Consider the following 70,313-nt stretch of genomic DNA (forward strand, 5'->3'; position numbering starts at 1 on the left):
GCAAGGGTCCTCATCTAAAGCTGTTCATGGAGGAACAGGCAGAACCACAGGAAAGAGACCAGGAGATATTTTAGAGATATCAAGTTCTCAAATCTGTGGCAGGCATAATTTCTCATCCCAAGAGTTTTGCTCTACAAGTGTCATTTGTTCCCAGGGAAAACAGTTGGGGTTGCACAGTGGAAGTCCTGAAGAGACATTAGTCAGGGTCTTTATGTGTAATCACCATGGTTTATATAAATGTACATAAAAAATAATAAAACCATAATAAAATGTCACTTTAACACACCAAGAATCAAGGCCACCAGGGTCAAAGACAGTAAAGTGAACTGTCATGGGAAAGGGATATCAAAGGCAGAGTGTCTGGAATGCAAAGCAAATTTAGATGTAGCTTTTTGCATATTAGTCTTAGCATCCAGTTGCAGGAGGATAGAGAGGAAAGATAAAAAGAACGAATAATAACTGAAAACATGCTCTACATTGTATTTTTTTAATGATAAAATACTCAAATGGGTGAAGTACGCTTGCTTGAAGTCACACAGTCTGTGAGTAGCTGAGCCAGGATTAAAACACAAGACCTCAGTACCAAAGCATTTCCACAACACCAAACTCTTAGTGAGGAAGAATAAATGGGAGAACTGGTCAAGGTGCACCAATTTCAAGGTCCAGGATCCTTCCAGAGAGACAGGTCAACTTATATGCAACTAATATTCTTGAGATGGGAAAATGCATAAACTTCACCTGTATTGAATCTGATCCACCTATCTTTCCATCTTTGTACAAGAATTTTACATGTATCTTTAGGGGTTATGCTAAGCCCCTTCCTTATAATGTAGTTTCTTAATTTTTTTTTTTTTTTTTTTTTTTTTACTCAAGCTTTCTTCATGTCCTTTATTGGGAATTACTGTATGGCCAAAATTATGCCAAGCTAATATTAGCAATTTCACAATATCTGGTTATTGTTATATGGTATAATAAAGAATATATAACTTGACAATATTCTATATACATAATTTGTTCCACTGACCATAAAAAGCTTTACACACCATGTTGAAAATGTTCTTCATTTATGATTACTTTCCATCATCTTTGCTGAGCTAGGTATCACCACACTATAGACATGAATTCTCTTGTATAATTTTATCTATAAAGATGTCCCATAAATATCAAATCAGTCAGGTTCCTAGTATTCATTAAGGCTTGAGCTAATACTGAGAAGGCTTTATTGTGTTCAGTTCATTATGATTTTACCACTGTTATGAATCCTCTGGTGTACAGTGAGCTGTGACTTCTGAATGAATGCTTTCCCACATACAGCACACCGATAGGGTCTTTCCCCAGTATGAATTCTCTGATGCAAAACAAGATCTGACTTCTGGGAAAAGGCCTTTCCACATTCAGCACATACATATGGTTTCTCTCCTGTATGAATGCGCTGATGCCCTGGGAGGTGGGACTTCTGAGAGAAGGCTTTTCCACATTCACTGCATATATAAGGTTTTTCTCCTGTGTGAATTCTCTGATGTCCAATGAGGTGTGATTTCTGACAAAAGGCCTTTCCACATTCACTGCATTTATAGGGTTTCTCTCCAGTATGCGTTCTCTGATGTATGATGAGCTGTGACTTCCGGGAGAAGGTCTTCCCACATTCAGTACATTCATAAGGTTTCTCCCCCGTATGAATTAACTGATGTGTAATGAGTTCTGTCTTCCTGCTGAAGGCTTCCTCACACTGAGCACATTTGTAAGGTTTCTCCCCAGTGTGAATTCTTTTATGTATAATGAGGTGAGACTTCTCACAGAAGGCTTTCCCACATTCAGTACATTCATATGGCTTCTCTCCAGTATGAGCTCTATGATGTATAATCAGCTGTGACTTCTGGGAGAAGGCCTTCCCACACTCTCTACATTCATAAGGTTTCTCTCCAGTGTGAATTCTCTGATGTATAATGAGGGGTGATTTCTGGGAGAAGGCTTTCCCACAGTCACTACATTCATATGGTTTTTCCCCAGTGTGAACTCTCTGATGTATAATGAGGGATGATTTCTGAGAGAAAGCTTTTCCACATTCAGAACATTCATAAGGTTTCTCCCCAGTATGAGTTCTCTGATGTACAATGAGATGAAACTTCTCACTGAAGGCTTTCCCACATGCACCACAATCATATGGTTTCTTTCCAGTATGAATTCGTTGATGTACAATGAGCTGTGACTTCTTAGCAAAGGCTTTTCCACATGTAATACATACACAGGTTTTCTCCTTAGTTTCAATATTCTGATATTGAATAAGGGATTGTTTACTACTAAAAATGTTTCCACACTGATTATTATTATTGGGCATTACTCCATTGTGAATTTTCTCAAGATGAGAATAGGAAACACCATGGCTAGATGATTTTCCACATCCAAAACTCTCATCAAGGTTTTTTCTTGAACTGCTCTTATTACAAATACGTAGGTCAATATTATATTTCAAGTTCTTTTTAAATATATCATAGTTATGGGATTTTTGCTTTAAAGTATCTTGATCTATGCATTCATGAAATATTTTTCCCAATGCATTATATTTATGGCCTGACTCCATAGTCACTGTTTTGTTGCTGATGACTGTTACTTGCCTGAGAAGCTTGTCTTGATTCTCCTGACATCTCTGCAGCTGACCATCATCTTGACAGACTTTTAAGATGGAGTACAATGAACTATCTTTTGTGACTCCTTTCAGGATATTATTACGGAAGGAAACAGACCCCAAAATACATGATTTGGGGTTGTCAAGGTTACTTTTCCTGTCTAAAAGAAAGAAAGATAAAATAAAACGATTGTAAAGAACAATTAACAGAACGCAAAAGAACAGAACAAATAATTAATCCAATGTAGTTGATAAGCTCAGACCATAAGGATGGGGCTGGCCATCTCATAAGACAGTACAGCATACAGTATGAACAGATGAATGATGGGAAAGGATGTTAAAGAGAAAAGTTCATGGAAAAATTAGACCTGAAGAAGATAGAAAAGTATGTGATTATCACTCTAATCTTGGATTATTATTCTAGAATCTTTTCACTTCCTCTGCTTTCTGAAACCTTTATCAGCTTTTGAATTTATTTATCTTATAAACCATTTGCTATATATATATATTTCACTATTATTATCCTGCCACCACTATCCACAGAAACAAGGTTCTTCTGTAGTCAAAATACTTTTAACTCTCCTCAGTCTACTTTCCTAATTAAAAACTAACACAAACAACAGAAAAATACAAGATCCTGCTATGGATTCAGTATCAGATTCACACAAAGAACCCAAGCTTATATTCCACTACTTGCCATAAATACCTTCTATATGTACCAAGTAAAACTAGCAAAATTCTCCCAGAAAAGCCTTAATTCTCTAACTTCAAAGTTTTGTTCATATACTCTCTCTCCACCTGTTGGCCTTTACCCTCCTCCTTCAGCATCATCAACACTTTATATATCTCTCAAAGCAGCTATAGCTATATGCTCTGAAAAATGCCTTCTCAAATTGTTACATCTTTAGACTCATTTTTTCTGAACTTTTAAAAACAGTAGCTGTATTTGACATATAATTTATATAGCCATGTACCTGGAGGTCTTACCATCTAAAGTGCAACCTATGTTCTTGGGAGGACTTTGCCTTTCTATTGCCTTTCATAAAAGGTGTTAGAGATATACATATATGCAGAGAGAAAGAAGATAAATAAGAAATAGCTCTCCTTTATAAAGGCTCACAATTATTTGCTGAATGCCTACTAAATTCTCAGCACAGGAACAAAGAATAAGAGATTTCAATAAGGACAGAACATAAACTTCAGGCATCAATCAATCAAGAAAACAAAAACTGATATTTCACTTCCCTTGTCTTCCATCTGCCTGATTTTCATCTGGATAGATCCAATTTGGTATGTCTCTTTTTATGATCCATGGATCTTCTCCTTGTTCCAACTTAGAGATGACATCTGGTTTGGAAACTGGATATCCTATTAAATGGAAATAGAAGAACTGGGATTGACTACACTGAAGGAAAGGTGAAGGTGTAGTTTCAAGAGGGCTACAATGAAGCAGTCCAGGTGGCCCTTAAAAAAAAAAATGACGGGATCCCTGGGTGGCGCAGTGGTTTGGCGCCTGCCTTTGGCCCAGGCCCGATCCTGGAGACCCGGGATCGAGTCCCACGTCGGGCTCCCGATGCATGGGGCCTGCTTCTCCCTCTGCCTGTGTCTCTGCCTCTCTCTCTCTCTATCATAAATAAATAAAAATTTTTAAAAAATGACCTCCATTTGCGAGGGTCTAAAGATCCTAAAAGTCATTATATATTTCAGTAACTACAAACCACAGCACCTTATAAGGAAAGGCTCTTGGATGGACAAGTCTGAGTTATGTAGGAAAGCCATCCTTACCCATTGAGACCAGGTGGCTGAAGTTCTCCAGCATCACATCCTTGTATAGGGTCCTCTGAGCAGGGTCCAGTTGCTGCCACTCCTCTTGGGTAAAATCCACAGCCACATCCTTGAATGATACTAAGCCCTGTAACAGTATATTCCTGTTCAATCTGAAGTGATCTTTTTCATCATCTCTACTGCAGTATACAAAACTATGCCTATGCCTAGTTTTGTATCACAGTATTTGGGAAAAACAATACAAAATCTTGTCTTTACAAGAAGAGCCAGTCACAGATCAGGAGAACAGAAGAGATAGATCAAAATGCCAATTTGATACAATGGTAATTTAATAAATGATAAGGGCAGCATTCAGTAACTGAAAGGAAGACAGATTATTCAAAGAATAATATTGAAACAACTGGATAATCAACAGAAGAATAATGTTGAATCCCTATGTTAAAGGTAGAATTGTATCCCCTTAAAATCTGTATGTTAAAGTTCTACCAGTTTCTCAGAATGTGACCTTATTTAGAAACAGAGTCATTTCAGATATAATTAATTCTCTGACATCATTAGGGTGGACCCTAATCCAATATGACTGATGTCTGTATCAAAAGGAGAAATTTGCAGAGAGACAGACATATCTAGAAGAAACATGATATGAAGTGATAGGGGAAAAGATGGTCATGTACATGCCAAGGAGAGAGGCCTGGAATAGACTGTTCCCTTATAGCCTTCAGAAAGAATATCAAACCTGCTGACACCTTGAGTTTTGACTTCTAGCCTCCAGAACTATGAGACAATAAATTTCTGCTGTTTGATCTACTCAGTTTGTGGTACTTTGCTACAGTAACCCTGGCAAATGAATAGACTGTAACCTATGTCTTAGATAATAGAAAACATACCTTCTGGATGGAGCAAAAATTTAAACTCTAAAAAGATAGCCAAGAGCATTAAAATAACAAAACAAAACATGGGAAAACTTTTAGTAATAATTATAGAGCAGAAAAAGCCTTTTAAAAGGAAAACATTAAAAAGAGAAAACACACATATGGATAAACACAGAATGTCAGAGTTCTTAAAGATCATAATTTAATCCCCTCAATTTATAAGAAAATAATCATAGCTTCTCCTCAATGAACAGTCTCATATATATATATGCTATACCTAATAATATAACGAAGTACACCAATTACAATAGCAGTACTGAAAACAGATGTAACGAGAAATATCAGGAAACACCCAAGAAAAAAAAAACAGATTATTGATGTGACATTAAAATAAGACTTGGGTAAGTGTAGAGGCATAAGGTATTTCTGGAGGGAAAAGTGACTATTTTAATTATGTCAGCATCATGTTCACAATAGTTATCACCTAACAGAAGAATCTCGGTTATCTGTATATTTTATTTATTTTATTTTATTTTATTTTATTTTATTTTATTTTATTTTATTTTATTTATTTTATTTTATTTTATTTTATTTTATTTTATTTTATTTTTATTTTTTAAGATTTTATTTACTTATTCATGAGAGACACAGAGAAAGAGGCAGAGACACAGGCAGAGGGAGAAACACGCTCCATGAAGGGAGCCCGATGTGGGACTCGATTCCGGGATTCCAGGATCACACCCCTGGGCTGAAGGCAGGCGCTAAACCACTGAGCCACCCAGGGATCCCTATCTGTATTATTTTAAAATGTTTTTCAGGTTTTCCCCCTAATCTTTCATTATTATCAAATATTTCTTTGAGATTAAAAAAAATAAACACTGTTTCAAATGACATTTTCCTGCTTAAAAGCATCCTTTGGTTCCATCCTTGCATACACAATCAGCCTCATCTCAGTCATCTCAATTTCAAGATGCCTCTCATCCCATGCCAAGTCCCATATTCACACCATCAAACTGTCAGACATTTAGTTTGTCCTTTAAACAGCCTTATTAATTTTCTCATTTTACATATGAGAAAAATGAGGATTACAGTGGTTAAGTAACTACTTGCCAGAGATTATACACTGAATATATGATTAGCTCACAGATTTAAAAGCAGGAATTAATCGATAGCTTGAGTTCTTGACCACTGCACTCCACACTACTTTCTGGATATTGTGAACAAGATCTTTTTATCTTACTGTTTTATTTTTTTAAAGATTTTATTTATTCATGAGAGACACACAGAGAGACAGAGACATAGGCAGAGGGAGAAGAAGGGTTCCCATAGGGAGCCTGATGCAGGACTTGATCCCAAAACCCCGAAACTATCACATGAGCCAAAGGCAGATGCTCAACCATTGAGCCACCCAGGTGCCCCTGTATCTTAATCTTTTAATAACATCTTTAGTGAAACTCCTCATGAAACACCCTAAATCTTAGTTTCCCTCAAATTTTCAGCCTTCCTAAAACTACTCTGCCCTTTCTACTTTTGTAACTGTTGCTTCCCATCCTTATCCTACTTCCCTCATGATTCAAAGTTCAATAATTTTTTTTAAGTTATTTATGATAGCCACAGAGAGAGAGAGAGAGAGAGGCAGAGACACAGGCAGAGGGAGAAGCAGGCTCCATGCACTGGGAGCCTGACATGGGACTCGATCCCGGGTCTCCAGGATCGCGCCCTGGGCCAAAGGCAGGCGCCAAACCGCTGCGCCACCAGGGATCCCTTCAATAATCTTTTGAGCCTATTTTTTACTTCCTTAAAAAGCTGGTTGTTCTCCTGTTTCTGCTTTAACAGTTCCTTGTTCCCATGTCTATTACAGAGCTTTTATCTGTCAATGCTGGTTTACAAATCTGTTTACCTAATTTTTCTCTGCATTCCTCCCAGAAATAAAACCATACCTAAATCTTGAGATACTCCACAGCCAGCCAGTGCATATGATATACATTAGGTACTCAACAAACATTTGGTAAAAACAAATGAATGACGATTATAAAGTTCACGTTTAGTTAAAAACAGTTTTGTGTATTACTCAGTTGTATTCTTCTGAATAACAGTGACATGAGAAAGAAAATAAATGTAGAATGTAGAGAAAATCCATTCTGACAGGAAGTTTAATAGGTGTAATTCTAACATTCTGATTTTGCTTTATTAATTATACTCAAATGCTTCGATATACTACATACGTATAAATTTTGTTAATTTTGAGAAAAGTATAGTACATAAGCAGTGGGAAATTTTACTTTTATCTTCTACAAACACTCTTATGACTTGGGTGACTGGGAGAATGGAAGAGGTGGAGGAGAACAGATATGTGTACAAATGACTTCACTCCTGGACAATATGCAAAAGATATAAATCCCTCTTCCTAAAGGAATAGGCATATAATCAGTTAATTAGTCCTGGTAGTTAGATTTATTAAGCTAATAAAAAGTCCATTTTCCTTCTCTAGAGCTGCTCTAACAGAAATTTAAGACTGACCAGATAAGTAATTTTAAATTTTCCAGTAGCCACATTCAAAACATTATTTCAGGGATCCCTGGGTGGCGCAGCGGTTTGGCGCCTGCCTTTGGCCCAGGGCGCGATCCTGGAGACCCGGGATCGAATCCCACGTCGGGCTCCCGGTGCATGGAGCCTGCTTCTCCCTCTGCCTGTGTCTCTGCCTCTCTCTCTCTCTCTCTCTCTCTCTGTGTGTGACTATCATAAATAAATAAAAATTAAAAAAAAACAAAAAAACAAAAAACAAAACAAAACATTATTTCAAATATATAATATGTATCCCAAAACATCCAAATATTGTTTCAAAGCGTAACCAATCTTAAAATTATTAGTGAGCTTTTTGGAACTATATCTTTTAAACTCAGTATGCATTTTACATATATGGCACATTTCAATTCACACTAGCCAATTTCAAATGTTTAGTTAACCACATGTGGCTGGTGGCCACAACTCTACAGCTACTGATATCCAGAAGAAAACAACCCCATCTTTTCTCTATAGAACTCACTTAATAAGCTGTACTGTAAAATATACATGAGAATTCTAGATTGGACAGTAACAGTGATGATGATATAATAGTAATACTAACAATAACAACTAACAATACAGAACAAACTATCCCCAGATACAGTTCCAGGCATGGTTTTTTATTCACTTAATTCTCACAACAACCCTGTGAGGATTCTAATCTCCATTTTAAATTTAAGAAAACAGTCCCAATTTAAATAAAATATTAAAAAAAAAAAAAAAAGAAAGGAAAAGAAAACAATCCCAGTGCATCTGCTAAGATAATAAAGAAATCTAAGTACTGGCATGGGAAAGACATTCAAAAATCTTAACATGGGACAGTAAAATTTTAAAAGTTGCAGCACAGAATGTTTACTATAACATTATTTTTCCAAAGAAAAACACAATAGAGAGACACTATTGGGCAGCCCAGGTAGCTCAGCAGTTTAGTGCTGCCTTCAGCCCAGGGCCTGATCCTGGAGACCTGGGATCGAGTCCCACGTTGGGCTCCCTGCATGGAGCCTGCTTCTCCCTCTGCTTGTGTCTCTGCCTCTGTCTCTGTCTCTCTCATGAATAAATAAAATTTTAAAAAAAGAGAGACACTCTTATACATTTGTATTTTCACATGTACACACTTAATCACAGTTATATTCATATTGAAAAGGTTTGGAGGATTACAAACAAATGGTAAATACTGATAATCTCAGGAGGAGGAGAGCTTAAGTTAAAAGGTCTCTCACTTTTAAAATTTTTAATATTTATACAGTTTAAAGTTATATATGGTGTATATAGCCAATGTTGGCAGGGAGAAAAAGTACCACAGACTGCTAAAAATGGAAGTGCAGAGAAGGAACTGGCCTTGAGTTGGACAGTGATCCTACATAATCAGAAACCACAGCAAAGGGTAAGGAACATCAGGGGCTCGTGCTCTACCAAGCTTTGCCAGATAATTATAATTTAAGAATTTCCCTTTTGGAGGAAAACATATTTTGGAAGAACATTTAAAATGTACCCATCCTGTGTTATCTGGATTTTACCAGTAGATAGAACTGGACAATAGGAAGCCTCTGTAATCAATTAGGTTCTCTAAACCAGAAATCTAACAAACATTTTCCATAAAGTTTGTATATTAAACATTGCAGGCCATTTGGTCTCTGTTGTACTTACCCAACCCTGCCATTGTTGCAGGAAAACAGCCATAGATAATACATGAACAAACAGTATGGCTGTGCTGCCAGTAAAACTATTCATAAAAATAGAGAACTGGATTTGACCAACAGGTAGTAGTCTGGTGAGCCCAGCTCTGAAGGATCAAGTTCAAGGCATTTGGCTATGACATTATGATACCTTCCCTCTAAAAGAGATCATTCTATGACATAGCTATATGCAATCTACTCTTGCTTTTTCCACAGGGCTGCTGATGAAAACACTATATACTCCATTACATTTTGGTCTTTTGAAAGACCCAAAATGGAAATTTTAGTCTCACATGGCAAAAAATAATTTCTTCCCATGAGAAATTTATGTTTTCTCTTTAGAGGATTGCAAATCATGTAACTCATGAAGTCTACAAGAAGATCAAAGAAATGACTATGTCCATTTTTTAAAAGTTTTCAGGCCAGGTTATCCACATGTTACCTAGAAACTCTTTCTAGGTCTTGATTTTTAGTTTGGCTACCTTTTTCCTAATCCAAATTTTAGCTATCTGTTCTTTCCCATTTGATTGAACAGAAAATAAAGGAGGAAAATTAAAAATACAAGCAACTCACCTGGGACTTCATGATTTTCTGCTCTCTTCTAAAAGGGCAGATGTCTGAAAAAGCAAAACTGGTGATCAGAAGGACATTTTCATAGACCAGACTCTGTCTGCAGCTTCCATATTCATCACTTCAGAAACGTTCACCACTAGAAGTCAGGTGGATAATACGACAACCAATGGGATAAGGCTGTTTGGTCCTTGCAGAAGGGTCAGGAACCATTAGGTGAAGCAAGTTCTCTTGTGACTACACTATAATGATACAGAACTTGGTCAAGGTCATTTAATTGTATAGATGAGGGATCCCTGGGTGGTGCAGTGGTTTGGCGCCTGCCTTTGGCCCAGGGCGCGATCCTGGAGACCTGGGATCGAATCCCACGTCAGGCTCCCGGTGCATGGAGCCTGCTTCTCCCTCTGCCTGTGTCTCTGCCTCTCTCTCTCTCTCTCTCTCTGTGACTATCAAAAATAAATAAAAATTAAAAAAAATTAAAAATAATTGTATAGATGAGAAGATATGTTTCATATTGACTTACTAACAGCTTATAGTTCCCCTATGAACCAGTAATTCTATTCGTAGAAAATTTTCACAAGGTAATAAACATTAATAGATCTATATAATCATTAATGGCAGATGGACTTCCCTGGCAATAAGAATGCCTATGACCAAAACTGAGAAATGTATTCCCTTATTCCCCCAGAAAGAACCTGCAGTTGATTCCAATAATCTCCCAAGAGGTCTTTTATATTTCCCTTCACTCAGCAAATTCCCCTGCCAACCAATAATCATGGACCAAAATCTTAAAATTTAAGATATTTTCTGTTTAAACTATTATTGCTGGGTGGCTCAGCAGTTGAGTGCCTGCCTTCAGATTGGGGCATGATCCTGGAGTCCCGGGATCAAGTCTCACATCAGGCTCCCTGCATGGAGCCTGCTTCTCCCTCTGCCTGTGTCTCTGCCTCTCTCTCTCTGTGTCTCCCATGAATAAATAAATAAAATCTTAAAAAAAACCAACAACTGTTATGGCAGATTTTCAAAAGTGTAGTCATCTGCATACAAAAATGGTGATAGCTTGGAACCACTCATACAAGAGAATATGATACAATGCAGAAAGGTATATACCTGGTCAATTTTTCTCAGTCCTAGGAGGAATCATACAGACAAGACTGAAGTGATTCAGAGGAACTGAAAGCTCCCATGACAGGGAGATTGTTCTATGTGGAGTATTCCAGGCGTTGTCAAAACTGACCTGAAAGGAAACAATCAAAATAGTGATGCTTGGGATCCCTGGGTGGCGCAGCGGTTTAGCGCCTGCCTTTGGCCCAGGGCGTGATCCTGGAGACCCGGGATCGAATCCCACGTCAGGCTCCCGGTGCATGGAGCCTGCTTCTCCCTCTGCCTGTGTCTCTGCCTCTCTCTCTCTCTGTGTGTGTGACTATCATAAATAAATAAAAATTAAAAAAAAATAGTGATGCTTATGTCTGAGTACCCAGCAGGTGTTCAGTGTTTCCTGAATAAAATATAAAATGATTGCAATAAGCTTAGAAAAAGGCCGAAAATCATACTTTTGGTAATAATCCATCCTTTTTTATTTGTTTGGTCCATCATTGTTGCGGGGGGAGGGAGGGCAGGCTAAGGGTGCAATGGTGGACTGAGAAGGGGTCTGACCTTTAAGAATTCGATAGTTGCATAAACCTTTGGAAATTTTAATGTATGTAAAAGTCTTTCCCAGTAAACTGAGGCTGATCTTCATGACTCCCTCATCCCATTATTGCTCTCTCCAAATTTCTGAATCCTCAGGCCTGCCAATGACACATTCAACAGAACTGTCCCATGACCGTCACATCACTGAGCATCACATGGATGTCCCGGTCATCTAGTCCCCAATCACTGATTCTCCAGAGTCCCCTAAATCACTGGCCCCAGCTAGTTCCCCTACACGCCATTTCTGATCCCACAGACAACCCCATCACTGACACATCATTCCCCAATTACTAATCCCATACCTCACTCCAACCCTGACTCCCAAATAAACCCAAGCCTAACCCCACATACCTCCCGACCCGTGACTTCACACGCCTCCAAGCACTGACGCCCACAGACCCCTCCCTCTCCTGTTACCAATCCAAAGGACTCGCGGCACGTCCCCGCCTTCTGACCTGCGGCTCCGTTATCAGGTCCCCGAAACGCCCATCACCGCTTTCCCCGGGACGGCTGTCACAGCCATACTGGCGTACTCTCCCACTTCCGGTCTGGAAGAGAACAGCGCGGGGCTCCCGAGCCTGCGCCGTGCGGTACTGGGAGGCTTTGCCCACTCCGCATCCTCGGCGGCTTTGTTCAGGAGGCAAGATGGCGGCCCCCAGGCCCAGAGTTTCGCCGTGTGAGGCGCCATCTTGAGAGTCTGGTCAGTTCCGTACACGCGGAGGAGTTCGGGTTGTTTCTGGCGGGGCCACCGCGGGGGCCCGAGATGATGGAAAGGAGGAATACACGAACCAATGAGGTGCGACCTTTTGCCGGAAGCTATTTTATAGGAGGATTGGGGAAGAAGTGTGAGTGACAACGACCTCTATGAAGAGACTGCATTTGGCCAAAGGGAAAGAGTTTGGGATGTTAAAATACTGTCCTTGACGACCCTACTTAAACATGTTCGTAAATGGCACAGCCCCACACCTGGAAGTCCTACTTGCTGAGGGGTGAGAAGTGGATAGTACCGTCCCCTTCGCGGAGAGGCCGCCGTGGGAAAGGGGCCAAAGTGGTGGAAGGGGTCACGGGGGCGGGGCGTGCCGAGGCAGGGGATGCCCAGTAGAAGTGAGCTTCAAACTAGAAACTAGCATGAGGAATTCTCTAGGGGAGACTGCTTGCGGGAGTTCAGTTGCAGGGGCCGACTGAAGAAGAAAGGAAAACTGAGAGACAGGAGGGAGACTGAGGCACAGAGCGATGCCGTGGAGAACCCGGAGGAAGCAGGGGCCGCGATAATGCGGCAAAGGAGAGGCCAGTGTAGACAGCGATGGGAGCCTGAATGGGCACAGCGGAGGGGCTCAGAGGGAGACTGAGAAACAAGAAACCAAAAACAATAGAGAAGAAGCCAGCGACGCGGTTAGATTTCAGGAAAACATGAGTTGAAAAATAATAAACCAGTGAAGTACTTACCGTAACCTTTAGGTCTTATGTCAGGCATATATATATATATATATATACACACACACATACAGTATATATCTATAATTATATATATGCATTATATATAAATTCACGTTAACATGTTTCATGTGCTTAAATAGATCCTATTTTGAATCATGGTTTTCAAAGAAGTCATGGTTTTTGGCTCATGTAATTAAGTAGCGGTTTTACATCGAGTGTTTCCATTTCTCTTGTCAAGTAAAAACAAACCTGGACTTAGATGAAGAGAGGTTTTATTCAGGAAGATGATTACAATAGGGAGAACACTTCATTCTCAGAAATCTGAAGGCGTCTCAAAAATCAAAGCGACCCTGCTCCCCACTCCGGCCTTTAAAACACACACACACACACACACACACACACACACACACACACACACACACACATAGGGTTGAGAAGGGTTAGTAGGAACTTTGAAGAGGTGGGAGTGTGCGTGTGGCCAAAGCAGGGCATTTAAAAATGTTTCTGGGGTCCTCAGATTCTGAGAAAAAGCTGTTAGGGGAGGATGTTCTGCATATACATATTGCTTTAGGCTGTGTTTAAACTTAGGGACAAGCCAAAACTTAGGGGCCTGTGGGAAGAGAGAAGCCTAATTTTTGGTCAAGACAAGGAAGAGGGTAAGAAGGGTGCAATTGGATCATTCACTTCAATTTATTTTTTTTTCAATTTTTAAGACTTTATTTATTTATTCATGAGAGACACACACAAAGAGAGAGAGAGGCAGAGACACAGGCAGAGGGAGAAGCAGGCTCCATGCAGGGAGCACAACAGAACTCGATCCGGGTCCCCAGGATCAGGCCCTGGGCTGAAGGCAGCGCTAAACTGCTGAGCTACTCGGGGTGCCCATATTGACTTCAATTTAAACTCCCAGTTTCATTAATATTTATTGCATGCTTGGACTTAAGACAATGTAGCCACTGTGTTAGGCACTAAAGGAACAGTAATGATTAATTCAGAATCCTCCAGGAGTAATGCCAGTAGAAGTTATAGATATGGGAAAAGGGGAAACCATGGAGAGCCTTGTAAGAATTGTAAAAACCACAGCTCTTGATCCAAAGAGTAAGGAGAAACTGTCCCTAATGTAGTGTCTCATTAAACAAGAAGCTGGAGGAGACCTCCTTCATAATGAAATAAAAATTAAAGCTGCTGTAAGATACTATTTTTATCAGCTTGTTAAAAAATATTCTAATTTTGGAAACATATGGTATTGGTAAGGCCATGGGAATCAGGAATTTTTGTGTATTACTGGTAGCACAGAAAAATGATACAGCCCCTAAATGGGTGGTTTAACAATAGCTAGCAAAAATGCATGTATTAATTATCTATTGCTATGTAATTATCTGAAACTTAGCAGTTTGAAACTATAAATGTTTGTTGTCACATTTCTGTGAGTCAGTTTGGGAATGGCTTAGCTGGATGGTTCAGGCTTAGTCTTGTAGTCAAGCTGTTGGTCAGGGCTGCAGTTATTTCAAAGCTCAAATGGAGGAGGATATGCTTTCAAATTCAGTCAAATGGCTGATAAGTCTCAGAATATCAGTTTCCAAGTTCAGTTTCTTACCATGTGGGCCTTTCTATAGGCTATTTGATTATCCTGACATGGTAGTGGACTTCCCTCTCCTCATGTCTGCCTCAATGTGACAGCTGGCTCTACCAAGACCAAGTGAGTCAAGGGAGAGAGAGAGAGAGCCAGCAAAGGCACACAAAACAGAAGCTACAGTCTTTTTATAACTTAAATTGGAAGTGATAGCTCATTACTTCTGTATTCTGTTTGCTAAAAGTGATTGACTAAGGCCTGCCCACCAACAATGGTATGGGAATGGAGCTCCACCTCTTAAGGGGAGGATGTCAAAGAGCATATGGACATATCTCTAAAACCACAACACTGGGGATACCTGGGTGGCTCAGCGGTTTGGTGCCACCTTTGGCCCGGGGCCATGATCCTAGAGACCCGGGATCAAGTCCCACATCAGGCTCCCTGCATGGAGCCTGCTTCTCCCTCTGCCTGTGTCTCTGCCTCTCTCTCTCTCTCTCTCTCTCTCTCTGTCTCTCATGAATAAATAGATAAAATCTTAAAAAATAAAATAAAACCACAACACTACATAACTTTTACCCTTTGATTCAGAAAGTCCACTTCCAAGAACATATTTCAAAGATGCCTTGGCAAAAAACAAAAACAAACACCTACTAACAAAGGCCTGGTTTTATAAATTATGGCATACACATAGTACAGTACTATTTATCAGTAAGAGATCCAGAAAAATCACTATGTACTTTTATGGAGTGAAATTCAGGATATAATGTTATAAGGAAAAATGAAAATGGTTTATTACCACTTAGTTTTATAAAATGTGAAAATGAATGAATACATATAGAGTTGACTCTCATTCTTCATGATAGTTATGTTCTATATAAGGTTGCCAGAAAGAATTAGTGAATACTGAACCACTGCTCCTAGAGGAAATATACAAATATATATACTTATAAACACACATATACATAAGACATACACAATACAGATGTATTACAGGGATTATAATCTTAAATTGCAACTTTGTGAATTTTACAACTTGTATAATTAAGATTATAATCTTAAAATCAACTCATCCTGGCGATTTACCTTAGGTCACTCCACTAAGAGGTGCCAGAGTTGGATTCAGATTCCACCAGAGTGGCCCCAGAGCTGGAGTTTCTTACACTACATTACACTACCCCTTCTGTATCCATCCTCTTGAAAGCTGGAACGAGAGGAAGAACATCCCTTCAGTTCAACCTCACATGGAGATGTGTGCATGAGGTAACTCAAATTTTTCACTATTCTGTGCATGTCTGCTAATGACTACAAAAGCACCACAGATGTGGAATCTGTGAATAATGAAGATCAATTGTATATAATTTGCCTAAAAAATAAAAAGTAAATAATGGAAGAATAAATCATCAAAATATGATCTATAAAGAGTGCTGTTAGCTACCCACTGAAATGTAGCAACTTAACCCAAAACTTAGTGGCTTAAAACAACACACTTTATTGTCTCTGTGTGTCAGGAATCTGGACATGGATTATCTGGGTCCTCTGCTTCAGGGTCTCCCACAAACCTATAATCAAGGTATTGGCCTAGACTGGGGTCTCATCTGAAGGTTCAAATGAAGAAAGATCTACATCCAAGCTCAATTACACGATTATTTGCAGAATTCACTGTTGGAAGGATTGTTGAATGAAGGGCATTCACATCCTTGCTGGTTGTTGGATGGGAGCTACCTTGCCATGCAGGACTCTCCAGCTTGTGAATTCAATGAGGCAAGAGAAAGTATGAGCAAGATGAAGTCACAGTTTTTATAACCTAATCACAGAAGTAATACTCAATGTTGCCATATTCCATTGGTTCAAAGCTATTTACTTATACTGAGGGTATTTGTAAAAAGACCATGAATACCAGGAGGTGGGAATCACTGCCCATTATAGACACTTCCTACCACAGGGAAGAAGGAAATAAGAGGGGACAGAGGTGGTACCTAATTTTCTTTAAATGCACGTGTTCCATTGCTTTGACTGTAGAACCTCAAAAAATTTACATTATGAAACCAAATTCAATTTTATAAAACAATCCCAAATGTATACTTCTGATCAAAAGGAAGTTACAAGGATTGGGTTACACGTTCAGGGTTCACCTGAAATAATGGGAAAAAACAGAGAAATGTATGAAACAGTAGTTTTCAAGACATTGGACATCAGGCATTTAAGGACAGTGATCCTTAAAGATGGGAAACAAATGAGGTAACCCCTTTGATTGCTCAGCTTACTGCCTTGAGAAAATTTCCAGGACACAACACAGGGAAGGGAAGCACAGGCAAAGTCCAACAGACACCCAGAGTTGAGGAGACAGAACCGAGAGTACAGGCAGACCAAGGAAGCTAGAATCACAGAGAAGAGGACTAAAGAGGAGAAAGCTGCACCAAAAAGAGAACTCCAGAGATTCCAGAAGTTTCATACTGGAAATGAGATAGCAATGAAAATGAACAAAAGCAACAATCATAGAAAAGAGGGATCCAATAAGAAAAAAAAACAAGATTCCATTGCTAGGTAAGAAACCCATCCTTCATCAGCTAGGTGATCAGTATGATGCCTTACTAGGGTGCTTTGGATCGTACAGTTTCTTAAAGAAAACCTTAGAGTAGCAGGCTAAAAAAGGATGATTTCAGACTTTAAGAACCCTTATAATCAAATTCTAGCTGAAAATAAAAAGCTTAAAACATAGCTACATGAAACAAATATGGAACTGACAGATCTTAAATTGTAGGGGGAAAAGGCCACCCAGAGATAAAAAGGTTTGCTGTGAGGTCACTATTGGAAATAGAAAAAAAGAAGAAAGAAAGAAAGAAAGAAAGAAAGAAAGAAAGAAAGAAAGAAAGAAAGAAAGAAAGAAAGAAAGAAAGAAAGAAAGAAGAAAGAGAGAGAGAGAGAGCGAGAGAGAAAGAAAGAAAGAAAAAGGAAAGAAAGAAGCAAGCAAGCAAGCAAGCAAACTTTAGAAAGAATGAATACCTGAAGTAGAAGTAGAGCTCAAATGCTACCAGAACTAAAAGAAGACAAATAAAAGCTAAAGGATGAAAATAGGGCACTGGTCAGTGATAAGCAAACTTTCCAAATTAAAAAGAGAAGCAGCAAGTAATGGAATTGCACATATTAGCAACCCAGTGGCCCATAATCAACAGTTACTTGAAACCTGGGAACAGTCTTTGGAGACTATCATTTTCAGGTATCCTGCCAAATGCCCACTTATCTAGGTTTTCAGTTTCATTTTTTCTTTTCTTGTATTGAGACCATTGTTTCATATTAATTTAGCTGCTGAGAAGTTTGCTTTAAACAAGTTTTCTCAGTGATTAAAGCAAACTTCGTTACAAGTCTAGGATATAAAGAAAGTGCTAAAAAAAAAAAAAAAGAAAGAAAGTGCTCAAGGCCAGATATTCCTCAAATATTTAACCAGAAGCCTTAATTGTAAACACTTTCATGTCAATAAAAACTTTGAGGGCAGCCCAGGTGGCTCAGCGGTTTAACGCCGTTTTCAGCCTGAGGCGTGATCCTGGAGACCCAGAATCGAGTCCCATGTCAGGCTCCCTGCATGGAGCCTGCTTCTCCCTCTGCCTGTGTCTCTGCTTCTCTCTGTGTGTCTCTCATGAATAAATAAATAAATAAATAAATAAATAAATAAATAAATAAATAAATAAATAAAATTTTAAAACAAAACTTTGAGCTCTGGCAGAAGACAAATATTCAACATTTTTGATGAGCCAGTTTTGGGTTGTTCAATATTTACTTTTTTTTTTTTTTTGCTTTCTATCTATGTGTCTGTTTTTCCTTTCTAACTCTCCATTTGCCAGACTCTTCCATGTTTTCACAGATTTTTCAATTATAGAAACACTTGTACTTCTGAGATCATTGTTATGTATTAGACTAATGCTGTGTTGTCTCTCACTTAAATTTCTTTTTTTTAAAAAAAATATTTATTCATGAGAGACACAGAGACATAGGCAGAGGGAGAAGCAGGCTCTCTTCAAGGGGCCTGATGCGGGACTCAATCCCAAGACTCCGGGATCATGACCTTAGCCAAAGGCAGATGCTCAACCACTGAGCCACCCGGGTGCCCCTCTCACCAAATTTCTTGGTGGAATATTTGCTTTTACTGTTTGTGCAATATGTGTTTATTTCTTGTGCAAATGTTTTTTTTTAAAGATTTTATTTATTCATGAGAGACACAGAGAGAGAGAGAGGCAGAGACACAGGCAGAGGGAGAAGCAGGCTCCACGCAGGGAGCCTGATGTGGGACTCGATCCCAGGACTCCAGGACCACGCCCTGGGCCGAAGGCAGGCACTAAACCGCTGAGCCATCCAGGGATCCCCTCTTGTGCAAATGTTTTAAAGTCTACTGAGATTAGACTGTTTCAACCCATTTTTTCCTTCATTGGTCAGTTTGTTTTTTATTATTGTACTATAAGATGTTGGATGCTGTAATCTTCACATTTTAGTAGATCCTGAATGATGCTATGTATGTATATATAGCATATATGCATATATATACATATATATATATAAAACCAAGTGTGTTTTGACTTTAAGACCACCAAATGTCATGCTTGACTATTTTCTTATTTCACATATCTGTTAATGCAAAGTAGGCTATTCCATAATTGTGTTAAAAACAAAATTTGCTAACAATGTGAATAAAGGCTTTAAAAGGCCTATAAGTGGAGCTCTGTCTCTACATTTTTCTACTTTAATGTGCGTTTACTTTTTTTTTTTTTTTTTTTTTTTTGTGTGTGCGTTTACTTTTATTTTCAGTTTTCACTTCATAGTGTTCAACCTCAGTTAAAGTCACATAAGGTAACTCTTCACACTTACCTAAATCTGACTACTGTCTAAAATCCTGTGAGTAGCCAGAATTTTACATAGCCAAAGTAATGCTATGACATCATTTGCAGACTTAACCTGTGACTTAATGCACTCTCATTTCCATGTAAAGGGACATTAATTTTGATATTGCCATCATGTTTGAACTACTTTATACATTTCAGTGGCATTTTCTTTAAAAAAAGAGCAAAACTAGGGGTGCCTGCATGGTTCATTTGGTTAAGTGTTCAACTCTTGATTTTGGCTCAGGTCATGATCTCAGCATTGTGGGATGGAGCTCTGCATTGTGCTCCACACTCAGTGTGAGGAGTCTGCTTGATATTCTGTCTCTCCCTCTGCCCCTCCCTCATAAATAATTTTTTTAAATCATTTTTTTAAAAAGAGGAAAACCAAGTATATAATGGAGATAGCTTTTATTTGGACAAGCAGCTTTTCTATTTCCATTAAACCGTGGAAAAAATATACCTTTCAAACAAATAACTGTCTCCTTACCCACTAAACAGTTTAGCCATTTGAATAAACTATATGTATATATATATATATATAGTTTATATAAAGCTTATAGCATCTACTTGTATTACTGATTTACATATTAAATGTGAGTATGCTCCTTCATTTTAAGGATTTTATTTATTCATTTAGAGAGATAGTATGTGTGTGTGTGGTGGGTGGTGAGAGGGAGAGAGAGAATCCCAAGCAGACTACATGCTGAGCATGAAGCTCAATGCAGGGCTTGATCCCACAACCCTGAGATCACAACCTAAGCCAAAATCAAGTTGGATGCTTAATTGATTGAGCCACCCAGGTAACCCCATTTTATTTTTTAAATAATTTTTTTGGTTGAAGTATAGTAGACATACAATGTTATATTAGTATCAGTTATACAGTGTAGTGATTTGACAGTTCTACATATTACACTGTGCTCACCACAATAAGTGTAGTTACCATATCTCACCATGTTATTATAATATTATTGACTATATTCCTTATGTTGTACTTTTCATCCCTGTGACTAACTTTATAACTGGAAGTTTGTATCTCTTAATCTTCATCTATTTCACCCATCCTTCCAACCCACTCATATCTGGCAACCACCAGTTTGTTCTATTTATGATTCTGCTTCTATTTTGTTTATTCTGTCTTTTCGATTCCACATATAGGTAAAACCATATGGTATTTGTCTTTCTCTGACTTATTTCATTTAGCATAATATCCTCTAGGTCCATCCATACTGTCACAAATGGCAAGACCTCATTTTTTATGGTGGAATAATATTCCATTCCATATAATATCTTTATCCATTTGCTTATCAATAGACCTTTCCATATCTTATTATAAGTAATGCTGCAATAGAGATAAGGTGTATATATATTTTTTAATTAGTGTTTTTATTAGTGTTTTAATTAGTGTTTTATTTTAATTAGTATTTCTGTTTTTGAGTAAATACCCAGTAACAGAATTACTAGACCACATGGTGTTGCTAATTTTATGAGGAACCTCCATAGTGTTTTCCACAGTGGTTGAACCAGTTTACAATCCCACCAATAGTGCATGAGGCTTCCTTTTTCTCCACATCCTCACCATTGCTTGTGATTTTGTCTTTTTTTTTTGTCTTTAACACTACCCATTCTGTCTGGTGTGAGGTGATCCCTCATTGTAGTTTTGATTTGCATTTTCCTCAAGATTAGTGATGGTGAACATCTTTCCATGTGTCTGTTGGCCATCTGGATGTCTTCTTTGGAAAAATGTCTATTCAAGTCCTCTTCCCATTTTAATCAGATTATGTTGTTATTTTTGGTGTTAAGTTGTGGAAATTCTTTATATGTTTTGGATAGTAACCCTTCTCAGATATATTGTTTGAAATGTCTTCTTCTATTCAGTGTGTTTCCTTTTTGCTTTGCTGATGGTTTCCTTTCCTGTGCAAATGCTTATTCTGCTATAGTCCTAACAGTTTATTTTTGTTTGTTTCCCTTGCCTGAGAATATATCTAGGAAAATATTGCTGAGGCTGATGACTAACAGACTATTGCCTATGTTTTCTTTTAGAAGTTATATGGCTTCAGATCTCTTAAGTCTTTAGTTCACTTAGAGTGTATTTCTGTGTATAGTTTTAAGAGAGGGGTCCTGTTTCATTCTTCTACATGTTGCTGCCTAGGTTTCCCAAAACCATGCGTTGAAGACTTTTCCCCCATTGTATATTCTTTTTTTTTTAAATATTTTTTTTTGATTTTTATTTATTTATGATAGTCACAGAGAGAGAGAGAGAGAGAGGCAGAGACACAGGCAGAGGGAGAAGCAGGCTCCATGCACCGGGAGCCCGACGTGGGACTCGATCCCGGGTCTCCAGGATCGCGCCCTGGGCCAAAGGCAGGCGCCAAACCGCTGTGCCACCCAGGGATCCCCCCATTGTATATTCTTGACTCCTTTGTCAAATGTTAACTAACCACATAAGCCTGATTTGTTTCTGTGTGCCCCTTTGTTTTAACAGGTCATTGTGTTCTACTGCCCATTTTATTTTTTTATTTTCTATTAAATTTTATTTGGTAACACTTACCAGGAATTCTACCCTCATAACTGATCTCAATGTGCACAATGCAGGGCTGGTAACAGCAGATCTCTGGAATGCATTTATCTTGCATAACTATAACTTCATGCTCCTTGGAAGCTCCCTAAGTCCCCCTCCGCCAGCCCCATTCCACTGTGTAGTGGGTTTGCCTTTTCTAGATGCCTCATATAAGTGGGACCTTGCAGCAATTTGTCCTTCTGTGACTGGCTTATTTCTCTACATGACATCCCCCAAGTTCATTTTCACCATTTACCTACTGCAGAATCCCCTTCTCTACTGCCCATTTTTTATTACTTTGAGACTGGGAATGTTACAGTCAGCAACTTAAGCCCTTCTCTCTCAACTGGCCTTAACATGACATAGAGTATTCTATTAAACCAGCTCAAAGTCCTGATTTTATTTTATTTTATTTTTTAAAGTCCTGATTTTAAAAGATACAAAGAGGGATCCCTGGGTGGTGCAGCGGTTTAGTGCCTGCCTTTGGCCCAGGGCGCGATCCTGGAGACCTGGGATCGAGTCCCATGTTGGGCTCCCGGTGCATGGAGCCTGCTTCTCCCTCTGCCTGTGTCTCTGCCCCTCTCTCTCTCTCTGTGACTATCATAAATAAATAAATATTTTTTAAAAAAATAAAAGATACAAAGATAGTTGTGGGAACTTTACTTTTTATTATATTAAACTATATAAATAGTGCATCTAAATATAGAGAATTTCCAGGATCTTATGTGGATGTAAAATATACAGATATTTGAATAATTTAAGTGACTGAACAACAGGCATGCTAAGAATTATATTTGTAATATTTGGATGCCCTATGGTGAATAATTAAATACATGTTTCTAATACCTTACCATTTTTTAATTTAAACTATGTATTCTTTGTATACCTAAAACTGAATAGCTACAGTGCTATATTGATTTTACTGGTAGTACAGAGCTGTTTCTGCATGAAAATAATTGAAATAACTGAAAAAAACTATTTTAGAATAAGATGTATTTTAACACATATTAAAACTAAACAAATAAAATAAAACTAAAACAAATAAAATAACTTCTGACAAATAAAAGTCCAGGATTTGGTGGCTTCACTGATGAATTCTATCAAACATTTAAAGAAAAATAAATGCCATTTTCCAGAAAGTCTTCTAAAAAACTGAAGAGAAAGATACACTTCCAAACAAATTTTTGGAGCATTATGCTGTTACCAAAGCCAGACTAAGATACCGCAAAGAAAAAAACTACAGACCAATATCCCTGAGAAGTATGAATGTAAGAATTTTCAATAAAATAGTAGCAAACAGAATTCAACACATATTAAAAGGATTTTTCACCATGAACAAGTGGAATTTATTTCTGGAATGCAAGAATTGTTCAATATATGAAAATCAATATAATATGCCATATTAACAGAATGAATGAAGAAACCACATGATCATCTCAACTGGTTCAGGAAAAGCACTTGACAAAATTCAACACACTTCAAAGAGTACAAATCGAAAGAAAATAAGGGCGATATGTAAAAAGCCCACAGTCAACATCATAGTCAATAGTAAAATTATGAAACTTTCTCTCTAAAATCATAAAGACAAAAATACCTGTTTTTGCCACTTATATTCAATATAGCATTGAAAGTCATAGCCAAAGCTATTAGACAAGAAAAAGATACAAAAGTTATCTAAAATAAAAAAGGAGAAAAATTATCTCTGTTCTCAGATGACATGATATATTCAGAAACTCTAAAGATTTCACAAAACAACAGATCTGATAAATGAATTCAGTAAAGTTGCAGGATACAAAATCAACACACTAAAATCTGCTGCATTCTGAAACACTAACATGGAAGAATCCAGTAATTAAATTATTAATTCTAATTAAAATAGCATCAAAAAGAATAAAATACACAGGAATAAACTTAACCAAGGAGACAAGACTTATACACTGAAAATTACAAACATGCCTGAAAGAAATAAAACACACAAATGTAAACAAACTGCATAATCATGGATTGGAAAACAGTATTTTTAAGATGTAAATATCACCCAATATGATCTACAGATACAACAAAATTTTTTTATTTCTTTTTTTTAAATTTTTATTTATTTATTATAGTCACAGAGAGAGAGAGAGAGAGAGGGGCAGAGACACAGGCAGAGGGAGAAGCAGGCTCCATGCACCAGGAGCCCGACGTGGGATTCGATCCCGGGTCTCCAGGATCGCGCCCTGGGCCAAAGGCAGGCGCCAAACCGCTGCGCCACCCAGGGATCCCCAAAATTTTTATCAAAATCCCAATGACAACTTTTTTTTGAGAAATAGAAAAATCCATCCTAAAATTCTTATGTAATCTCAAGGGACACTGAATAGTCAAAACAATCTTGAAAAAAACAATGTTGAAACCCTGATTTCAAACTTACTACCAAGGTATTGTAGTCAAAATAGTGGGATCGGGTGTAAGAACAGAGATATAAACCAATGAAATAGAATAGACAGCACAGAAATAAACCCTTGCAAATGATTTGAACAATGATGCCAACACTATTCAGTGGAGAAAGGACAGTCTTTTCAACAAATCGTACTGGAAAAACTGTTTATATCTATATGCAAAAAATGAATCTAGATCCTTATCTAACACATAAGGAAAACTAGCTCAAAATGGATAAGGTACTAAACCAAAGAGCCATTGGGGAAAGCTGTCCTTCAGAAATGGGAAGATAAAGATTTTCCCAAACAAACAAACAAAAAAAAGAGGGAGTACATTGCCACAGTATTAACCTTATGAGAACTACTGAATGGAGTTCTTCAAGCTGAAATGAAAGGATACTTATAACATGAAAACACATGAAAATATGGAACACCCTGGTAAAGGTAAAAATATAGTCAAATTCAGAATACTCTAATACTGTGATATACAGCTGTATTAACCACTAAACTCCAGTAAAAAAAAAAAAAGTTAAAGATGAAAGTATTAAAAATAACTATAGCCAAAATAATTTGTTAATGGATACACAATATAACAAACATAAACTGACATTAAAAATACAAAATGGGGATCCCTGGGTGGCGCAGCGGTTTGGTGCCTGCCTTTGGCCCAGGGCGCGATCCTGGAGACCTGGGATCGAATCCCACGTCGGGCTCCCGGTGCATGGAGCCTGCTTCTCCCTCTGCCTGTGTCTCTGCCTCTCTCTCTATCTCTCTGTGACTATCATAAATAAATAAAAATTAAAAATAAATAAATAAAAATACAAAATGCGGTGAGGGAGTAAAAGGATAAAGTTTTTGTATGCAATCAGGGTTAAGTTATTGTCAGCTTAAAATAGAATGTTATAACTTAAAAAAAAAAAAAAGATTTATTTAGGGACGCCTGGCTGGCTCAGTGGTTGAGCATCTACCTTTGGCTCAGGGTGTGATCCCAGGTCTGGAGATTGAGTCCCATGTCGGGATCCCTGTTAGGAGCCTGTTTCTCCCTCTGCCTATGTATTTGCCTCTCTTTGTGTCTCTCACGAATTTTTAAAAAATATTTATTTATTTATTTATTTACTTATTTATTTAGAGTGCATGTACAAGTGGGGGGAGGGGCAGAGGAGAAGGAGAGAGAGAGAATCCCAAGCAGACTACATACCAAGTGCCAAGACTGATGGGAGGCTTGATCTCACGACCCCAGGATCATGACCTGAGTCAAAATCAAGAGTCAGATGCTTAACTGGGGTACCTGGGTGGCTCAGTCAGTTGAGTGTCTGACTCTTAGTTTTGGCTCTGGTTCTTGTGGTTGGAGGATCAAGCACTCAGCGCACAGTCTGTTTCAGATTCTCTCTCTCCCCCCCCCACCCCACCAGCTCTCACTCTAATAAAATATATTTTTTTAAAAGTCAGATGCTTAACCAACTGAGCCACCCAGATGCCCCTATAACTATGTTTTATGTAAGCCTCATGATAAGCAGAGCAAAAACCTACAGTAGGTACACAAAAGATAAAGAAGAGAATAAAAAAATACCATTATGAAAAAATAATCAACTGACAAAGGAAGACAGCAAAAGAAAAAGAAAAAACACAAGAAATACAAAATAGCCAAAAAAAAAAAAAAAACCACAATGATATCAGTAAGTCTGTACCTATTGATACTTACATTAAATGTAAATATATTAAATTATCAAATCAAAAGGCATACAGAGGCTGAGTAGATTTTTTTTTGAAGACCCAATTATATGGTGCCTAGAAGATACTCACTTCAGCTTTAGGAACATGGATAGGATCAAAGAGACATGATGAAAAAAGATATTCCAAGCAGATGGAAACCAAAAGTGATCAAAGGTAGCTTTACTTGTATCAGACAAAATACAGTTTTAAGTTAAAAACTATAACAGAAACAAAAAAGATCACTATGTATTGATAAAGGGGTTAAGTCTTAAAGAGAATATAACAATTATAAATATTTATACACCCAACACCAGAGCACTTAAATATATTATGCAAAAATATATATATATATATTATGCAAATACTAGCAAGTCCAAAGTACAATCATAACAGAAGACTTTGGTTTTCTGACCCCATTTTCAACAATGGATTGATAAAGCAAACAGAAAATCAATAAGGAAACATTAAACTATACTTTAGATCCACTGAATTTAGCAAATATATACAAAACATTGCATCCAACACCAGCAAAATACACACTCGTCTTACAGGCACACAGAACATTCTCCAGAATAGATCATATGATAGGTCACAAACAAGTCTTAACAAATTTAAGAAGACTGAAATCGTACCAAGTATGTTTTCTGACCACAATAGTATGAAACTAGAAAATAATTAAGAAAACTGGAAACTCACAAATATGTGGAAATTAAATAACATACCTGAACAACCAATATATTTAAAAAGTATCTTGAAACAAATGAAAATAGAAACACAACTTACCAAAACCTATTGGATGTAGCAAAAGCAGTTCTAAGCAGGTAGTTTATAGTGATAAATGCTTACATTAAGAAATGATATCAAATAAACAACCAACTTTACACCTCAGAGACAGAAAAAGAAGAAAAAATTAAGCCAAAGTTAGCAGAAGGAAGGAAATAATGAAGATCAGAGCAGAAAGAAATGAAATAGAGACCACAGATACAACAGAAAAGATGAATGAAACTAAAAGCTGTTTTTTTTTTTTTTTTAAAGATAAGCAAAATTAACACACCATCATTCAGACTAAAAAAGGAGAGAAGACTCAAGTAAAATTAGAAACAAAATAGGTGTGCAGCCTGGGTGGCTCAACGCTGCCTTCAGCCCAGGGCGTGATCCTGGAGACCCAGGATCGAGTCCCACGTTGGGCTCCCTGCATGGAGCCTGCTTCTCCCTCTGCCTGGGTCTATGCCTCTCTCTCTCTCTCTCTCTCTGTCTCATCAATAAATAAAATCTTAAAAAAAAACCAAAATAGGAGACATTAAAATTGATACCACAGAAATACAACAGATCATAATATCACTTAGAACAATTATGCCAACAAACTGAATAACTGAGAAATAAATTCCTAGAAACATACAACATGAGACTGAATCATTCATAAAAAATCTTAACAGACCAATAACAAGTAAGAGACTGAATCAGTAATCAAAAACATCTCAAGAAAAGCTCAGGACCAGATAGTTTAACTGGTGAATTCTACCAAATATTTAAGGAATTAACAATAATCTTAAACTCTTCAAAAAAAAAAAAAAAAAAAGGAAGAAGGCAACACTCCCAAATTCTTTTTACAAGGCCAGCATTACTTTTTTTTTTTTTTTTTTTTAAAGATTTTCTTTATTTGAGAGAGAGCATGAGGGAGATCACAAGCAAGGGCGAGGGATAGAGGGAGAAGCAGGAATCCCTGCTGAGCAGGGAGCTAAATGCAGGACTTGATCCCAGGACCCTGGGATCATGACCTGACCCAAAGGCAGACACTTAACTGAGCCACCTAGGTGCCCCAAGGCAAGCATTACTTTGACACCAAAGCCAGATAAGGGCACTACAAAAAAAGAAAGTCCAATATTTCTGATGAATATATATGCAAAATTCTCAACAAAATATGGGCACACAGAATTCAACAGTACATTTACAGGGTTATACACCATGATCAACTGGGATTTATACCTGGGATGCAAAGATGTTACAACATATGCAAATTAATAGAAGTGATTCACCGCATTAATAGAATAAAGGATAAAAAATCATCTCAACATATGCAGAAAAATTATTTGACAAAAATTCAACATCTTTTCACAATAAAAACTCAAGAAATTAGTCACAGAAAGAACATACCTCCACATAATGAGGGCAAGATATGACATGCTCACAGCTAATGTCATAATCAGTGATGAAGAGTTTCCTCTAAAATCAGGAACAATACAAGGATGCCCATTCTTGCCACTTCTATTCAACATAGTACTGGAAATATGAGATGTGTATTTCTAGACATGATGTATTTTTCATGCCATTGTAACTGATATCTTTACATTTTCACTTTACATCCATTGCATAAACTTTATTTTAAAAAACTTTATGTACAGAAACATTGCTATTTATTTCTAATAATTAACCTATACATTTTCATCTTGTATGCATATCATTTGATCAACAAATGTTTTATTGCTTTCCGATCATACTAATTTTTTTCTTACCTGATTTCTCTGACTAGATCTTTCAATCCAATGTTGAATAAAACTGGTGAGAATGGACATTGTCTTTTTTCTAGATTTTAGGTGGAAATTTTTCTATACACCAATATTAAATTTTGCTATATTTTATAGTACATATTATGTCATGATCAGAAGGGGAAAATGCAAAATGGGAGGCCCATAAGAATATAAGAACTCTCAAGTATTTTCTTTACATAATTTCCTGTTAGTATATTATTATTTCCTTTTCACAACATTTCTGTATGTTCCTGAGACCCTGATTTTCCTATGCTTCCAAAGGGTTAGGTGGAGCCAACTTTCATCAAGACCTCTCAAAGCAAATCACTCAATGGTACATGCCTGAAGGTTTTATTTCCCAGGTCCAAATGGCCAATTATATCCAGTATCAATCATTGTTCACAACAACACAAAGAATTTTCTCATACACATTTGCACATCTTTTTGAGGTATGCCATGTCCTCTCCAGAGATTACCACAGAGTCTTATATCTCAGAGTAAACAAGGCCCTGCAGAGGAAGGGGCAGCTAACCAAGACATAAGAAGGAATCAAGCAGGAACTTTACTACAGGAATCATATTTAGCCACACAGGTCACTACATCCCTCCTACATATGATTTTTCCCCATTGAGATGTTTTCCTAAAGATTCTTATGGGAGAAGAGTTGGGCCCACAATGAAGAATACAGAAACATTTTAGAGACAGCAGGTAGGACTTTTATGTCCTGATTCATACCTGTCTGTGTAAGTTATCCCAGTCACGTCTTTGGCATCCCCCATGGGTTATTCTCTGAGGGCTACTCAATTATAATAACTGGTGCTTTTGGGAAAGGGTAACACACGATCTGTGGTGGTATCATACAGGGTCTTTAGGTGTATAAATCATAACTTGTGTTTTCAAAATGTAATAAAAATTGAGGTCTCCATAACAGTATGAGTTAGGCCACCAGAAACAAGGGCAGTGTAATTGACAAGAAAAGACAGGAAAGGAAACTGGGAATCAGAAACATAGCGTCTAGAATGCAAATCAAACTTAAAGGAATACAACTGGGTATTAGCAACCTCCTGCAAAAGAACAGGGAGGGAAAAAAGGGGATAAATACGAGCTAAACACATATTTTCTGCCAGAATTTTATATACAGATGAGGGAACAGATACTGTGGATGGAAAAGGGTTTCCCTGAAGTCACACAACCTGTGAGTAATGGAATAAGCATTAAAATCCCGGACCAGCTATGTCCTTCCACCATACCAAGCTCCTAGAGGGGAACAGTAAAAGAGAAAAATAGCAAGAAGTGTCAATTGCAAGATCCTGAGTCCATCCACTGACACAGACCAAATTATACTCTTAAAATGAAACACACAAGCAAACAAAAAGACATTTATTGAACCTTATCAATCCAGCTTTCCATCTATCTAAAAGAATAATTTCATAGGTACCTTTAGGAAAAACAAATCCTTCCCCCAAGCACAGTTACTAGGTTGTAGCATCTTTTGACTCAAGCTTTCTTCATGTCCTCTATGGGGAATTACTACACAGTCATAATTATGCTAAGCTAATGTTAATAATATTACCGCATGTCCAATTCCTATTATGTAACATAATCGTAAATATCTAATTTCAAAATAAGCTATATTTGTAACTTTTTATATTTATCATTCAGTTCAAATCTCAAAAGTCTTACATCCATCCCATAATGAAAATGCCCATTCTTTATATAACTGAGATGTCTGTATTATCTCTGATAAAAAAACTAAACACATTAGGAACTTTATTTTGCTTGTGAAATTTTATCAGTAAAGATGCCATCAAACTAATGAAATCCATGAGCTTTGTATTATTTATTAAGGCTTATGCAGATACCTTAGACTTTTCTGGGCTTAGCCCATTCTTATGATTTTACCACTGTATGAATTCTCTGATGCACAGTGAGTTGTGACTTCTGAATGAATGCTTTCCCACATACAGCACACCGATAGGGTTTCTCCCCAGTATGAATTCTCCGATGTACAACAAGGTCTGACTTCTGGGAAAAGGCCTTTCCACATTCAGCACATACATATGGTTTCTCTCCTGTATGAATGCGCTGATGCCCTGGGAGGTGGGACTTCTGAGAGAAGGCTTTTCCACATTCACTACATACATAAGGTTTTTCTCCTGTGTGAATTCTCTGATGTCCAATGAGGTGTGACTGCTGACAGAAGGCTTTTCCACATTCACTGCATTTATAAGGTTTCTCTCCAGTATGCGTTCTCTGATGTATGATGAGCTGTGACTTCCGGGAGAAGGTCTTCCCACATTCAGTACATTCATAAGGTTTCTCCCCAGTATGAATTATCTGATGTATAATGAGTTCTGACTTTCTGCTGAAGGCTTCCTCACACTGAGCACATTTGTAAGGTTTCTCCCCAGTGTGAATTCTTTTGTGTATAATGAGGTGGGACTTCTCACAGAAGGCTTTCCCACATTCAGTACATTCATATGGCTTCTCTCCAGTATGAGCTCTATGATGTATAACCAGCTGTGACTTCTGGGAGAAGGCCTTCCCACATTGATTACATTCATAAGGTTTCTCTCCAGTGTGAATTCTCTGATGTATAATGAGGGGTGATTTCTGGGAGAAGGCTTTCCCACAGTCACTACATTCATATGGTTTTTCTCCAGAGTGAACTCTCTGATGTATAATGAGGGATGATTTCTGAGAGAAAGCTTTTCCACATTCAGAACATTCATAAGGTTTCTCCCCAGTATGAGTTCTCTGATGTACAATGAGATGTGACTTCTCACTGAAGGCTTTCCCACATGCACCACAATCATATGGTTTCTCTCCAGTATGAATTCGTTGATGTATTAGGAGTTGTGACTTTTTTAGAAAAGATTTTCCACATTCAATGCATTCACAGGTCTTCTCTCCAGTTTCATCATTCACATATTGAATAAGAGATTGTTTATTGCTGATAATCTTTCCACATTGACTACCTTCACAGTGTTTCACCCCATTCTGATTTTTTTCATGTTTAGAATAGGAAGAAATAAGTGTACTCCCACATCCAAAATTCTCATCAGTGTTTTTTCTTGCATAACCCCTAGTACAATGGAATAACTTTATATTAGGTTCCAAGCTCTTTTCAAATGAGTTACATTTACACAGTCTTTGTTTTGAAGCATCTAGGTCTGTGTAGTCATGAAATAGTTTTCCTAATGCCTTAAATGAATAGCCAGACTCTTCAACAACTGTTTTATTTTTAATGGTCATGACTTGCCTGAGAAGTCTGTTTTGATTTTCCTGATCTCTCTCCACCTGGTCATCATCCTGCCAGACCTTAAAAATGGAGTACAATGAATGATCTCTTGTTACACTTTCCAATATCTCCTTATGGAAGGAAACACCTCCAAGCATATTCAATTGAGGATTTTCGAGTCTATTCTCACTCTCTGAAAGAATAAAAAATAAATAAGATCAAACAGATAAAAAGACCTAGTAGAGGGCAAAAGAGGTAAAACCAAATGGATGATACATGATAGTCCAACAGACAGAATTGAGAGGGCAAAAGGCCATTTGAAACATGTAAACCTATCACATGAGTAATTAAAGATGGACATTACTTCTGATAGTGGTGGCATGAAGTAGTTGAGGAATTTTCCTCCCCAAAAAACAAAACAAAAAAAGATTTAAAAACAAAACAAAACAGGGACACCTGGGTGGCCCAGCAGTTGAGCATCTGCCTTTGGCTTAAGGTGTGATCCTGGGGTCCAGGATAAAGTCCCACATCGGGCTCCTTTTGGGGAGCCTGCTTCTCCATCTGCCTATCTCATGAATAAATAAATAAAATATTTTTTTTAAAAAAACCACACAACTAATTTAGGGCACTGAAAAAATACCAACGAGAGGTAATAGGCTGAAAAGTGCTTACTCACCAAACATTTCTACTTGATTAGGTAAGAATGGGGAGATTGTGGCATTCTTTCCTAGGGTTTTCTCATCTCCCATCCTGTAACCTAATCCACAGGTTACAGCTTAATGCTATTTAGTAGAGCAGCTAGAAACTTAACAGGAATTTGAAAACAAAAAAGTCATTGAAAGGTTGAGATAATAAACCCTTCCTATACCCCACCTGACCACTAAAATATTTGTGCAAAGATATCCTATAGAGTCCAGCAGAGATTGGAAGTTTAGAAAGTCTTGCAAATTTTTTTTTTTTTATTTATGAGAGTCATACAGAGAGAGAGAGAGAGAGAGGCAGAGACACAGGCAGAGGGAGAAGCAGGCTCCATGCACCGGGAGCCCGACATGGGACTCGATCCCGGGTCTCCAGGATCGCGCCCTGGGCCAAAGGCAGGCGCCAAACCGCTGCGCCACCCAGGGATCCCGTCTTGCAAATTTTTTATACCTTTAAAGTGTTCTGACATATATGCAACTCAGGCAGCAAAGAGTGAAAGCCACAACTGCCTTTTGATATCTAATACCACCTCTGTCCAAATCATTAGCTCACCTCTACTTTATCCAGGTGAAGAGGACTCACTTAGAGAGCCAGACTTCAACACACAAATAAAAACTAAACAGAGGCATCAGCAATGACACTCTGTGGGAGAAACAGATGTCACAGTTTAAGCCCAAGCAAGTTAGATGTCTCTAAGACAAAACAAAAACCCTCAGAAGGACCAGAAAAATCCAGACTACAGTAGATCATCATCTACAATGTAGAGTTTTCAACCAAAAATTACCAGACATATAAAGAAACAGAAAACCGTGGCCTAAGCTAAGGAATAAAACCAGTCAATAGAAGGTGATTCTACATAGGTACAAATGCTGTATTTTGTAAACAAAGATCCCAAAGAAGGTATTATAAACATATTAAAGAACTTCAAGGAAAACACTGTTAGAGAATAAGTGAATGAATATGTAATTTTAAAAGAGAAAAAAGTATACAAAGGAACTAATTTGACTTTTTTGTACCATGATTGTAGTGGTAGTTAATTTACTTACTCTATGCCTAATCTTTACTTTGTGTGAGTTAAAACATAAAAGAACCAAATAAAAATTCTTTTTTTTAAAATTTTTATTTATTTATTTATGATAGTCACAGAGAGAGAGAGAGAGAGAGGCAGAGACATAGGCAGAGGGAGAAGCAGGCTCCATGCACCGGGAGCCTGATGTGGGATTCGATCCCGGGTCTCCAGGATCGCGCCCTGGGCCAAAGGCAAGCACCAAACCACTGCGCCACCCAGGGATCCCCAAATGAAAATTCTAAGACTGAAATTAAAATTTCACCAGATGGGCTTACTAGATTTGAGAAAGCAGAAAGCAAAATCAGAATAAGTAAACTTAAATAAATCACTAAAAATTAAGTAGCCCAAAGAACAAAAAGAGATTATAAAAAAATAAACAAACCTTCAGATATATGTGGTGTAATATTAGGCATTCTATCCAGTATGTGTATAGTTGGAGTGTTTCAAAGGGAAATAAAAAAAGTCAAGAAAAAAATTAGAGGGCCACCGGGTGGCTCAGAGGTTAGCACAGCCTTCAGCCCAGGGCCTGATCCTGGAGATCCAGGATTGAGTCCCACATCGGGTTCCCTGCATGGAGCCTCCTTCTCCCTCTGCCTGTGTCTCTGCCCCCCCCCCCTCTCTGTCTCTCATAAATAAATAAAATTTTAAAAAATTAGAAACATGTCTTTAAAATCACCCAGTTGGTGACAAACATTAATTTACATATCTAAGAAGCTCCATAAACTACAGGCAGGATACCTAGGTAACTAGTCACATCAAAATCAAATTGCTGGGGCAGCCCGGGTGGCTCAATGGTTTAGTGCCTGCCTTCAGCCCAGGGCCTGATGCTGGAGACCCAGGTTCATGTCCCAGTCAGGCTCCCTGCATGGAGCCTGCTTCTCCCTCTGCCTATGTCTCTGCCTATCTCTCTGTCTCTGTGTCTTTCATGAATAAATAAAATCTTTAAAAACAAAACAAAACAAAATCAAATTGCCAAAAAATGAAGACAAAGAAAAATCTTGAAAGTAGTAAGAAAAAAAATGACACATCATGCTTAGGAGAGTAATAGTACTGCAAGTTGAGTTTCAACACACTAAAAAAAACCGAAACACTGGAGTGACACATTCAAAATACTAAAAAGAAAGCAACTTGTCAACCAAGAATTCTATATCAAGTGAAACTTTCCTTTAAACATGGCAAAATAAAGGCATTTGCAGATAAACAAAAATATCTGCTAGCAGAACTGATTTACAAAATGTACTAAAGAAAATCTCTCTGACAACACAATACCAGATGATAAGTTAAATCCATAGGACACTAGGATTTTTTTAAGTGTGTAGGTAAATATAAGGAATTTGGATGTCTGTTTTTTCCTTTTCTTTTGTTTAAAAAACTTTTTAAAGAAAAAATAACAACATTGTCAAACCTATGACAAACTTAAGTGTAACATACATGATTAAAAGAACAAAGCAGGGACACCTGGGTGGCTCAGTAGCTGAATGTCTGCCTTTGGCTCAGGTCATGATCCCAGGGTACTGGGATCAAGTCTTGAATCAGGCTCCCTGCAGTGAGCTTGCTACTCCCTCTGCCTATGTCTCTGCCTCTCTCTGTGTGTCTCTCATGAATAAACAAAATCTTAAAAAAACAAAAAACAAAAAGCAACACCAAAGCAGCACAGGATGGTCAGGGAGAGTAGAAAATGGAACTGTGCTACTGCAAAGTTTCTATGTTTTGCCAGAAAAATAAAGAGGTATTAACATGCAGTAGGTTATAAGAAGTTAAATATCACATTGTAATCCCCACTGCTATATCACACACGTAGAACTATGAAGAAAAATTCAACCAGGCAATTAAGATGGTATGCCAAAAGATGTTCTTTAAACATTTTTTTTTTTTTAATCTTTATTTATTTATGATAGTCACAGAGAGAGAGAAAGAGGCAGAGACATAGGCAGAGGGAGAGGCAGGCTCCATGCACCGGGAGCCCGATGTGGGATTCGATCCCGGGTCTCCAGGATCGCGCCCTGGGCCAAAGGCAGGCGCCAAACCGCTGCGCCACCCAGGGATCCCCAAAAGATGTTCTTTAAACATAAAAGACAGGAAAAGAAAAAGGACCTAAAGAAAGATTAAAGAAATAGAAAACAAATAGCAAAATGGCAAATATAAATCAAAACAAATCAACAATTACATTAACTGGGAATGGAATAATATTCTAATCAGAAACCATCAGACTGGATTAAATGGTAAGAATCAACTGTACGTTATAAGAATTTTATTTTATTTTAGTTTTTATTTTTTTGAGTTAAAGAACAGAGGTATTAAGATACAAAGAAAGCTCTCAGGAGTGAGAGGGGTCCCAACAGGGTTGCCCAAGAAATTAATTTTAAATTCAAAGGCAGGCTAAAAGTAAAAGAATGGGAGGGAAAACATCATGCAAACTATAAGCACAAGAGAGGTAAAGTAACTATATTAATATTAGACAATACAGACTTCAGGACAATAAATATTATTAGAAACAAAAAGTATATTTCAAAATTGTGAGATTTGCAAAAAGATAGAACTATAAATGTATCTCTACCTACCACAAATGCCCACAACACACAAACCACAACAAAAATAAAAGGAAAAACAAATTAGTAATTATGTCCACAGATTTCAACATCCCTCTCACAAAGATTTCTAAAACAAGTAGACAAAAAAATCATTAAGCATCAATGAACCTGACCTAACATCTGTAGATATCCCATCCAATAACAGAACACACATTCATTTCAAGAATACATGAATCAGACATCAGAATAGACTATATATTGGGCTTCAAAACAAGCTGCAATTTTATGAGGATAGAAATTATACAGAGTATATTCTCCAACCATAATTAAATTAGAAATAAATAATGAAAGGGATCTTGAAAATTCCAGCAAACATTTGGAAAACAATATACATATAAATAACCTGTATGTTAAACAGTCTAGTAAGAAATAGAAAATAACTTGAAGTGACTAAAAATGAAAACAATCTATCACATTTTCTGAAACAAAGTTAAAAAAGGAATACTTAAGAAGGCAAGTTGTATGCAGGTAGTCCTCATCTTGAATGATTCCAATAGGCATGAATTTCAGTTAGCACAGTTTAGTTACATAACACCAGTCTGGCAACATTACAGTTAACATTTTAATTACCACAGTATACTATTTATGACTAATAGCATAAAGTACAAACTTCACTGCTAGCACTTCACTTCCATCCAAAATCCCTATGTAAATAACAGATATGCTTCATGATCTGTACCTAATCATTTCACTTATTTCAAAGTCTATTGATTTTTAACTGCACATCTGTTATCCAATATATATACAGAATGCAAAATGTATAGGTGTGTTTCCTCCTTGTCTCCCACACACGGTATTTTACAAATATGAATAATTAAAAAATTAAAGTGGCCTACAAAGCTGAAAATGCAGCAAAGAAACAACACTAACAACACTGGATGTGTTTAGAAAATAACTGATCACAGAAATGGTAGCACTGCCACTATTCATGAGATTTTAGGTATGTAGCCAGAACTTAGTGAAGGCAAAACTTACCGACATAAATTCTTGGGTTATGATGAAAAGAATAAATATATTACACAGAAAATGAACCTGGCGAAAATCTTTACATTATCTTGGACATATATCACAACACTGAAAACACAAAGGGTAAAATGCTGGTAGCTAATCCAATCTAGAAAAGAGTTTGATAATTTGGTAAGGCATAGAAAACAAGCTCACTTCCTATCATAAGTTATATAATGATAAGAAGGTAGACACTGTTCAAACTACTCTATATAAGATTGTTGAAAAGTCATTTTCAATGCTGTCAGTGTTTTAAATTGCAAGGTAGTAACTATTTATTTTACTGTATTTTCATTTCTCTATACAGTTATAACAAATAGACTGTTTTGAATGTTTTCACAAAAAAGTTTAAATGTCACAAAGCAATTGTAGTTTTTTCCCTTGATTATGAAGATTACTTTGCAAAGTTTTGACTTCTATGGTAACTTTTATGGTCCCTCACTACCATACAAGGTGAGAATTACCTGTATTTAAATGCTCATATTAGAAAACAATATGAGTCTCAATTAATAATCTAAGTTTCCACCTTAAAAAGCTAGAAAAAGAATAAATTAAACCCAAAATAAGTAGAAGACAGGAAAAATAAAGACCAGAGTGGAAGTCAATGAAACAGAAAATGGACAAATAGAAAAAATATCAATGAAATAAACTGATCTGAATAAACTAATAAAATTAACATGTTTTAGCTAGCAATGAGGAAAAAAAAAAGAAAGCAGGCATAAAGTAGCAACATCAAAGCATAAAGTAGCAACATCAGCAAAGACAGAACATCTCTAGACTAAATCCTACAGACATAAGAAAAAAATAAAGAATTATGAAAGATTTTATACCAATGAATTTGACAATTTGAATAAAATAAAAAACATTCTTTTAAAGGACATGAATTACCAGAACTGGCTCAAGAAAAAAAGGTAACTTGAATAGATTCACATCAAGGAAAGAAACTTAGTAAATTAAAATCTTCCCACAAAAAAAAATGTTCAGACCTAGACTGGTAATTTCCATTACTGTAATAAACCATAACCATGAGTGCAATACCTTCTCTAGGTCTGTGGGCTCCTCTAGTAAATCATCAAACCTAAGGGTGGTCTTCCAGACCCCCAGTATATGTAGCAAACCAAATCCAGCAATATATAAAAAGAACTATACACCATCACCAAGTGGAACTTGTCCCAGAATGTAATGTTGGTTTACTATCCAATGACAGGTTAATTGAACAGCATATAAACAGACCATTTAAGTAAATGCAGAAAATGCATTTGTCAAAATCTAACACATTTTCAGGATAAAAACATCAACAAAATTGGAATAAAAAAGAAATTCTTCAACCTGACAAAAGGCATGACAACTTACAGCTAATATAATTAACAGTGAAAGACCGGTTTTTTCCCCCCCTAAGATCAGGAATAAGACAAGGAGGTCCCTTCACCATCCTATTCAATATTGCACTGGAGGTTCTAGCCAGGGTACTTAGGCAAGAAAATGAAATAAAAGGAATCCAATGTGTGAAGGAATGTCTCAATTTGTAGATGACAAAACCATTTATACAGAAAATCCTAGGAAATAAACTAAAGAACAAGTAGAACTAATAAATGAATTTATTATTAAGTCTGCAGAGTAACAGACCAATATGCAAAATCAATTCTATTTCCATATAACTACAATGGACAATCCAAAAATTAAATTAATGAAACTGTATATACAACAGCATCAGACAGAATAAAATACTAAGTAATAAATTTAACAATTATAGAATTTATACTTTGAGAACTATTGTCGAAAACATTAATCTAAATGAAAGAGGAAAATTACATGTTCTGCGGATTGGAAGATTTAATATAGTTAAGACAACAGTACTCCTCAAATTGATCTATAAATTCAACTAATCTTTGTCAGAATCTAAAGATAGTTATTTGTAGAAATGGATACACTTATTCCAAAATTCATATGAACCCTCAAGAGCCAAGGTTTCCAGTCTTGGAAAAGAAAAACAATGTTAGAAGAATGGCATTTCCCAATTTCAAAACTTACTACAAGCAACAATAGTCCAGAGATTGGCATAAAGACAGATCTATAGGCAAAAGAATAGTACAGTCGGAAATAAACCCGTTCATTTAAGGCTAATTGATCTTTGGCTAAGGCTCCAAGATCATTCAATAGGAAAAGAATAATCACTTCAATAAACAGTGCTGGAACAAATTTATTCTATGATGCCCTCATTACCCTGATTCCAAAACCAGATAAAGACACCACACAGAAAAAGAGAACTACAGGCCAATATCTCTGATGAACATACATGCGAAAATCCTCAACAAAATATCAGCAAACAAATTCAATAATACATTTAAAAAAATCATTCACCATGATCAAGTGGGATTTATTCCTGGCTTGCAAGGGTGGTTCAATATTCCCAAAAGAATCAACTGATATGTCACAGCAATAAGAAAAAGGATAAAGCCAAGTGATCATTTCAATAGATACAGAAAAAGCATTTGACAAGGTATACATATATTCGTGATAAATGTTTCCTCAACAAAGTAGATTTAGAGGGAACATGCCTCAACATAAAGACCATATATGAAAAACCTACAGCTAACATCATACTCAATGTGGGAAAACTGAGAGCTTTTCCTCTAAGGTCAGGAATAAAGGATGTCCATTTTTATTCAACATGGTACTGGAAGTCCTAGCCACAGCAATAAAAGGCATCCAAATTAGTAAGGAAGAAGTAAAACCTTCAGTATTTGTAGATGACATGATACTATATACAGAAAATCTTAAAGACTCCACCAAAAAGCTTCTGGAAATGATAAATGGATTCAGTAAACTCACAGGATACACTGTCAATGTACAGAAATTCATTGCATTCCTATTAAATATATAATAATATATAATAATATATATAATATATAATAATTCATATTAAATAATGAAGGCACTAATAGAAAAATTAAGAAAACAATCTCATTTACAGCTGTACCAAAAATAATAAAATACCTAGGAATAAACTTAACCAAAGAGATGAAAGATTTACATTCTGAAAACTATAAAACATTGATAAAAGAAATTAAGATAACACAAACAGAAAGACATTCCATGCTCAATGATTGTAAGAACAAATATTGTTAAAATTTCTATACTACCCAAAGCAATCCACACATTTAAGGCAATCCCTATTAAAATATCAACGCATTATTCACAAAACTAGAAGAAAAAAATCCTAAAATTTGTATGGAACTTCAAAAGATCCAGAATAGCCAAAGCAACATGAAAAAGAAAAACAAAACTGGAGGCATCACAATTCCAGACTTCACATTATATTACAAAACTGCAGTAATCAAAACAGTATGGTACTGGTACAAAAATAGACACATGGATCAAAAGAACAGGATAGATAGCCCAGATATAAACCCACAATTCTGTGGTCAATTAATCTGCAACAAAGAAGGCAAGCATATGCAATGGAAAGACAGTCTCTTCAACAAGTAGTGTTGAGAAAATTGGACAGCTACATGCAAAAGAATGAAAATGGACCACTTTCTTACACCTTACACAAAAATAAACCCAAATGCACTAAGGACCTAATTGTGAGATCTGAAACCATAAAAATCCTAGAAGAGTACAGACAATAATTTCTCTGACATCTGCCGTAACAACATCTTTTTAGATATGTCTCCTGAGGCAAAGGAAACAAAAAGGAAAAATAAATTATTAGGACTGCATCAAAATAAAAAGCTCTACACAGCAAAGAAAATAACCAGTAAAACTAAAAGACAACCTACAGAATGGGAGAAGATATTTTCAAATGATATATCTGATAAAGGGCTAGTATCCAAAATATATAAAGAACTTATACAACTCAATACCCCAAATCCAAATAATCCAATTTAAAATGGGCAGTAGATATGAACAGCCATATCTCCAAAGACAACATCCAGATGGCCAACAGACAGGAAAACATGCTCAACATCATTCATCATCAGGGAAATGCAAATCAAAACCACAATGAGTAGTCACCTCATACCTGTCAGAATGTCTAAACTGAAAAGCTCAAAAAACAAGAGTTGGTGAGGATGTGGAGGCAAAGGAACACTTGTACACTGCTGGTGTGAATGCAAACCAGTGCAGCCAGTATGCAAAACAGTATGGAGGTTCCTCAAAAAATTAAAAACAGAACTACCCTGTGATCGGTAATCACATTACTGGGTATTTACCCAAAGAATACAAAAATCCTAATTCAAAGGGATATATGCATCCCTATGTTTATTGCAGCACTATTTTACAATAGTTAATTTATAGAAGCAGGCTAAGTGTCCATCAACAGATGAATGGATAAAAAAGATGTGGTATATTGTGTATATCAATGGACTATTATTCAGCCATAAGAAAGAATGAAATCTTGCCATTTGCAACATATATGGATCTTGAGAGTATAATACTAAATGAAATAAGCCAGAGAAATATTTGATTTTACTCCCATGTAGAATTTAAGAAACAAACAAATGAACAAAAAAAAACTAAACAAAAAAAGAAACCAAAAAAGAGACTCAACTATAGAGAACAGAGGTCGAGCAGAGGGAAGGTGGGTGAGGGGATGGGTGAAATAGGTGAAGGGGATTAAAGGTACACTTATCTTGATGAGCGCTAAATAATATAAGGAATTGCTGAATTGCTAGGTTGTACACCCGAAACTAATACAACACTGTATTTAACTACACTAGTATTTAAAAAATATATAAATAGGGGGATCCCTGGGTGGTTCAGCGGTTTGGTGCCTGCCTTTGGCCCAGGGCGTGATCCTGGAGTCCCGGGATCGAGTCCCATGTCAGGCTCCCAGCATGGAGCCTGCTTCTCCCTCTGCCTGTGTCTCTGCCTCTCTCTCTCTCTGTGTCTATCATAAATAAATAAATAAATAAATAAATAAATAAATAAATAAATCTTTTAAAAAATAAAAATAAAAAATAAAAATACAAATAAATAAAAACACATCATAATAAAAATCAAAATAAATAAAATAAATAAATAAATGGTGCTGGAACACATGGATTGCCACATGCAAAAGAATGAAGTTGGACCCTTAATTCACACCACATGCAAAAATTAACTCAAAATGGATCAAAGACCTAGATGTAAGAGCACTAAAAGTATAAAACTTTTAGAGAAAAATAGAGAAACTGGACTTCATCAAAATTAAAAAATCTTGTGCTTGAAAGGATACTATCAAGAGAGTGGAGAGACAACCCACAAGATGGAAGTATTTGCAAATCATATGTCTGGTTAAGAGACTTAAGTCAAATGAGAACTCTAGAAGCTTCCAGGTTGGTGAACACATGGAGGTGCTGGGAGAGTGGTACACCAGGAGAGGGTATGTAGTAAGTTCTGCGGCCTTTCCCCATACCCTGCCCTATGTATCCCCCCATCTGGATGTTTCTGGGTTACATCCTTTTATGGTAAACTGGCAATCTACATAAAGCAAAGAAGAGCTATGAGAGTCCTCCAGATTTCTCTTCCCCTGTATCAGTGACAAAGTGGACTGCAGATGGTGTTAACTTCACTCCATTTGGATTCCTGAGGCATATAGAGCATGCCCCCTGCTGAACTGTGTTGGAAACGTAGCATGTCAAGGAAACAAAACACTGTTGTGTTAAAGCATTGGCACTTAGAGATTAATTTGTAATATAGTAACATCTAGCCTGTCCTAATTAATAATAAAATACCAGAAGAAAATAACAAAAAAGAACTCTATAAAATACACTTTATCCATACAAAGAACCTTTACATAAAAGCTCCATATAAGTTCTATATAAGAATTTTATCTCTATAAGGAATTCTTACAACTCAGTAATAAAAAGACAATTCCAAATAGACAAAGGATCTCAACAGACTATTTTCCAAAGAAGATGCAGAACGGCCAACAAGCAGATGAAAATATATTCAATATAATTAGTCATTACAGACCATTTTACTTAAACACAAAGTTCCTATATGACCCAGCAATTCCACGCCTAGGTATATACCAAAAAAAAGTTAAGCGTATGTCTACACAAAAACTCATACATGAATGCTTATAGTAACATTATTCATGTTACCAAATATCCATTAACTAATAATTGTATAACCAAATGTAGTATATCCATACAATGGAGTATTATTCAGCCAAAAAGAAATGAAGTACTGATATATGCTATAATGTTGACAACCCTCAAAAATGGTGTGGTAACCGAAAGAAGCCAGTCACAAAACGCCACATGTTATATGATTTCATTTTTTTTAATATGATTTCATTTAAATAAAATACCAAGAGTAGGCAAATCAACAGAGAGTGAAAGCAGACAGTAGTAGTTGCTTAGGTCTGGGAGATGGGGAGCAGGAGTGTGATAGCTCAGGAATGTGACATAATTTCTTTTGCAAGTGATAAAAATACTTTAAAATTGACTGTGGCAATTGTTATACGTATCTGTGAATACACTATAAACCACTGAGTTAAAAAAAAACAGAGTTGTTAACTTTGAATGAGTGAATTGTAAGGCATGTAAGTTATATCTTAAAGTCATTTAAATAAAACAATAACAAAATTTCAGAGTATAGCTACAAGTATGGACTTTTAACTGTCTGTATTCACACTCTGTATCCATGTTTATAATCCATTACTCCCCAATAAATATTTTTTATTGAAGTTAAGCCTAGCAAATTCCTGCAGAAAAGCCATAACGATTCCTAACTCCAAGAATTTGTACACATCCATTGCTAGAGCTTACCTTCACCCTCCTCCTGCCTAACCCACCCTTCAAATATACTTGAGAGTAGCTGGTTCATGCTTGGAAAAAATGCCTTCTTAAGTTATGCCACATCTCTTTAGACTATAATTTTCAGTGAACTCCTAAAACATTAACTATACTGGTTATACAATTTTATACAGCCATGAACTTTGATGTCTTGTCTTTCCATGTATAACCTATGGTCCTGAAAAGCATCTGACTTCTATTGCCTTTGAATTTCTTCTAGAAAGGCACTAAAGATATGATTGTTGAGTAAATCTGTGAGAAATTTTTCTTTTCTTCATGATTCGCTATTAATTAACAAGTTGTTGAATACTTACATGTTCAGCAGAGGAGCAAGAAAGAATAGGAGCTGCCAATCTGAGTGGAAGCATAAGTCTCAGCTACCAGCCAATTAAAAACAAAACCAAGGGAACTGAGATTTCACTTCCATTGACTCCCACCTGCCAGATTTTTACCTGGATAGATCCAATTTGGTATGTCTCTCTTTATGATCCATGGCTCTTCTCCTTGTTCCAACTTTGAGATGACATCTGGTTTGGAAACTGGATGTCCTATTACAGGGAAATCAGAGAGGAATTGGGTTGACTATACTGAAGAAAACAGAAAGGGTGATAGGCACCTGGACTGTTCAGCTGGTCAAGTGTCCGACTCTTAATCTCAGTTCAGGTCTTGATCTCAGAGTTGTGAGTCAAGATCTACTAAAAAAAAAAAAAAAAAAAAAGGCTGCTATTTAAAAAGCCCCACAGTGAAGCTGTCCAGCTGGCTCAGCAGAACCTTCTGCTGGAGAGAGAAAAGAACACAAATTTAGTCATTACCTATGTCAGGAACCCATCCACCTTGTCAACTTGATCAAGTGAGAAGAGAGAGGCATGGGATTAGATGTTGAGATATCTGGGGAAGCCATCCTTACCCAGTGAGACCAGGTGGCTGAAGTTCTCCAGCATCACATCTCTGTATAGGGTCCTCTGAGCAGGATCCAGTTGCTGCCACTCCTCCTTGGTGAAAGCTACAGCCACATCCTCAAATGACAATGGACCCTATAACAGCATGCTCCGTTTCAATCTGAAGTGATCATTCTCATTTTTAGCATAGCATGCCAAACCATATGCCCAATTCTACATCATGCCTATTTAGAAAAATGATGTAAAATTCTGTATTTAGCAAAAAGAGTCAAACACATCAGAGGAACAGAAGAGCAAAAGAGACTTAATCACAAATGGGAATTCAATAAAGGTAGCATTTTGAATAAATGAGTTATTCGGCAAATGATATTGGGAAAACTGGATAGTCAATCAGTTAAATAATGAAGTTGAAACTTCACATTTTACAAACAATAGAATCAATAATTTTCAGATGGAGAAAAAAATCTAAGCATCACAAATTATTAATACTGGTTATCCTAGGAGGAAGAAAATGCTAGGGTCCCTTTCACTTTATAATTTTTATCTTTTGTATTTTTTAAAATGTTTTTACCAAGTAGGGATAATTCAGTCCAGGACAAAAAATAGTAAAATGATTTTATAAATTTAAAAAAAAAAGGGGGGACCAAAAACTGGCATTCAGTTGAGGAGCATCCTCACAAACCCTGAGACCATAGCAAGGCTATGGAGAATCAGAGACCCCTGTGCTCCAAGTGTTTGCCAGTGAATTTTAGGTAAAGAACTGCCTATTTGGAAGAAATAATTACTTTGGAGACAAATAGATACTCATCATTCCATTTTATCTAGGTTTTATCTTTGGATAAAATGTACCTTAGTTCCTCAAAGAATAATGTTTATGGAGTTCAGCTCTAACATTATGACAACTGCCCTCTAAAAAAAATATTTAAAGACACAATCACAAAAAAAATCTACTGACACATTTATGCAGAAGTATAGGTCAGGACATCATCTAAAGAAGACCCTCCCAAAATAAATTTCTTTTGTCCTAAAGGCAAGAAATACTTTCATTGAAGATTGAGCTGATTTCTATTTGTGGAGAATGCCAAATCATGTATATGATGTCCTCTATCTCTCCACTGTGGCTGCTAGAAAAGATGGAACAAATCTGCACTTTATTTTTTTCAAATTTGCATTTTATTACATACTTATATAAAATAAACATAATGTAAATATAATGTATATTATATCTATATAAGACTTATATATACATACATGAACTAAATAGTTATTTTATGTGGCTTAAAAGCACATAATCTACATATTATACAGCAACTCGTTCCAAGTCTTTGTTCTACGTTTTCCCTAATTCTAATTTTTAGCTTTCTGCACTTTTCCATTTGATTATATGGAAACTAACTACAAAATAAGCAAGCAACTCACATGAGACTTGGTCATTTTCTGTTTTTCTTCCAAAAGAGCAGAGGTGTGAGGAATCAGGACTGAAAGACAGACTATATCTCCAGGAGCCATTTACCAGTCTAGAAACAACCACCAATAGAAGTCAGATGGGAAACAGGCCATGCTGTAGAAGGGTCTGTAAGCACCATGTGAAAAAAAAAAGTTCTCTTGTGATCATATGATCACAGAGAACTTGTAGAAGGTATATTTTTAATTGGTTGAATGCAGATATTTCTGTTGATATACAAACACCTTATTGTTCCCCTTTGAACTAGCAATTCTCTTTGTAATTCTATCTGTAAGACTCTAAATAAGACAATAGTCATGTATACATATATATGTAAGAGTTAACTGAAGACAGAGCAGTTCCCTGATAATAACCAAGTAGAAAACCAAGGAATGCACCCATATTCCCTAGTCACAAGCAGCTGGCAAAATCCTAAGAACTCTTTTATATTTTCCCCTAACCCAGCAAATTCTCTTGCCAAATCAAAATTCACAGATTAAAACTGTTGATTTTTGGGACACCTGGGTGGCTCAGTGGTTGAGCGGCTGCCTTTGGCTCAGGTGGTGATCCCAGGGTTCTGGGATCCAGTCCTACATTCAGGCTCCTCGGAGGGAGCCTGCTTCTCCCTCTATGTCTCTGCCCTTCTCTGTGTCTCTTATGAATAAATTTTTAAAATCTTAAATAAATAGATAGACAATAAATAAATAAATAAATAAATAAATAAATAAATAAATAAATAAAAACTTGATTTTAGCATGTTTTTTGTTGAAGTTTGTATTGCTGGTATTCAGTAGTGCGGTTGCCTACGTAAGAAAATAGTGTCAGGTTAGAACCTTTGAAACAGGAATATACTACAATCCAGAAAGATACTTACCTGGTAAATTCTTCTCAGTCCCAGGATGGGTCACACAGAGAAGACTGAACTCATTCACAAGAAGTGAGTATTCCCATGAAAAGTAGATAGTTTCCTATAGGGTTATCCCAGGCTTGTTCAAAATCAACCTGGAAGGAAAACCATCAATGCTCCTCTCTGGACATCAAACTGTGGAATGAGTAAAAAGCAGGTGTTTTAATAAATGTTTGCTGAACAGAAAATAGAACAATTTCAATAGACAGAAAGATGCAGGGCTGAAATCGCACCTCATATATGAAAAAGAAAAAAACTGGCACTCAAATTCTCCTATTTAACATAATTACCCAGAACATCAACATCAGGCAAGGCCACTCTGTGACCATGACGGAACAAGACAGAAACAAGACCTCTCCAAAATCATGTCTGAACACAGACCCAAAGCACCAGCAGGGTCCAACCCCGTCTCCGAGTTCACAGGAGCTACTGCTACCTCCTTACCTATTACAGCCTCAGCTTCAGGGCAGTCTTTCCTCTCTCTAGACTCATGGACATTCCCCAACACTGAATTCCTCCACTTCCTCACAACATCCAAGTCAGAGCAGGGCCCACCCCCTTAGGCCCTCCCCCAAATCACCTAACACAAGGAGAAATCCTAGAAGAAGTTCTAGACCCTCTTACGGAGAAGCCCCCACTTTCCTCACGGTGCGCGCGTTCCCGACTAGATGCTAGAGCCATAAACTCAACTGATTGAGCTACAGGGTGTTCCTGGGGGTCTTCGGCTAGAGAGAATTAACAACGGTAGACCTTTAGATTTGTTTGCTCTCACGTTCGGAGGACGTTTTCTTCCCGGAGGACGCGAGGGATCCAGGGCGATGGGAGGTTTGAGAAAACATCTGAGGTGGGGCTTCACCTTGGGGGCGGCCTCGGACCTGCAGAAATTGTAAAGTGAGGCCTTTCCCACCAAACTAGAGCTGACCTTCATCGGCCCGGGGCTGCTTTAATGACCCCTACAAATCAACGAATTACCCAGGCGCAGGAGTCCCAAATCCCAAAGAGCACCTGCACTGAATCCCGACCACTGGTCCACAGAACACTGGCCGCACGGAACCCCTGACACACAGATCATACAGCTCTCCCTATTACTGACCCCTAGACGGACCCAACACTCATCCCACAGACCTCCCATCAGAACGCACAGGCCTCCGATTACTGACTCCCGCAGACCCCCGCCCCAGTATTAACCCCAGACTTCCTCCTGACCCAACCCATACATCCCCCTTCTGACCCCCAGCTCGATTATCAGGCCCCGAAACGTCAGTCCCGGCCTAACCCTCGTCGTCTGTCACAGATTAACGTGGATTGATGAACTCTCCCGCTTCCTGTCTGGAAGAGCCCAGCGCGGGGCTCCCGAGCATGCGCCGTGCCGTACAGAGCGGTTTCGCCCCCTCGGCATCCTCGGCGGCTTTGTTCAGGAGGCAAGATGGCGGCCCCCAGGCGCGGGGGCTCGTGGTGGGAGCCGCCATCTTGGGGGACCCGGCGGGTCCGTGCAGGCGGAGGAATTCGGTGTAAGGCCAGCGTTTGGACGGTGCCACCGCGGCAGCGAGGGGAGGGGGGCAAGAACTGAAAGGAGGATGCTACAAACCGGTGAGGTGCGAAGTTTTGCAGAGAGCTCTTACAGGAGGACTGGGGGCGAAGTTGCAGTAGTACAGTCCTTTACTGGGGAAAAAGGAATTTGGAATAGTGCAATCCTTTTGTAGGGGATTCTACTTAAAAGTGCCGATGATGGAACAGCCCAGAATTCCACCGAGGGACCAAAGTGGAGGCCGAGTTAGGGGGCGGTGCAGGGGAACGGAGAGGTATCGTGAACTTCTAATTATGCTAAAAAAACAATGAGAAGGAATCCGCCAAAGGGAAGGGACGACCACAGTAATGTGTTGCAGGGACCGACTGATGAAAAAAAGGAAAACTGAGACAGGGAAAAGAGACCGAGGCACAAAATAAAGGAGAACCTGGGGAACAGAGAATAGAGGCTAAGGGACAAGAGGGGGTGGGTGGGGGGAGACTGAGGAAGGCCCCGGGAAATCCTCGTCTGGCCCGCGAAGGTCTGGGTGTGAGGAGATGGGTGGGAAAAGTTGAGGCAAAGTGCGAACCGTATGGGGCGACTCAGAAAGTCAGGCGGTGAGCAGCATCGCTCTTTAAACTCAACTGGATGATGAGGCATAGATTTTGTGCTTCCCCAGTCACCGTTGCTGTTTTCTCCCCTGGCTTCTGAGGGTGTACCCATGAGGGTACATCATCCCTCAGGAGAGATGCGTTTCAAGTGTGTAATTTAAATCACGGCAGTCATAATCATTAACAGTCTTTTGGTTTTGTGGATTGACGGTTCTGCTCTGTGCGGACATCGTGCTAGTTTAACTTTTCATGTTGTACATATGGTGACCCTGTGTTCTGAGAGTTCAGAAATGAAGATGAAAACTCTAATACCAACCACAGCATGACCCATACATACATCACCAAAATAAGGGCAGATGTAAAGACACAGCGACACCTGGATTAGGGAGGTAAATACAACAGAGCAAATTGCACGATATGCAAAAGAGAATTCACACCTGGATTAGGGAGGTAAACACAACAGAGCAAATTGCACAATATGCAAAAGAGAATTCGCGGTGGGGAACGCTGGTGAAGGGGATGTGTAAGTACATATGGAGGCGGAAACAAATCTAGGATGACAGGCAAGTACTTCAATAAATAAAAGGGGTTTTGTCTCCCAAAAACACATAGATACTGAGTTGAAAATAGTGATCTCCCAATTATATTAGAGGGACAGCATAAACATGCATTATTCTATATAGTTCTATTTACTGATATATAAAACTGATTAAAGTTACAATTCCAAATTCAAATGTTGTAACTAAAATCTCCTGTGGACAAAAAGAAATTTTGATAACTGCTGACTTGGCCCCTTACAGTGTAAGGACAATCTTGCTTTCAGCAGTATGTAAGATGATACAGCAAACCTGATAAGAAAAAAAAAAAAAAAAATCCAGGATCCAGTCCCATCGGGCTCCCTGTGAAGAGCCTGCTTCTTCTCTCTCTTGCCTATGTCTCTGCTTCCCATTCTCTCAACCAGTCTTTCATGAAAAAATAAATCTTAAAAAAAAAAAGGAAATTACAATTAACATCCTAAATGTACAACAAACTACTTTGAATCATTACCAGAGTACTTTTAACAGCACACAAAACTCTGATCCTTTATAATTCTGTCCTCCCCTTACCTCACCTTTATGATGTTATTGCAGACAAAATTGACATAAGGTCAGAAATTGTTACAAGAGAAAAAAGGTCTTTATAATTCATAAAAGGGTCAATTCATCAAAAAGATTGATAATTACAACCATTTGTGTGCTAAACAACAAAGACCAAAAATATTGAGGCAAATATTGATGTTATTAAAGGGAGAATGCACACTTCTATAATACTGGAAGACGTCAACATCCCACTTTTAAAATGGTTGAACATAGAGACATAAAATCAATACGGAAATAAAGAACGTTATTAACACTTAAACTGGGCCTAAGAGATATATAGACTGCTACACTCAACAATGACAAAATACTCATTTTTTCAAGTTCACATGGAACAGTCTTCAGGGCAAGTCATATTTTAGGCTACAAAAGAAGTATTAAATCTTAAAACACTGAAATCATGTATACTATTTTCTCCAACCACAAGGAAATGAAATCAGAATTTAATGAGAGAAAAAACTGGAAGGCCCACAAATATGTAGAAATTAAAAGGGGCACTATTAAACAGCCAATGTGTAAAAGAAGAAATCACAAGTGAAATTTAAAAATACTTGGAGACACATGAAATAAACACACTATACTAAAACATATGGGATACAGCAGTGGCAGTGTATGGATAGAAATTTAGAGCTATAAATGTCTCCGTTTAAAAAAAAAGCAATATTGCAAGGAATTACATAACTTTATTCCTTAAGTAACTAGAATGATATGAAAACTAAACCCAGAGCCAGCAGAAGGAAAGACGTAATAAAGATTTGAGTGGAAATAAACAAAATAGAGAAGAACAATGGGAATCATCAACAAAACCAAGAGTTGATTTTTTGAAAGATCAACAACATTCACACACTTTTAACTAGACTAACAAAGACCCAAATTACCAAAATCATACACAGTTGACCCTCGAACAAAATGGGTTTGAACTGCATGAGTCCACTTATGTGCAGATTCTTTTTTCAATACATACAGTATATGCTACTGGAAATGCATTTTATTTTTTAAAGATTTTATTTATTTGAGAGAGAGAGACAGAGATAGTGATAGAAAGCATGAGCCTGGGAGGAAAGGAAGAACCAGACTCCCCACTGAGCAGGGAGCTTGATGCAAGGCTTGATCCCAGGACCCTGGGATCATGAGATCCTGGAATCATGACCTGAGCTGAAGTCAGATGCTTAAAGGACTGAGCCATCAGGTACCCCTGGAAATGTATTTTCTTTTTTTTTTTTTTTAATTTAATTTAATTTATTTATGATAGGCACACAGTGAGAGAGAGAGGCAGAGACACAGGCAGAGGGAGAAGCAGGCTCCATGCACCGGGAGCCTGACGTGGGATTCGATCCCGAGTCTCCAGGATCGCGCCGTGGGCCAAAGGCAGGCGCCAAACCGCTGCGCCACCTGGGGATCCCTGTATTTTCATTATGATTTTCTTAGTAATACATTATTTTCTCTAGCTTACTTTAAGAATACAATATATAATACATGTGACATACAAAATATGTGTTAATTGTTATTGATAAGGCTTCCAGTCAACAGGAGGCTATTAGTTACATATTGGAGGAGTCCAAAGTAATATGCGGGTTTCAAACTGCATGGGTGGGGGGTAGGTGTCTCTAAACCCCATATGATTCAGAGGTTAACTGTGTGATGGTGGGGACATTGATACAAACCTGCAGATCTGTATCTGTATTTATATCTTATGATCTAATAATATCATAAGGATAGTAGGAAAAACTATATACCAATAAATTAGATGACCTAGAAAATGGACAAATTCCTAGAAGCACACAAACTACTGAAACCGATTCAAGAAGAAATAGAACAGCCCTATAACATACCTATAATGAATGGACTGAATCGGTAAGCAAAAACCTCTCCACAAAGAAAAGCTCAGAACCAGATGGCTTCACTGGAAAATTCTATAAAACACTTAAAGAATTAATGGAAATTATTCTCAAATCTCCCAACAGTGTCTGACTCTTTGATGCTATCTATCCTTGTGGGTATGATGTGATACTAAAGCCAGACAGGGACATCACAAGAAAATTACAAACCCATATTTCTTTTTTTTTCTTAATTTATTTATTTATCTATGATAGTCACACACAGAGAGAGAGAGAGACAGAAAGAGGCAGAGACACAGGCAGAGGGAGAAGCAGGGTCCATGCACCAGGAGCCCGACATGGGAATCAATCCCGGGTCTACAGGATCGCGCCCTGGGCCAAAGGCAGGCGCCAAACCGCTGCGCCACCCAGGGATCCCCAAACGGATATTTCTTAGCAGTATATATGAGAAAAATCTTCAGCAAAATGTTATCAAACCAAATCTAGCATATTAAATGGATTATTATTTTTATTATTATTACTAGTATGAACAAGTGGGATTTATCCTAGAAATGAAAGAGTGGTTCATTATTAAAACAAACCATCAGCATACATTAATAGAATGAAGGAGGGGGAGCAATCCTGATCATCTCGTCATCTCAATTAATGCAGAAAAAGTCTTTAACAAAGTTCAATACCCTTTTATGATGAAAATACAACAAACTAGAAGAAGGAAACTTCCTAAACATGACAAAGATAACTTAAATAACTCACATATGACATCATATTCAGTGGTAAAAGACTAAAAGTTTTCCCTCTGCGATCAAGCACAGAACAAATATGCCTTCTTTCAGCACTCTATTCAACATTGTGTTAAATGACAGCCAGAGCAATTAGCCAAGAAAAAGAAATGAAGGGCATCCAAATCAGAAAGAGAGATATAAAACTGTATCTATTCATAGGTAACATAATCTCAGTAAAATTAAAAACAAAAATCCCCATCCTGCCTCACACGCAAACTAGTATAGCTAATAAAGAAACTCAGTAAAGCTGCAGGACACAAGGTCAGCATATGAAGTAAGTGGTATTTCCATACAATATCAATGAACAATTCAAAAAAGACATTAAGCAAACAACTTGATAATAGTTTCCAAAGGAATAAAATACCAAGGAATAAATTAAACCAAGCAAGTACACTTCTACACTGAAAATTATGAAAACACTGCTGAGAAAAGTTAAAGGCCTAAGCAAAAGGAAAGGTAGTATGCGATCCTTGATGGGAAACTTGATATTTTTAGAGATGCGGTATTGCCCAAAGGCATCTACAGCTTCAGTGAACTCCCTATCAAAACTCAGTAGCTTCTTTTGCAGAAATGGAAAAGATGATCCTTAAATGCATATGGAACTGCAAGAGACGTGGAAGCGCCGAAACAATCTTGAAAAGAACAAAGTTGGAGGGATTACACTTCCTGATTTTGAAAATTACTACAAAATTATGGTATACTGATGTGTTGCTACCATATGGGTAGACATATAGATCGAGAGAATAAATGGAGACTCTAGAAATCAACCCATATACCTATGTTCAAGTGGTTTTTGACATGGGTGGCAAGAACATTCAACAAGGAGAGGACTGTTCTTTCAACAAGTGGTCCTGGGAACATTTGCTAGGCACATGACAGGGAATGAACCTGGATCCTTACACCGTATGTAAATAGCTAACAAACACATGAAGAATGCTTGATGTTATTAGTCAGCAGGAAAAGGCAGATCAAAACCACAGTGAGATACCACTTCACAGCGACTACATGACTAACATCAAAACGTCAGATAATAACAAATGGTAGTGATGATGCCCTGAAACTCGAACCGTTAAACACTGCTGGTGGGAATGTAAAATCTTGTAGCACTTTGGAAAAAAACTTGGCAGTTCCTCAAATGGTTAAACATAGACCTACTTTGGACCCAGCAATTCCACGGCCAGGAATCTACCCAAAAGAATTGAATGTGGTGTGTGCACCGAAATGTATACACTGTTGACACAATCATGTAAATCAAAAGGTAGAAACAGGTGCCAGGGTGATACAGTCAGTTGAGCATCCAACTCTCAGTTTCAGCGTAGGTACAGTGGTCTCCGGGTCATGAGATCAAGCCCAGCCTTGGGCTCAGCACAGGGTGTGGAGTCTGCTGGAATTTCTCTCTCTCTCTCCCTCTTCCCCTTCACCTTGTGCTCTCTCTCTCTCTCTCTCTCTCTCTCTCTCTCTAAATTCTGCTGGAATTTCTCTCTCTCTCTCCCTCTTCCCCTTCACCTTGGGCTCTCTCTCTCTCTCTCTCTCTCTCTCTAAATTCTATTTTAAGTACAAACAAGCCAAATGTCCATCAAATGGTGAGTGAATCAAGAAAACACGGTATACAAAAACCATAAGATACCTAGGAATAAACCTAACCAAAGGGGCAAAGGATCTGTACTCTTGAAAACTAGGGAACACTCCTGAAAGAAACCGAAGGAAGCACGAAGAAATGGAAAAACAACACTCCATGCTCGTGGATTGGAAGAACAAATATTGTTAAAATGCCTATGATACCTAGAGCAATCTAAAAATTCAACGCAATCCCTATCAAAATACTATCAACTTATTTCGGCGTTGAAACAAAGAATCCTAAAATTTGTATGGAACCAGAAAAAGACCCCAGATAGCCAACGGAACGTTGAAAAAGAAAACCAAAAGGGTGGCATCACAATTCCAGACCGCAAGCTCTATTCCAAAGCTGGAATCATCAAGAGAGTATGGTGGCACAGAAACAGATACGTAGATCAATGGAACAGAAGAGAGAACCCATAAATGGACACTCAACTCTATGGTGAACTAATCTTCAACCACGCAGGAAAGAATATGCGATGGAAAAAAGTCTCTTCAACAAATGGTGTTGGGAAAATTGGACAGCCACATGCTGAAGAATGAAACTGGATCATTTTCTTACACCATGCACAGAAATAGACTCAGAATGGAAGAAAGACCTGAATGTGAGACAGGAGTCCATCAAAATCCTAGAGGCGAACTCAGGCAGCAACCTTTGTGACCTTGGCTGCAGCAACTCCTCACTAGACACCTCTCCAAAGGAAAGGAAAACAAAGGCAAAAGTGAACTATTGGGACTTGATCAAGGTAAAAAGCTTTTGCACAGCAAAGGAAAGCGTCAACGAAATCAAAAGAAAACTGACAGCAAGGGAGAAGATAGTTGCAAATGACATATCAGGTAAAGGGCTAATATCCAAAATCCATAAAGAACTTATTAAATTCAACACGCAAAGAACAAATAATCCAACCAGGAAATGGGCAGCAGACATGAACTGACATTTCTCCACAGAAGACATACAAATGGCCAACACACACATGAAAATATGCTCAATATCACTTGGCATCAGGGAAATACAAATAAAAACCACAATGATATACCACCTCACACCAGGGAGAATGGCTAAAATTAACAAGTCAGGAAAGAACAGACATTGGCAAGGATGCAGAGAAAGGGGAACCCTTTTACACTGTGGCTGGGAATGCAAGAAAACAGTATGGAGGTGCCTCAAAAAGTAGAAAACAGAGCTACCCTATGACCCAGCAATTGCACTACCAGATATTCACCCCAAAGATACAAATGTAGTGATCTGAAGGGGCACCTGCATCCCAACTTATAGCAGCAATGTCCACAACAGCCAAACTACGGAAAGAGTCCAGATGTCCATTAACAGATGAATGGATAAAGAGGATGGATAGAGATATAGATAGATGGATGGATGGATGGATGGATAGGTAGATAGATAACTAATCATTCACACATGATTAGTACTACTCAGCCATCAAAGAAAAAAAAAGAAATTTTGCCAATTGCAATGATGTGGATGGAACTAAAGGCTATTATACTAAGTGAAAAAAGTCAATGAGAGGAAGACAATTATCATATGATCTCACTCACAGGTGGAATTTTAAGAAACAAAACAGGATCATATGGGAAGGGAGGGGAAAAATAAAACAAAAGGAAACCAGAGAGGGAGACAAACCATAAGAGACTCTTAATCACAGGAAATAAACTGAGGTTTGCTGGAGGGGAGGGGAGTGGGGCTAGGTGGGGCTAGGTGATGGACATTGAGAAGGGCATGTGGTGTAATGAGCACTGGATAGTATACTAAAAGCCACTAAATTAGACACTTTAAACGGGAGAATTATATCTCAATAAAGATGTTCTTTATTGAAACAAAAAAAAAAAAAAGGAAAGTCTTAAAAGTAGTCAAAGAAAACTTATTCCCTTTCAGAACTAAGATTGTCAACTGACATTTTTGTTTAATGCAAATAAGTGGAGCAAGGCTTTATTTTAAGCCCTGGGGAAACTGGTAGAACATAGAAAGAACATGGGGAGGGCAAGAGTCAAGTGTGGGTCGGGGAGGAGTCGTGTGTGCTGCAGGACTGGAGGCAGATGGGACACGGGCCTGCGTGCACTGTCCTGGGGCCTGTAGCCACTGGGATCTGACACAGCCTCGAGCCACCCACCTTTGGGCAAAAGTGCGGGGCAAGGCTTGGGAATATTCTGGATGGTGGCTTTCGGGATGCCCAGGGTCGCTCCAGGTGCACAGAGGTCAGGGCTAGCCTGGGGTTTCCCATGGGCATGAGGTCCATGCACGAGTAGCCTAGAGGGAAGGGGCACGCGGGCGACTTGCCAGGAAGGAAGCTGTGGACTCAGGCCCGCATTTTTCTCCTAGACCCCAAAAGAGTGGATTGCGGGGTGGAGGCAAATGACTTGTGGCCCGGCGCAGCTCTTTTGCGACTCCCCGAGCCCTGGGCGGCTGACGAGGGGCTCGTCCTGGCAGGGCTGCTCCTGGCTGTGCTCAGCACAGAGGCAGCGCCAGGAGGAGTAGGGCCCGGGACCCATGCGACCCTGCAGGTGGCCTCGCTGGCAGTGCTGCTGGGCTCTGGGCTGGGCCTCGGGGGCCTCAGAGCCCCTAGGTGCCTGGGGCTGGGACTTACACGAGGGGCTTTCGGGCCTGCAGACACAGGGTTGTGTTGAGTGCTGGCTTGGGCCGTGGTGATGGGGGTGCTCCCACAAGGGTGGCCCCGGGTGTTCGGGCCCAAGCTGTCCCCAGAGCGGTGTGTGCCGCTCGGGGCCCCGCTGGTTTGTGGTGTAATGCTGAGAGCTCCAAAGCTGCGCTTCCGACCTGGGGCAGCCTGTCGCCTCCCCAAGCCTGCGGGGGCTGCGGCAACCCCCAAGCTCAAGGGGGCTGGGCTTGCACCGCCAGCTATTGGGCAGGGCTGCCGGCTGTTGGGCCCAGCATTGGTCATGGAGCTAGGGGCGGTGGCCGTGCCGGGGGGCACGACAGCTGGGGTGGCAGCAACGCCTGGCTGGGTGCCAGCATGGGTCCCCGAGGTGCAGGATGTGGGTGGGGAACCCCCGAAAGCCAGCTGTGTGGCGCTGCCCAAGGAGAGCTGGCCTAGAGCCGAGGTCAGGGCCGGGGCTGCGGTTGAGGCTGGAGCTGCCCGTTGTCCACAGGGGCCAGCGCTGCGAAGGCTGGTGGCTCCCTGACACTGCCCGTCAGTGGCCCCGAATGTGGGCTGAGCTGGGGTTCCTGGGTTCCCACAGGGACGGTTCCCAGGTGGGCTGGGGCTCCAGAGCCCCAGCGTGTGCAGGCCAGTGGTGGCTGTGACTGAGCCCATGCTGTCTCTGGAGGGCATCGGGAGGGCCTGGGCAGATGCAAAGAAGCTCCCACTAGAGCCAGGGGGAGACCCCAAGAGCAGAGGCTGGCAAGGGGGAGTGCAGTCCATGGGGGTGACCTGGCCGTCAGAGGCTGGCTGGGGAGCCAAGCCTGCGGATGTGCCGCTTGAGGGGCTGCAAGGGACAGCACAGGTGACCGGCAGGCTCCTGGAAGGGGGGGCACGAGGCCCCACGGCGGGAGGGGAGCTCCGGGAGCTGAACACGGGACAGTCAACACACATGGGGCTAGGGCACTGCGTTCTGGAGGTGCTGGTAACAGTGGGGAAGGCACAGCTGGCGTCCGTTAAACCACTGACCCAGTCCTCGGTTGGCAGAGAGCCCCCTCCCTCGCCTCCCATCCGAGGGCAGTGCCCGCCGTGCTTCACCCTGGAGGGGCGCAGGGACTGCGCAGCAGCTGCGGCAACGGAACAGCCAGGAGCTGGGCTGCTCGGTGCACACGCCAGGCCTGATGCAGAGCAGGGAGCAGGCCTGGACGGGTCTGGGCCCTCGGCAGACAGGTCAGCCCTGCCCGATCCCCATCCCGGGCAGGAAGCAGAGGCCAGCAAGGTGCATGGGGCTGCGGGTGGGGATCGTGCACAGGTGCCAGGGAGGGGCTGTGACAGGGAGCAGGGGGCGCCAGGGGAGCTGGGCTCCCCCTGAGACAGAGGCGGCACAGAGACAGCCCCTCCACCAGGCGACAGGACAGCCAGGGGACCCGGGGAGTCCTGCTCCGCCCGCGGTGCACTCAGGCCAGGGGCTGGAGGGACAGCTGGCAGTACAATGGCTGGTGCAGCAGGCCAGGGCAAGGCACTGGAAGGGCACCTGGAGCCGCACCTCGAGACGCCCCCCATCTCCCCTCGCAGAGCACGGTCGATGCGCTGGAGGGCGGCTTTCTTCTCCCTGTCTAGGTCCTCAGCGGTGACTCGAAAGCCGAGCTCAGGGGCTGGCGGCAGCCGCACAGGATCCCCTGGCCTGTGTGGCAGCAGAGGGATCTTGCGTCTTCGGGGCCTGGAGCAGTCAGATGTGGGTGAGCGGTCCTGGCAGGGTTCTTTCTGCCCCGTGGTGGCACCCGCCTCCTCCTGGCGCTGGTTCTTCATCTGGCAAGGCACAGGAGGCGCAGCGGGACACGAGGGGCTGTCTCGGCTGACTTTCTCTGGGGGCCTCGGGGGCAGCGGGCCCTGTCTTCTGGCTGGACCCCTCCTCCTCTGCACGGGCGGGAACTCCCTGGTGGAGCTGTAGGAGCTGCTGATGGCATTTCGAGCGCGGCACGAGCTCCTGCTGGACGTGTGGGACTTCTTGTCTGCTGCGTCGGCTGCTCTCTCTGCGGGGAGGCTTCTGTGCAGAGGCCCAGGCCTGGGCACAAAGGAACACAGGCTTCTGTCCACCCGGAAGGGCCTGAATGCCGGCTGTGCTGCCCCCGCACCTTGAGTGCACCTTCTCCGAGCATCTGGGGGCTCTGTGAGGGCAGGGTCCTCCTCCTCCCGGGCCCTCCACGCCCTCTTCACTGCGGAGACAACTTGGGCACAGTTGGGAGCTGCCATTGGCCCCTGGGTGACAAGCCGCAGCCGGGGCACGTTGGCAGGGAGTCTGCCCAGGGTGGACGCGGAGGTGAGGGACGCCTGTGCTTGGGGGGCTGACAGCATCGTCCTGTGCAGGCCGCCTCGCCTGCAGATCTAGGTGATGAGCCCCAGAACAGAGCGCAGGGCCACGGGATCACAGAGTACCTTGTGGCCGATGCTAGGAACCAGTGCCGATCCCAGGTCGCGGCACACTTGCAGGATGGCCTAGGGGTTGACCCCGGCGTTTGGACCGCTGGACCACCCCTGCGGGCCAAGGCTGGTCGGGGGGTGCAGTGAACGGGCTGCAGGCGGCCGAGGCTTGCTGCGGGGGCTGACCCCGCGGGGCCCGGGCGGTGCCTGAGGGGCGCAGCCTGCCCAGGTAGGTGCCCTTCGAGCACTTGGCTCCGGGCGGAGGCCGTGCATACAGAGCTGGGCTCCCAGCGCTCTCCTTCGGTTGCCAACGTGGCGGCGAAGGCCCAGAGCAGTGTTTGGCCCGTTGCCAGGACACGGCTTTGGAACCCAGGGCGCCCCAGAGTGCGCGCGCGCGGGCACGAGGCCCGCGAGGCCCGGGGGCGCGCAGCGATTGTGCACGCGGGCACCGGAGCCCTGGCACCGCGATGGCAGTGATCCGGCCAAGGTGTGGCCACCCCGCGACCACCACCCACAGCTTTCCCCAGATCTCCTGCGGTGATGCTTGAGCTGAAGCACAGGAATCGCCTGGCAGTCAGGGGTCCTTGTCCCTCGGCAGGCCCCCAGCGCCCTCAGGGAGGGTCCCTGGCTTGATCCCCGCTCAACTGACTTTTCAATACAAACTGTGAAAGCCAGAAAACCATGCAGTCCCAGAGGATGTATTAGGACCCGAGCTCTTTCTTAGCAGAAGGAACAGGGAAAACTAGATCTCCTCCATCTTCCTACAGGTGGAAGTACCTTCCTTCCATCTTCCTACAGGTGGAAGTACCTTTATGATGGTTTTTTACCATAGAAAGTTTTCATATTTTCCATAACATAATCTAATTTTTCCCTTATGGTAAAAGTGAGAGTCTCTCCACCTAAAGATTTGGTATTAGCCTTATATTTTTAAAATGTTCATAATGTTACATCTTCATTTTTATGCAGTATTTCATACAGACGAAGGGCATTTACTATAGAGCAGAGGTTGACAAAATTTAGTTTAGGAAAAGGGCCGAATAGGAAACAATTTAGGTTTTCTAGGCCATATGGCCTCTATCACAAGTCAACTCGCTGTTGTAGAGTGACAGCAGCCATAGACAATAATAAATAAGTCAATATTGCTATGTTTCAAGGAAACTGTACTTATATACACTAAAAGTAGAATTTCACAAAATGTTCGTGTATTTTGAGACACTATATTAAGCATATTTTTTATCTTCTCCTCATTAGGATGTGTTGACCTCCTGGGGGTGGGGTGGGGGTGGGGGGTTAATTCCTATTGCGATAAACAACTTGCCTGACAGCACTCCTCTCACAGGTAAACCAGCCCCGTCCCATACCCCCAACCACCTCCTTTATCTAATAATCACAGACGGAGCCAATATTCCCCTGCCCTAAATCAATCAAGGGCCAGGGAACAGACAAAGACAATCCCTATGTCCCAAAGCCCTCCACAATTATTCAAACCAGCCAATTCTAAACTGTTTGACCTGCTCTGCCTTTCCTTGCCCATGGAAATTCCAGAAAAGGCTACAGTCTGTAGTGCATTGGCCATGACGCACTTGGTGTTACATGGAATCGTTGCATCGCTGTATTATATATGTACCCCAAACTAATATTACACTGTATGTTAACTGTACTGGAATTAAAGAAAATAAAAACACTCTTCTCTTTAAAAACAAACACAGAAACTGTGATCTTTACTCCTGCCTCTTCACACTGGTGCTTCGTGTCCCCGTGACCCTATGTGATACTGTAATTTATTAGAAAAACATTTTTAGTCAACTCAATGACCAAATATATTTCTCACATTGGTCATTGTCGATGGTTCCTGGCTCACGGCTTCCAAAACCCTTGGAATTTCCTGAGTGAGAAGAGCAATGGGAGCATCTTTGGTCATCCTATTGGTCTCCTGCCCTCAGTTTCTGAAATTGCTTTGGAGTCATAAAAGTGAAACGGGTGTCTTATTATTCATAACAGACCCTTTCCACCACAACCGGGTTGACATTACTGATGTGACTTGTGGAAAGCACCTAAAGACGGTGGCCGGTTGCCAGGGTAACCAACGATGCATACAGGGGTGAAACTTTTAGTCCCACTTCCTGATCTTCAGGGATGGGCTAGGGGCTGGACGTTGCATCAGGCACCAATGGCCAGTCCTTAATAGATAGAAAGCCTATATAATGAAGTCTCCCTAAAAACACAAAATGACAGAGTTTGAAGAGCTTCCAGGTTGGTGAACATGTGGAGATAATGGGGAGAGTGGCTTGTTTAGACAGCATGGAAGCTCGACACCTTTTTCCCACACCTGCCCCTACATGTGTCTTCCGTTTAGCTGTTTCTGAATCCTACATTTCATAATAAATCAGTAATCGAATAAGTAAAATATTTGGGTTCTATGAGTTCAAATTAATTGAACCCAAGGGAAGGGCTTTGTGGCTTGTGGCTCTGATCTATAGCCGGTCAGTCAGTAACAACCTAAACTTGTGAACGGAGTTTAAGGAGTTGGCCTGGGAACCTCCAAGCAATAGCTGGTGGGTCATAACCATATAATAACCTGGGCTTGTGGCTAGGGTCTGAAGTGGGGGGGGGGTGGCGTCAATCTCGTAGGACTGAAGTGTGAAGCTGTGGGATCTAATGCTATGTCTCAGGCCGTGTGACACAATTGAGTTAAACTGTGGGACAGCTGGCTGATGTCCAAGAATTGCTTATCATTGGTATGGGGAACCCCCTCAGTGGAATTGGGACCTGGAGACTTCTACCCTGCCTCCCATCTCTAGGGGAACTTCAAGCAACACTAACCTTTTCTTTCAAAGACACTGACCCGTCATCACGCAGCCGCTTTTATACACTAAAACACAAACACAGCTCTCTGAATTCTTTCCAGCAAATGTGAAAAACATCCTATGGTCACAGACGGTAGAAAAACAGGCAGTTGGCTGATGTGGCCTGTGAGTAGCAGTTTACCAATCCATGGTCTACAGCCCTTCTGCCTTGCTCTCCCACTAACTAGCTGTGTGTTCCCCAGCGAGTGGGTGAATCTGTGTGTCTCCATTCAACATGTGTAAAACGAGGTTAAGAATAGAATCTACTTCCTACAGTCCCTATGGGAGTATTAAATTAGTTAATACATTTAAAGCACCTAGAATCATGCATAGTACATAGTGCATAGCCTCGGTGATTTCTGACACTAACTGGCTAGAGTTGGGCCAAACTTCCCAGATTAGGGGCACAGTCCTCCATAAGATTGCCCTCACTTCAGTCACCAGCCGCATGCCCAGGAATCCGCAGGTCACCCTCACCTCTGGCTCGTGGGCTAAAGATTCAGGGCTTCCCAGTACCCCTTCTGATACTTTGATAATTCACTACCGTGACTCACAGAACTCACGAAAGCACTGTGCTGGTGACTACAGTTTTATTATAGCATTAGGATATGAATGAGAACTAGCCAAAGGGTGAGACTCATAGTGTAAGATCTGAAAGGCTACAAAAGTGAAACTTGTTTTCCTCTCTGGGTTGTCAGGATGTCATAGCCTCCAAGCACATCAATGGGGCCTAGCAGGGACATTAATTACTAGGGAAATGCCAAGAATCTGGAGGCCACCTTTTAGAAACCAAGGACAAAAATCTTTATCTTGCCGGCCACATTCTTTATTCCAAGCAAACGCTCTGTGCGTATTTCTTTTCATTGTAACTCTTAAGCCATACGGAAACTGGCACAGCATGGAGGGTGATCATCCAAAAAAACTTTTTCCCCAAGTAACCAGTTTCTCCAGAACTGTGGATACCTACCAGGGCACTGATTAATGTTGCACGAGATCAATGTGAAGCAACAGCACTTTCTGAACATCCACCTGCCCTGTGGAGGAAACTATCTCTAGGTTTTTTCAAGTTGTTCTTTTTACTATTACTCGAAGGAGTTAGCTATTGGTCTTTATGTGTGTGTCAGCAAAATTAATTGGTGTGTGTTCCTAGAAAATATGCCGCTGTTAGCTTTGACTTACAGGCACTTTCCCGAAAGCTCTGAGACGTGTTTCCCCTCTTGTCACAATGTTATGCTCTCAGGTCCATTCAGGGAGCCAGAGAAGCTGACTGCAAACACTGGAAAGGCCTGGGGTCAAACTCCACTCCCTGAGTTAAGTCCTCCAACCATTAGTGAAACGTGCTCGGGCCTGGGAGTGAGAATTCTCGCCACGTCCTAGGTCTTGCCGCCCAGGCTAGGCTCGTGCGCCCGTTGGTCCTCCACCTGGGTCTCTTTGCAGGACCGGTTTGCAGACGGAGGGGCTGGGGGCCCGGCCTCCCGGCCTCTCGGCCTCTCGCTGCGCAGGTGCGGCGCCGCAGCGCACGCATTCATTCTGGGAGATGTATTTCGCGGGCGAAGGGACCCGGCGTCCTCTTCCGCGCGTGTGTGCCCTCCAAGGCCTGGCGGCGGGGCCCCGGGGGCGGGGGCGAGATGCCCTACTCGTGGTTGATGGTTGACGTGGGGCGGGCTGGAGAGGTGGGGGAAGAACAACAGGGTTCAGCAGGCCTCTGGGGGTAGGCGTGGATCGGGGTGTGTCGAAAGCTGCAGTGACCCTCCTCGACCTGGGTCCCTGAGCCCGGGGCGGGCGGGGTCCCGGCACCGCGTTCTGGCTGGTGCCCTGGCGCCGCGCTGCAGGTGTCGTGCCTGGAGCGCATCCAGCCGTGCCGGGGCGCGCAAGGGGTGGACACCAAGGCGAGGAGCGCCCTACGGGCTGTGGAAAGAGAACCAAGCTTTCCTGAAGGTCTGAAACGTTCCAGGTGGAGGGCTACCTGCTTTTCAATGGCATCTCACCTCTCAGCCTTCCAGCGGCGCTCCAAGTCCGCTTTTTAAGTCATTGGCTGCAACCCCGTAGTGAGTATGGGCGGTGAAATCTGTTTAGTGAGCTGGCACTAATAGTTGTATTTGCCAGCATTTTTAGGTGGGACGTAATTTACATAGAATGATTTGCACATAATTTACAGAGAACAAAAATGCAAAAATTGCCGATGAACCTGTGTAACGACCCCCCCTCCCCGTGAACATACAGAACACTTTACTTCCCCAGAAAGTGCTGCCCCTTTTTAGTCAACCCCCAGCCCCCGACACCCGCTTATGGATCAATCGGTTTTACAATTTAATCTCTGTGGGTTAATTTCGCGTTTGTAGTACATCATAGAAATGGAATCCTGCAGTATGTACTCTTGTATGGGGGCATTATTTAAAAATAGGTAAAATACTGTAGAATACCATATATATTCCCTTGTGATAAGGATTGTTTTATGAAATTTACTACATATAACTGTTTTTTATTAAATGACTCTTTACTGAGCGTCCGTGAACCACACACTCTCTCTAGTGCTGGGGACACAGTACTGAATCAAGCAGATCAAAGAATGCTACCTTCTTGAATTTAGTTGAAGTAGAAGTAGTCAGCTAACAATAAGCATTATCATACTGTATATTAGATAGTAAAATATAAATTAGAAAGTAGATCAGGTAAAGGGAGATGGGGGATTAAGTTTAAATTAGGTAGACAGCAGAGGCCTCCTTGGTGATTTTGGAGCAAAGACTTGAAGAGATAGAAGACTAAGGGTGCCTGGGTGGCTCAGTTTGTTCAGCATCTGATTCCTGGTTTCCATTCAGGTCATTATCTCTGGGTCATGAGATGGAGCCCCAAGTCTGGGTCCAAGTTCAACTGGGAGTCTGCTTGAGATTGTCTTCATTTCCCTCTGCCCCTTCCTCTCTCATTTTCTCTCTCTCCCTCTCCCTCCTTCTCTCTTTCTCTCTCTCTCTATGTCTCTCTCTCAAAAAAAAAAAAAAAAAAGAAAAGAAGAAATCTTAAAAAAAAAGAGAGGAGTGTGGTAGGTAAACAGCCATCATAGATGCACACGCATACACACATACACATTAACATATTAATATTAGGCAGTTTTGTAAAATATGTTTCTTACCTTCATCACTGATAACACAGATTTTATTTCTAATTTTACTGAGGCTTCAGAGTTGAAATTGATGACTTGTCCAAAGTCAAATAGCCAGCAGGTAAATTCAAGCTCAAATATTTACCTCCAAATCTCCTACTCTTTATGTCTCCCAAACTAAAATAAAGCATTTAACTGACCTTCTCCTTCCTCTTAGCTTCAAGCACAGAGATCGGCACCTCAACTCCCCTGGGAAAGATTCCAGAAAGACTGTTGCATGAATCTCACCATGTGGACATTATATTTACAGAGTCTATTGGTATCTTTTCTGCAGTTCCTGGGTCCCACTGAGAACCCGTCGGTGGTACATTCTAACTTCAGACTCCAATCTGTCTGTGTTCCTACACAGAAGGTCCAACTAATTGGCCAGAGAAGGATGTGCACCAACTGCCATTACATTACAATACTTGACAACATAGTTTTTGGTGACTGTACATTACTTTATCTTTGAGTATATATCTGTTTTATCTGTTCCTTAATCTGTTCCAGCTTTTCAGTATGTTAAAAAGTGCTGCAACAGATATTCTTGCAGCTAAATCTTAGTGCAAATGTCTGGTTTTTCTCACAATGAATTCTGGAGGGCCCAGGGGACATTCTCCCACAGAGTGACTTCCTCAACCAAACTGTTGAGGCACCCATGTATGGGTTTGTTACGCCAGTGATTCTGGGATCTTCAAGTCATACCTGGTCTCTCATGGCTCCATCTCTTCCCCTACCTCTGCCTTCAAAGATTTCTGTCTTCACCCAAAGGCTGCAGAAAATTACCAAATCCCAGGTGAGTTAGTTTGTTCCATTATATAGGAACAGTAGTGAAAGATCGTAAAAATGACCATGGAATTTAAAATCATGCAAAACAATCTTAATAATCAAGGGGATTTTTTTTTACATTGGTTATAGTTGTTCTGTGATCTTCAAAAATTTTGGTTAAAACATTAAATCATCTTACATACACATATAGGAAAATGAAAAATAGTAAAACATTTATACATTGTTAATTTGAAACATTGAAAATTAAAATAATTTCTGTGTTGAAAAAAACTTATCAAGAGTATTTTGAACAGTGCCTTCTTCCCTTTGTATAACTCAATATCAAGTGAGCATCTTTTCTGAGCCTTGGCAGATTGGACCACATTCCAATATTTGATCCTTTGCATCTAGAACAGTCAGTTCTAGACATGTATGGGGTGTTCAGTAAATGTTTGCTTAATGGCTTAATAAATGAATGGCATAATGAATAATGAACATACAGTGTAAAGTATTTCAGATACAATTTTTGTGTTACTCACAAAATGGAACATAAAACTAGACAAATGGGCGTCAAAACATAGAGCTAGAGAAACAGAATGAGACCAAATTAGTATAATATTTTAGGTGACTAAGATGAAATGGGGCTAAAATGCAGGAAACATTATCATATAACGAATATCCTTTAAACAAGTTGCCATTCTTTTTTTTTCCATTTTGTGCAATATGATGACTGTAGTTGGAATAGGATTGTGTTGTTACAGGGACCAGTATCATTCAAGGATGTGGCTGTGGATTTCACCCAGGAGGAGTGGCAGTACCTGGACCTTCACCAGAGGGATCTATTCAGGGATGTGATGCTAGAGAATTATATCAACCTCATCTCAGTGGGTGAGGACCATTTCCCAGTGTTGATTGGCATGTGACTAGTTAACTACTTTTCCTTTCTCAGTTACTCTAAACAGTCAGCCCTTTGAAGTACTTTTACAAGTGTAGCCCTGAGTCTTAGTAGATTTAAGATTGATCATATTTGGGAGGTACGGCTACAAGTTTGTTTAAAGACCTTTTTCAGGTATAAATTGGTATCTTCATCAGGCAGTCTCTGATGAAGTTCAGAGTTCAGAGGACCTGAAGCCCAGTAGCTAGGTCCAACTCCCTTATCATTTCCCATTGACAGGATATCAAACCACTAAGCCATCTGTGACCCACAAGTTGGAACAAGGTGAAGAACCATGGATGGTGGAAAGAGAAATCCCATGTGGGAGCTATGCAGGTGAGTTAGGCAAAGGGCTCTGTGGATGGAAGGGAATGAAATTAAGATCACAGTTGATCTAATGGTTACCAGAGGGGTGGTGGTGGGAGGATAGGTGAAATAGGTGAAGGGTATTAAAACTATACTGGTCATGATGAGCACTGAATCATATACAAAACAGTCAAATCATTGTAATGTACTCCTAAAACTAATATACTATATGTTAACTATACTGGAATTCAAAAGAAATTTTTTTAAAAGGATTACAGTTGATCGATAAAAATTGGCATCTTTGAAAAATATGCTTCAAGATTCTCTTCTTAAATGCCTTGGACCTTTGAAAATAACTGGGATGGGGTCCCTGGGTGGCTCAATCCTTTAAGTGTCTGCCTTCGGCTCAGGTCATGGTCCTGGGATCAAACCCTGTGTCAGGCTCCTTTCTCCTAGAAAGCCTGCTTTTCCCTCTCCTCCCCATTCCTGCTCTCTGTCACTACCTCTGTCTCTCTCAAATAAATAAATAAATAAATAAATAAATAAATAAATAAATAATATTTAAAGATATATATAACTGGGATGGTCAACATAAGTTCCTTATTTACCTGAATGCCATTTGCATATATCACTTTCCCATATTAATGCTCTTCTTTGCATGGCTATTAAAGAATATTTTCCCTTACAGGTATATTCTGCCTATGATTCTTACCAACTTCATTTAAGACTTTGAGAAGATTTTTTCCTCTTTTAAATTTTATCAAAATATACATAACATATAGTGTATTATTTTTAAGTGTACAGTTCAATGGCATTAGGTACATTCATATTGATTTGCCACCATCATCACCATCCATCCTCAGAACTCCTTCATCATCACCAGCCAAAACTCTGTACCCATTAAACTCTATAACTCTCCATTCTACCTCCCCTGCTAGCTACTGGTAACCACTATTCTACTTTTTTTGCTATGAATCTGACTATTCTGGATACCTCATATAAGTGGCATCAAACAGTATTTGTCCTTTCATGTCTAATTTATTTTATTTAGCAGAATATCTTCAAAATTCATCCTTGTTAGGGCACATGGATGGCTCAGTGGTTGAGCATCTGCCTTTGGCTCAGGTCGTGATCCCAGGGTCCTGGGATCAAGTCCCACATCGAACTCCTCACAGGGAGCCTGCTTCTCCCTCTGCCTATGTCTCTGCCTCTCTCTCTGTGAGTCTCTCATAAATAAATAAATAAATAAATAAATAAATAAATAAATAAATAAATCTTTAAAAAATTCCTCCATGTTGTAGCATGTAATAGAATTTGATTCATTTTTTAGGGCTGAATGGTACCCTGTTGTATGTATATACCACATCATTTTCTTTATCCATTCTATTGTATGTATATACCACATCATTTTCTTTATCCATTCATTTGCAGTGAACATTGGAGTTGTTCCCATCTTTGGGGTACTGTGAATAATGCTTCTAAGAACGTTTGTGTAAAAATATCTGTTTGGGCCCCTGCTTTTGATTTTTTAGATATATACTCAGAAGTGAATTTTCTGGGTCATGTGGAAACTGTGTTTACATTTTTAAGAATTTCTGTGATGTTTTCCACAGCTACCACACAATTTTACATTCTCACTGGCAGTGCACAAAGGTTCCAGTTTTTCCATTCTCAACAATGCCTGTTATTTTTTATTTTGCTTTGTTTTGTTTTTCTGGTAGCAATCCTAATAGGTATAAGTGGTATTTTACTTTTTGCATTGAATGACTAGCGATATTGAGCAATTTTTCATGTGATTTTTGGCCATGTGTATATCTTCCCTGGAGAGGTGTCCAGTCTAGCCTCTGGGGAACCAGTGTTGGATAAAGAATGGAAATCTCACTTTATTTAAAAATTGATGGCTTATATGTCAGGAACTGGGTTAGGAACCTCAGTGGAATTGTTGAATTCTGAGCCAAGGAATGCCTTTATTGCTCTGGATGTAAGTAGCATAAATTCAACAGTAGTCAAGTACTGTCAGAGGTTTATAAAATAGATTAAAATGAAGACAGATAGGATTTTAGATTCAGAGTGAAAAATCTGCCACTTAGTGTCTCCACAGTAATACTATCCAGAAATTTGGAAAGCATGATATAAAGCAGGAAGTGGCAAGCACATAGTTGACTGAGGATCAGCAATAACACATATAATAATGATATCTAACTGATAAAACGTATTATCTGTGAGGCAGCTATCTGAGTACTTTACATCTGTTGACTTGTTTAATCCTCATGACAACAC

The 70,313-nt window shown here is 39.7% G+C and overlaps 3 protein-coding genes across 13 annotated transcripts; all 3 read right to left on the bottom strand.

Annotated features, from left to right (window-relative positions):
• Positions 1-473: 473 nt before the first annotated feature.
• On the bottom strand, positions 474-12,381 carry LOC121488230 (zinc finger protein 300). Of its 2 annotated transcripts, XM_041750637.1 has the most exons (6): positions 12,242-12,381; positions 11,205-11,331; positions 10,098-10,141; positions 4,412-4,538; positions 3,872-3,994; positions 474-2,787 (listed from the first exon to the last, which is right to left on the bottom strand). In XM_041750637.1, the coding sequence occupies exons 3-6, from the start codon at positions 10,107-10,109 to the stop codon at positions 1,229-1,231; spliced, it is 1,821 nt and encodes a 606-aa protein (XP_041606571.1). In that variant the 5' UTR covers positions 10,110-10,141; positions 11,205-11,331; positions 12,242-12,381; the 3' UTR covers positions 474-1,228. The 2 variants fall into 2 exon arrangements, with proteins under 2 accessions (XP_041606571.1, XP_041606572.1); XM_041750638.1 differs by lacking the exon at positions 11,205-11,331.
• Positions 12,382-28,242: 15,861 nt separating this feature from the next.
• On the bottom strand, positions 28,243-48,969 carry LOC121486161 (zinc finger protein 300-like). 10 transcript variants are annotated; one of them, XM_041746931.1, is made up of 7 exons: positions 48,799-48,969; positions 48,273-48,397; positions 47,490-47,657; positions 46,591-46,688; positions 45,180-45,306; positions 44,725-44,820; positions 28,243-32,316 (listed from the first exon to the last, which is right to left on the bottom strand). In XM_041746931.1, exons 4-7 carry the CDS (start codon positions 46,678-46,680, stop codon positions 30,773-30,775), a joined length of 1,857 nt encoding a protein of 618 aa, XP_041602865.1. In that variant the 5' UTR covers positions 46,681-46,688; positions 47,490-47,657; positions 48,273-48,397; positions 48,799-48,969; the 3' UTR covers positions 28,243-30,772. The 10 variants fall into 10 exon arrangements, 9 of the variants coding, with proteins under 9 accessions (XP_041602865.1, XP_041602868.1, XP_041602869.1 ...); XM_041746934.1 differs by having other exon boundaries at positions 48,295-48,397; positions 48,754-48,969; XM_041746935.1 differs by having other exon boundaries at positions 47,490-47,617; positions 48,754-48,969.
• An 8,356-nt stretch (positions 48,970-57,325) lies between these two features.
• Positions 57,326-59,977, bottom strand: LOC121486977 (nuclear envelope pore membrane protein POM 121-like). The gene has a single exon (XM_041748473.1). It carries the CDS (start codon positions 59,975-59,977, stop codon positions 57,326-57,328), a length of 2,652 nt encoding a protein of 883 aa, XP_041604407.1.
• Positions 59,978-70,313: the final 10,336 nt, after the last annotated feature.

This window comes from Vulpes lagopus, chromosome 3, assembly GCF_018345385.1.
Source record: "Vulpes lagopus strain Blue_001 chromosome 3, ASM1834538v1, whole genome shotgun sequence".
Classification (NCBI taxonomy): domain Eukaryota; kingdom Metazoa; phylum Chordata; class Mammalia; order Carnivora; family Canidae; genus Vulpes; species Vulpes lagopus.

Bases quoted from the DNA above. Each gene is read 5' to 3' on its own strand.
- LOC121486161 (XM_041746931.1), bottom strand. From the start codon at position 46,680: ATGGCTCCTGGAGATATAGTCTGTCTTTCAGTCCTGATTCCTCACACC. The intron at 45,307-46,590 runs GTGAGTTGCTTG...ATGCTGTTATAG, and splicing joins AGAAAATGACCAAGTCTCAT to GGTCCATTGTCATTTGAGGA. The intron at 32,317-44,724 runs GTAAAAATCTGG...TTATTCTTTCAG, and splicing joins ACCAAATTGGATCTATCCAG to AGAGTGAGAATAGACTCGAA.
- LOC121488230 (XM_041750638.1), bottom strand. The intron at 3,995-4,411 runs GTAAGGATGGCT...TCCATTTAATAG, and splicing joins CAGCCACCTGGTCTCAATGG to GATATCCAGTTTCCAAACCA. The intron at 2,788-3,871 runs GGAAGTGAAATA...TCTTTCTTTTAG, and splicing joins TCAGGCAGATGGAAGACAAG to ACAGGAAAAGTAACCTTGAC.
- LOC121486977 (XM_041748473.1), bottom strand. From the start codon at position 59,977: ATGCTGTCAGCCCCCCAAGCACAGGCGTCCCTCACCTCCGCGTCCACC.